Source organism: Rousettus aegyptiacus, unplaced genomic scaffold (assembly GCF_014176215.1).
Source record: "Rousettus aegyptiacus isolate mRouAeg1 unplaced genomic scaffold, mRouAeg1.p scaffold_m13_p_1, whole genome shotgun sequence".
Lineage (NCBI taxonomy): Eukaryota > Metazoa > Chordata > Mammalia > Chiroptera > Pteropodidae > Rousettus > Rousettus aegyptiacus.
In genome coordinates, this window is record NW_023416284.1 from 70,024,602 (window position 1) to 70,096,690 (window position 72,089).

At 36.9% G+C, this 72,089-nt stretch overlaps 2 protein-coding genes and 1 long non-coding RNA gene across 7 annotated transcripts; 2 read left to right on the forward strand and 1 right to left on the reverse strand.

Moving 5' to 3' along the window:
* The first annotated feature begins 18,350 nt into the window (after window positions 1-18,350).
* LOC118613683 lies at window positions 18,351-55,421 on the forward strand. Of its 5 annotated transcripts, none has more exons than XM_036236787.1 (5): window positions 18,351-18,512; window positions 21,030-21,085; window positions 24,990-25,895; window positions 36,226-36,274; window positions 43,663-47,634. In XM_036236787.1, the coding sequence occupies exons 3-5, from the start codon at window positions 25,471-25,473 to the stop codon at window positions 43,849-43,851; spliced, it is 663 nt and encodes a 220-aa protein (XP_036092680.1). In that variant the 5' UTR covers window positions 18,351-18,512; window positions 21,030-21,085; window positions 24,990-25,470; the 3' UTR covers window positions 43,852-47,634. The 5 variants fall into 5 exon arrangements, 4 of the variants coding, with proteins under 4 accessions (XP_036092680.1, XP_036092690.1, XP_036092685.1 ...); XM_036236797.1 differs by lacking the exon at window positions 43,663-47,634 and adding an exon at window positions 54,494-55,421 and having other exon boundaries at window positions 18,354-18,512; window positions 20,927-21,085; XM_036236792.1 differs by having other exon boundaries at window positions 18,354-18,512; window positions 20,927-21,085; window positions 43,230-47,634.
* On the reverse strand, window positions 23,528-26,937 carry ID4 (inhibitor of DNA binding 4, HLH protein). Its single transcript, XM_016148765.2, has 3 exons — window positions 26,044-26,937; window positions 25,570-25,628; window positions 23,528-25,020 (listed from the first exon to the last, which is right to left on the reverse strand). The coding sequence occupies exons 1-2, from the start codon at window positions 26,482-26,484 to the stop codon at window positions 25,584-25,586; spliced, it is 486 nt and encodes a 161-aa protein (XP_016004251.1). The 5' UTR covers window positions 26,485-26,937; the 3' UTR covers window positions 23,528-25,020; window positions 25,570-25,583.
* A 243-nt stretch (window positions 55,422-55,664) lies between the features above and the next one.
* Window positions 55,665-56,909, forward strand: LOC118613686. Its single transcript, XR_004955697.1, has 2 exons — window positions 55,665-56,047; window positions 56,583-56,909. It is a non-coding gene; the product is annotated as an uncharacterized LOC118613686 (long non-coding RNA).
* The last annotated feature ends 15,180 nt before the right edge of the window (window positions 56,910-72,089 follow it).

The following is a 72,089-nucleotide window of genomic DNA, read 5'->3' on the forward strand; positions in this document are numbered from 1 at the left end:
GATCCACACGTATAAATGTTTAGTTCAAGACCCTTAAGACTCCACCTTATTCACAGCACATCCCAGAGCATGCGGCGATAGCTGGCTGTTTTGAATAAATACATAGATTTTAAATAAGGTTTTCAAAAACACCCTCCGGCTTGTGAATTCTGAGCCAAAATAAGGTATTGATACAAGTGTTGGAAACATTTACTAACACCTGCAGTCAGTCTCCTCTGGTCATGTGTCTCTCAGCAAGTAAGGAAAAAAAATGCAAATACAAGAGAGTCATCAAAAGAAAATTGGATTGGCAATGCAAAAATAAAAAAAAAATTGCTTTTGGCTGGTATAATAATAATACAATGTTTAATATATATTAGAATTGGTAAAAAAAATTTGGTATTCATTAGAAAATTACTAATAACCAAGAGTTCTTTGGGTTTCCTTGTGGATATAATTAATACACTCTATGCAAAATCCACCTGAATTTAGCATTTATTAAAACCCACTTAATATAGAATGTCATATTTTAGGTCAGATCTTCATCTCATTGTCATTTCAATGGGAAGCACTGTGTTGGTGCTTTGAAAATCGGAAAAGATGGCTTTCCTGAAGTAGAAGTTTTAAAATCAATATTGTCAGTATTAAAAAAAAGAAGAAGAAGCTAATATATCAAATGTCTGACTCTTCTTCTCTCATTTATTCAAACCAAAGATTTTGCTCCACATGAAGCGCAGAGGTAATGATTGTGCATCTGTTGCTGTAATACAGTGAACTGGGAAGAACTAACTACATGCAATTCAATAAAGTATATTTAGCATATTTTCATTGCACCAAATATCAGCTGATCCACCTCTTATTAGTATAAATGGCATAGATTAGTGTCAGGCATTTTCAACAGTGAAGAAATTACAGGAGTCTGCAAGGCTCATTAGGCTCTGGCTGCATGTTAACGAGGGGCCAGGCCTTATTAATAAGGAAGAAAAGATAAAACTAAGCTTTGAGGGAAAAAAAGGAACAAAATTCTCCAGTATTTAAAAGTGAGAAGACTGCTGGGTGATTCTTCTTTCTGATTTCCTAGTTTCCCAGAAATTTGTGAAGATGTCTACTTTTTTTTTCTTGAAACATGTAAAAAATTATTGTTTCAAATGATGTCAAATAGTATAGAAACCATATTATTTTAAATGGGTGCCAGTGATATGATTGTCAACTTCTGCTTTTGAATAGCTGTTCTGTAGTTAAGTTCATGTTTTATATTTATAGCAGGTCCTTGAATAACATCATTTCGTTCAAATCATTTTCTTATAATGTTGATAAGAAAAGAACAATTGATTCTGGGTGGGGGCTACAGTCTATGTGTTTTTTACATTCTCCCATGTCTATGTGAGTTTTCTCTAGGGACTTTGGTTTTCTAGCCACATCCCAAAGATGTGCATGAAAGGTGAATGGCATTTTCTTCATTGCTTCAATCTGAGTGAGGGTGGGTTTGGGTGTGATATGCCTTGTGATGGAAGGCTGGCCTGTCCAGGGTGGGTCCTGCCTCGTACCCTGAGCTGCCAGGAAAGGCTCCAGTCCCCGCATCCCAGAACTGGAATAAGCCGGGTAGAAAATACTCACCTTACTTGTTTCTATTAATTTTTCTTCAATGTATGTTCGGCTCATGTTTATTTTCATGTTTAATATTAGAAGTATTTGGGTTTTTATTTTGAAGTTCAGTACCATTTTTGTGACCAGAAATACATAGAAACTTAACTGTTGTTTCTGTCAATTAGCCTAAGGTAAAGTTGCTTTCCTTTTATTTCGGTTCCCTTAAAATTAGTTTCCAAGAACCAATCAATGATGTTAAGTGAGGACTTACTGAACATCTTCTCTTTCTTTCACCAAAATCAGTTAATGAAGGTGGGAAATAACCTGCCTTAGCCTATAGATATAAAGGGATCTCTGTCACTTTCCAACTTTCTCACCTCACTGTGTTCGAAAATCTAAGTGGCAATATTCAAAAAGCAATCCTTCCTTAGTAACGAAGGTAAAGGAGAAGTTTTCTAAAGTGTCACATTCAAATGAGGCTAATGAGGGCTTTCTCTGTTAACCCGAAGGTCAGTGTGATGAACTCTGCTTGGAGAAAAACAACTCCATGATTAGCATTTTGCTTAAATTTTGAGAAATTAATTAATAAAGAGTGATACCGGAGTATAGGAAAAATAAGAGGTACACACAGAAGAGTATGAATAAGAGCCTTGGCTAAAAGCTGTGCTGATTTGGAACTGTGTTAAAAGAAAAAGAACTGAAAGGAAAACCCTTAGTACATGCCATGAGAGAGATACTTTTGAAAAAGGGAGAAAGAAAAAAAATAAGGTATTTGTCATGGAGTCTTTATATATATACAAATCTATAAACACACACATGTATGCACATATATATTTTATTTTATTCATTTTTATTTTAAAACTTTTTAAAAGAAAAACCAAAATAAATGTAAATAATAGATTTTTAATGCAAAATTAAACTCATTCTTTAAGCTACATTATTCTAAAAAGATAAGTTTTACATTAAAGGAAAGATCACTATGCTAAAGTCATAGTCTATTGTTGAATAGTCAGCAGGAATTAAGAGTTTCAGATGTTTTGAAGCGTCCTCCATTATGTTTGTAATATTGTCCCAAAAGCTTAAAAATCACATTTCTTTTCTACCTATTCCCCTCCACTCTGATTCACCTCTTGATTTCTCCAACAGTGTTCAAAATCAAAGTGAAACAACTATGATTTTGAAAATTTGTTTTGAACCAACATTATCACAAGCATCCTTACAGTTCTAAAACACTACCCATTTTGGTAGATGACAACTGCAAGGTAAGATGGACAGTCCTCGGCACTAGGACCATTTTATGATTGCAATGTGTCTGCATCGTGTATGCCAACACAGAAATGCTTGTATTCTGGAGTGTAGAGCAATGGGTATTTTGTTCCCTCTGAATTTCACTGTCTCCAATTGTTCAAATGATTGAGATAGTGGTAATTGTCATCTTGGTCTGCATTAATTTTTTTTTTAAAGCTCCTTTTCTTTTCTCTGCTTTCCTGAGCCTATTTTTACAGACCAATAATCAGTTATAAATTACTGCAGGTATGCATTAATATATTTAGAACTATTTCCCTTCAATAAAATGTTGTATATATACAAAATTATGCCCTCGCTTATTTGAATATATGCATATGTAAACACTGTGATTTTTAGGCACTGCATAACGCACTTTGCAAGATAGAAAATCAAATTTCTGGGAGGGCAACATTTTTTTTTAATAAGAATTACATAACTGTGTCCATTATTACCATATCAGTTTCAGCAAGGCAACTTCTGTGAGATAATGCCACAAAAGTTTCTCACAGTGTAAATGTGAAGGGAGCAATTGTTTCTCTTTTATTTTTAATCTTTAATATGAAGACATAGAAATATTTTCTGACTATCACCTTTCAAAGTAGGCTTTACCAATAGAATTGGTACCCAGCTCTTAGAAATTTGGAAGAGCTAAAACCACCAAAATCCCCACCATGAAAGATTGTGTGTATTACTTGATTTTCCAAAGTGACAAGACGTACATGAAAAAATATTTCTCTTATTGTTACATTTCAGGCACGTTTACTGTTAGCTGCTTGGCTTCATTATGTATCATAGTCTGAATCTACAAATCAAGTATAATTAGACTTAGCGAACTGATTGGATTTCTAATTAAGCTACATTGGAAACAATGCACAATCAGTAAATACTCTGACTAGGTACATTTTAAAGAGCAACTCTTGGGCTTTTTGCTGATGACTAGACACCAGTGTCATTAAATTTGTTGGTGGCAAGCAAATTTTAAAGCTAAAATAGAGGCAATTAGTAAAGATCTTGAAATATTTAATCACGTTTGTCCAATTAGTGTGCAATTAGGCGGTGGTGTGGCGTGGGACAGGCATTCTGCTTCAGTGCTTGGTGCAGAAGGATCCCTTTGAAATTTTGCTGTTTAGTTTATTGATATATAAAAAGGAAGTTATGGTTGTAATTTCCAATTTAAAAAAAATACTGTGCAGATGGTCTGACTATATATTTAACAATGTTAAACAAATCCAAACAAGGGAAGCATGTTACCTGAAATTACACAGCTGTGATCTGTGAATAAGCTCTGGATCATGGAAGATTACAGCTGTGCTTATCTCTATCACTGAAACCGCCAGGCATTTCATACTGGAGAAATTGGGAACCTGATAAGCTTGCCCAACAGGTCTTAGAATGATTGGCGGCTCCTTACCTGACCAAATGTGCCCTTCCTGGTAGTTAGCTCAGCTTCTCTGTATTCCAGTGTTTAAATTTTATGCAGAGGGACAGATGGGAAGAAATCCTGCAAGAAGTTGATTTGGGAAGTATCGATAAGCTGAACAGTAACATATATTACCTGGTGCTCTCATTTTAAACAGACTGCTTCTGTCTGCTTAGCTATATCCTTGGGATGCAATGTCAGTGGGCGATTTGGCACCCCCAGTACAGAAGGAAGGAAGAATTCCTCTTATTTTAAACATTTACTTTACCACAGACTAGAGTGCCACTGTCTTTAGTTTTGGTGGAAAGCAAAGAGTATTTTCTTGAGATTCTTTGGATAACTTTTGGAAAGGCAATACAATTTCCATTTTAACAGGAGGGGGTGCAGGGTACTGCAGGGCCCTGTGTATCCCAAGCAGCAGTCAGACCCAGGGCTGAATGAGCTCAGAGACACCTGTGAAGGGTCATTTGATGGAGTCATTGGATAATGCAATGAGGTGATAGGAGAAAATTGAGGAACATAAACAGCAGGAGGGGATAGGTGGGGATGCAGAGAGGAGGGGCAGTGGGGGAGTGGGAAGAAGGGCTAAGAAGAACTTAATATATAGCTAGATATTCTGTGGAACTTGTTTGGGCTAAAGGAATGTCTCCCATTTTCTTCTGGGGTATTGACTTCATGCTCGGTCAGATTTAATAATCTAAATATCATTTGAACTAGGAAGTGAAAGATGTTCATAAATAAGTGAACTTGTTTTTCTAGATCCTGGTAACCTAATATGTTGAAATATGTTGAATCTCAGGAATCTAAGGAGAGATTTCCGGTTGTGGACCCAGTTCTCCTAGGTGCACCGACATTCTCCGTTACCAGATGTAAGTACATGCTGTTTAGGTAACCTGGAAACGAGTGAGAGGAAGATCCCCTGGGTATCTACAGATGTAAAGGGAAGAGTTCAAAAGAAAAGTGAAATGAAAAATGTCCTTGAAAAAAAATGACAGGTGAATTTATGTGGAGGATGGGATTAGGATACACAGGACTATAAGACCTTGTAATAGGTTTACTGGGAATTTAGTTTAAAAAGCCTTTATCATATTTACTTACATATCTACCTCCTTTCCTTAATTCTGAAGGCATTTTTTCCTGCTTACCTTTCTGGAAGTGGGTTACAGTTATCATAAGTCAAAATTAGACATTTTGAAACCTTTGAGTATAATTAAATTCTATATCAAGATTTAATTAAGTTCTATATTTAGAGTTTGCATAAATTTGTAATTCTAAATATAATGAATTCTATATTTAAAAATTTAGAACATTAGTTAATAAGGTAGCCATGGATTACATTTCTACCCTTTTCTTGCCTGAGCAAGAATGGGATTCTAGACTGAAGATGTCTGCCACTGTGGATGGTGCAGTCAAGTCTTGAAGGATTATGTTTATGTTTCGGCCTGGACATTGTAATTTTAAGTGCTCCCCAGGTGATTCTAATATGTAGCCAAGATAATAGATGTCTGAAATTTCAGTGTTAGGCTATCCACTTCTCACCTAAGTTTGTGATTGAGACAAAAATACACGCTCTGCCATCTAAGCTGGTAAGGGAAGGGAGATCTGCTGATTTTTATAAGAATGTGGCAGAGTGGTACATGGATGGGTTAGACAAGTCAAATGATTTGGTGTTTGGTATAGGCCTTCTTTGTTTTGTGGTGTTTCCACAGTATTCCTCATGCTCTCCCCTCAGGAGCTCTGTGTCTCTCTCTGTGCTTTTTTCATGACCCATTGCCACAACCTGCTCTCAGAAAGCCTCCTAGATAGGACTGACCCAATTAAGCAAGTACAAATATAGGATGCCCAGTTAAATTTGAATTTCAGAGCAGCAGAGAATAAATTTGTCATATAATAAGTACATCACAAATATTACATGGGGTATGCTTACACTAAAATTTAGTTTTTTGTTTATCTGAAGTTCAAATTTAAATGGGTATTCTGTTTTCAATTTGGCAACTCTACTTCTGGAACACATTCACACTAAAGCATAAGTAATTGGGAAAAGAATCATCTTTCTCCAAAGGATGTGTATTATTGTCTCAAATACAAACCTAGGTGAGAAATGGATAGCCTAACATTGAAATTTCAGGCATCCATTATCTTGGCTGCATATTAGAATCACCTGGGGAGCTTTTAAAATTATAATGTCCAGGCCAAAACCCAAACTAATTAAACCAAAACCTTCCAGGGTGAAACCCAGGCATCAGTATTGTTTAAAGCTCCCTAGTGATTCCAAGTTGCAGCCAAGTTTATAAACCACTGAAGTAAGGAAGAGTTCTCAACCATGACTACATATTAGAACCACCTAGAGAATTAAAAAACATACTTGTGTCTGTATCCCCAACCCCAGAGGTTCGGACTTAATTGGTCTTCGTGGAGGTCTGGCATCTGTAATTTTTAAACTTCCAGGGGTAATAGAGAACTGCTGAATTAGAGGATATTGCGAAAGGATCTTTTAAGGAGCAATGGATCATCTCAGCACCCTATAGGTCACACTAGGGTCTCACAGAACCCCGTCGTCTCGGGTAGCTTTGTATGCCCACATACAAAGCTACCCGAGACGACTGGGTTCTGTGAGAAAAGATCCTATCTTTCTCCATGCAATCAAATTTATGTGCTAACCAGTGTAAACCAGGGTCTTATATTTCAGGAACACTTAAGATGGCCTGGACAGTTGACTAAGGGAAAGAAAAATATCAGATGTAATTGTGCAGTGTTGAATGCAATTTTTAAAAAAGAATAAAATAAAGTGTATCCTGCTGGGCCAGATGGGTAGATCAGGGAGTTGCCATGGAACAAATGATTATTAGGAGCTCTAGAAGACTGAAGGGAGAAAGAAGTTGAACATGAGAAAAATGATCAAAGGAAAAAACAAATTTCACAAAGAGTGATAGAAATGAAAATATTAAGAAGGATTCAATGAACCCGAATTAAGCTTGGCTTGGTAGAAGATATTTTTGAGTTGATTAATTGATTACCATAAACCAAAACAAACCCTAAGGATTTGATGTACGTGAATGACAGGCAGCAAGTAGGAGGGACTAGTAACTCTAAGCAAAGTTGGCTGGAATCGTCCTGACAAATGCTGTTGAGTAAACTGACTCTAGACGGTTGATAGACATCAGCTACATATCATTTGTGACCCAATGTGCCCTGACAGCAAAATGTATTTGTCTATTTGTCATAGTTTGTGCAGTTCAGAGAATGAGAATTCCTTCAGGGACAAGCCATGACAAGAGAGTAACTAAGCTAAAAACAGTGTTGGCCAAGGTCAGATGTTGGGGAGGACATAGAGCAGGCACCAAAACTCCTTAGGAAGAAGAGTATGAGCAGGTTGGGAGATGGACTGAGGTCAGGGACTGATTGAGAATGGGAGAAGCCAAACCCAATGTGTGTGCATATATGCATGTGTATGCATATTTGTGTGCGTGTGTCTGTGAATGTTGAGGATGATCCCAAGTGACGACCAGCAGGAGTTGAGTAGGCAAAACAGGAAAATCTTGGAAATATGCAGTAAAATTCCAGAGGAAGTTGCTGGACAGCTTTCTGCTGAATCAGAGCCTCCTTCTAAGTCCCTGTGCCCCACCCGAAGATCACGTCTCCTCTGCCAGATCCAGACTTGTATCAGAAGGTACATCAGTACTGTCTGCAGTGCCTGCTTTAGATGGAGTCTCTTGGAATGGAGACTGCCTTGCTCAGAGCCACTGCACAAGCAGCAGCCCCCAGCCCATGTTTGAACCATGTAATCCCACACTGCTTGTCTCACTGCTGACTGGGAGAGGAGTGGGTGTCCCACACAAGTGCAGAAAGCACTCCGGCTGGACAGTACCTACAACTCTGTTCAGAAAAAAATAAACTGAGCCAATCAGATTTTCTCTCTTGGAAATATGAACTAAGACATCATCATGATTATGTTTAAATGGTAAGAAGGGAGACTGCTTGGGGTTGTACTGGGGCAGCAGAGGCCATGGTGGATCATGGGGAATTGGAAACCGTGATGAAGCAAAGGCAGCCGATGACAGAAAGAGGAGACAATGCAGAGATATGCTGAGAAATGAGGAAACACAGAAAGAAAACCATAAGGCACCCATGAGAGGAAGAAGATTTAATCCCTGGAGCTGTGTTGATTTCTAAAGTGCTTTGCAATTTGTGGTCCAGTTTCAGTCTGTGAGTACATACCCTTGCAACAACACTCTGTCCCGTTTTTTTGTGTGTGTGTTCTGAATGGGTCTCTGTTGCCTTAACCACAAGCATCCAACTAAAACAGAAGTGCACAAACAGTTTGTGATTCCCTGTGGGAAGAGCTACTCATAAACAGGCACATGAGAAAAATCCTCCCTTCTTCTCAACACCTTTAGTGGGTCACCATAGTGACAGGTCTGGAATGCTATGGTGAGCTCAGAGCATCTTCTCTAGGTTGTTTGTTCTCTAGATCTTCAGAGCCCCCTCCCACCATCTTCCTGGCTTGTGAATGTTCTGCCAGCCCTCCAGGCTTCCAACTATAGGTTGTTATAATTTACAATCTCACGATAACATTTAAGTCATTGTTAATTTCAGCCGCAGTCTCAAGTAGAACACCTATCCAGATGGCCTTGGACAGTGACTCTCATAGCTTCAGAGAGTTTATGGGAAAAAAAGGAGTTCATGTCACCTTGGACTTACACTCTCCGTGCCTCACATTCCTTAGCTGTAAAATGGGGATTATAACCATAGCTATGAGAAACTAAAAAAATTAACATATACAAAGTGTTTAGCAGAGTCTTCAGGACCCTTAAACATGTAAGGGAGTGTGTTCCATGTCCTACTCCACTTTCAGGAACTTCCATTCTTTTCATAAATGCTCCCACCCTACCTGCTCCCTACCTTGGATGCCCATTAGAGGCGAAGGTGTTCCTTTATGGATGGCCTAATGCCTTTAACCTAACACCCTCATTATGCTGACCATGTCCTCCTTCCGTTGCTAAACTGGCCTTGTATTACTTCTTGTGTGAAACGACATTTGATTTTCTAATGAGAAGAGTCCATTTTCTCTTTGACTTCCTGAAAACAATATCCCACCTTTGTTAACCAACCTTTGGAATTCCAGTGAAAGAAAGTTCAAGCTACTCCTTTTGGGGCAAGTCTACCTTGATTTAAACATAGACCTTCCTGATTTAACCTAATGGGAAACTAGAAGGTATGGTCATTGTATGGACATCCAAGCTCAAAACGAAGCAATGGTGATTTGCTGAGCTACCAAAAAGAGCAAAAGCTAAACATAACAAAATGACTAATCATGATTAAATAACATCAATAAAATAATTATGACCACTTATTATGTACACCCACCAAAAGCAAAGCATTATGCTGATCATTTTATACAAATTATCTCCTTTCCTCCTTCAAAAGGTCTGTGAAGTAAAGGTTTTCAACTTTATTTTATCGATGAAAAAAATTAAGGTCTCAAGAAGTTAAATGACTTTTCCAAGCTAGCAAGTGACAAAGCCAAGATCAGAACCCAAGTCTGTCTGCCTATAGAGCCCAAGCTCTTGGCCTCCATACTGTATGGGACACAATAACTCAAGTGTTTACGACTTGGTTGTTGTGTAGAAGCCAGCTTTCACATATGCAGTCCCATTCTGGGGATCTTAGAAACCATAACAAATTGAAAAACAGGCTTTAAGAATAAACAGAAATATGTTGAGCCTATTTACACCTTTTTCAAGTTCTGTTTTTAAGAACAGCAACAAAAGGACTCACCTTTGTGGACAAACTAATTCTAAGCTAAAACATTATGTTTATATTTGGAAAATCCAAAAGGTTAAAAACAGAGATTTAAAAATAAAGCAGGTCATTGATCAGAAATATCCTTAGACACATTTCGCGTGAATTTTATTTGGATTGGAGACTTCTCTGTGAATTTCCAGAGGTCCCTTCAAGTAAATGATGGCACTCGGGAAGGTCATGAAAACAGGCAGGGAATTTTTGTCCCTCCTCTCTCCCCTTCACCACAGTTGGCACCCCTGCTTTTACACACTTTGCACACACTTTTTTGCACTGGAGGAGAAAGTGGTCACATCCAGCTTTAATAGTATTTGTGGAAGAGTATGTAGTTAAGAAGGAGAGGGAGAGAACTTTCTTTATAAAAGAATTGATGCTTGATGTAGCTCTGTGGTATTATCGCCATGCTTCCTTAGTAAGATTGTCCCAGGAGACTGAATCTGGTATCCATAAGGACTGCGGTTTTTGCTGGTCCAAAACTTTTTGGTGGGGAGATATTTATTTGTACATTCAACTCAATTTTTCCTACAGCCATGGCAATTGCCTGTCAATCTGCCCAGCTGGTGCAGGAATCGGCTGCTTTGATATGAAAGAAAAGAGAAGTTGGCTTTCTCCCTTCGCCTTCCCCTCCTAACCCTCCTCCTCCTGGTACCACTGCCCCCACCCGTCGTATTGTACAATACCATGTGGATTTGCTGAACAGGTCTGTAAAATTAATTATACTGTGAGTGCTTGGTAACCAATGAATTGTAAATTGTACATTATTAAAACAACATCAGAGCTCCAACTGATCTATTATTCTTTGGGGAATGAACAAAGATAAGAGCTTTATGTGCTTTAGAGGTCTTGCCACCATACAGGCATGGAGAGGAAATCTCAAGTAGTTTTTTTTTATTTGTTTGTTTTGTTTTTCTGCAAGTCGAATTAAATAAAAAGAGTATCCTCTTTTCCCTCTGGTATTAAATCATTATATGTGCCCTCACAGTTCTGTTCGTAGCATCTAACATGGTAGTGGGCACTCAAGAAATGTTATTCCTTGGCGATGGCGGTAATAGGTGTCCATATATGCTCATACACAAACTCAGTGTCATGTCAGCCTGATGTGAACAGGAGATAGATGATATGACATGGCATTGTAATAAAATAAATTGTGTTGATGTAGTGCTTGTCTGTAATAGCTCAGGAAGAATTCAGAGTAACAGTAGGAGACATAAAAAACATCAGCTGAATATGCACCAGGGGCCTTGTGGCTTCAGCTAGAAGGGAAACGTCTGGAAGAAACAGATTTTCTCATCTCTTTTCTTTCTAGACACAACAGAATCGCCCCTGGGAGTCACTTATGTACCTCTCTTTTTCCTGAACTATCAAGATGTCCCAGGATCTATCTACCTGCCCTGATGATTCCTTCCAGGCACATCACAGGGTTCTCCATGGAAACTTCCTTTTTCCGTAAGTGACCACGCCTGCAGTCCCTGGGAATAAAACTGCCAGGCAGCTGTGCAGCATCAACCTTACAAGCAGGCATTCTAGTTAAGAGAACTAAAACAGATACAAGGCAAATAACATGTTATTCCACTCCCCAAATAAATAAGCATTTCAGAAGAAAAATAGAATGCCTTAGAACTGGGGGGTACCTGAATGCTGTGTGGGACCAGCTATGTAATTCGAGGCACCGAATGCAAAAAGAAGACGCAGGCCCTTGTTCAAAACTTCTGAAGAATTTCGAGACAGCTATAGCAGAACATGAAAACCAGTGCGGGCTCTTCTAAGTAAGCTCAGGGCCCTGAACACCTCTGCAGGTTGCACACACAGGAAGTCGGCCTGGTGCAGAGGTGTACCTGCCTAATGGTTTGTGAGGATTTCTGTGTCTTCTGGTATTTTAATCTCTAGTGGCCTGATTGGACCATCAGTCAATTTCATTATTGCTTCTGCCCAGAGGAAGACAGTGCCATCCAATTCTTTTTCCCACTAGGAGCTACAGTGGAATCACTCCTCCTATCTCTATGGTCAGAAAACTGCCATTCTCAATATGAGACTGCTATAGCAAAGAGAGAGGCTGAGGGAAATTGATGCTTTATGGGCAAGTATGAAAAGGCTATGCATATGAGATCGCCATAGAACAGACAAAAATCAAGTTTCTGATAGAACTTATATTCTTAGGTATGGTCTCATGATTTTCCTGAGCACCACATTGTCACTGTCTTCCTATTCTCCAAAGAACTCCTATGATTTTGAGGGAAAGATGACAATAGTTTCTTTTATTTTTAATGAACATATTCTTACCTATTCCTCTGTGTATTAGTTTGGTACAAGGAAGCAGGAGAAATGACCAGGGGACATGTGGGTAGAGTGGCAAGATTGCTATCAGAGAGGAGATGGGGAAGGAACCATCATACAAGTGGTTCTGGAGGAATGATCACAGCAGAGAGTAGCAGGTGGAGGTAGGGAGGAAAACAAGAAGAAAGGGATGTGAGTGAGCTGTACCCAGCCCAGCAGGTCTAACTTCCTGCAAGGCCTTCTGATTCCTCTGTGACCCTGTCGTCTCTGTGAGGACCTCAACCTGGCTATTATCCTAGAAGGACAGATGTGTTCAGCTAGACAGGCATAGGGAAAGTATTCAGGCATATTTCTTCCTTTCGGTATCCTTATCACCAGAACTGTATGCCTGCATTTTAGGGGGACAAATAGATCGGCCCCTCTGGGGGCAGCGGTCTGGGTGGTAAATTTGTTTAAGATTAGAAAAGGGGAAAAAAAAAATGACATGTGTTATAATTCATTTCCTGCTTTGTTCTTGTAGAAAATGGGTTTTGCTTTCCGCATAGAGGAACATCAGAAGAGAAAGTAGAATGTAAAGGGGAAGATAAAATGCCTTATTTCTAGCAGAACTAGGCTGGCCCTTACTGGTCATTAGAAAGCTAAGCCAGAGGTTGAAACTGCCCCCAGACAGGAAGAAGAGGCTCCTTTAGGCAATCTGCCCTGTTTATGAGTGCAGTGTACCCTAAAATTCAAAAGAGGGCAGCAGATAACTGACACTGCCTGTAGGATCGGGAAAGCATGTAACCTGAGGAATGTCAGCAGGAAAATTTGCTGGTTTATCAAAACTCCCGTCATGCAAGGATTAGCCGTGCCAGAAATTTGTGTTTCTAGAACACTGTGTGTTTAATGTAAAAACAAATATTTGATTAATGGGATCTAATGAGCTTTGGTGATGCTGAGGGCAAGTGTAGGCCTATTGCCCACCGCAGCAGCCTCATGCCATCTTATTTAGTGATTAAAAAAATCCTGCAATGGCAATGTCGGCAAAGTCAGAGCCTGAATACAAGAGAAGCGATCACACAGCGTGATGTGGAGAGACTGTCTGTATGCTTCTGCTGTCTCATAAGTGCTTTTGTGGGTTCTCTAAAATGAGCTGTACTCTCCTCACATACCCGCAGAAGTGTGCATAGTCCCTTCCTACTTGGTAAATTCCACATGGTGTGAAACTCACGGGATGTGAGAGAAGGTGATTCTCTTTGTTTTCCAGCCCTTCTAGAAGAAAATCTGTTACAGGAAGGACAAGCCTCAGATCCCTGGAGCCTGGGATTTCAGGGAGGATAGGGGCAGGTGAGATGGTGAAGAGGAAAACATTGCTGAAGGGGAAGAGATCTGAAGCACTTGGGTTTAAGCCACAGTCCTAAACTCAATCCTGATGAGTTTTAAGGTATTAGGATTCCATCCCTAGAATGACCCAGTGGACCGCTATATGGTCTTACTTCCTAAAAAAAAAAAAAAAAAGTGGTTATCAGGTGTCGACCTCAAAGATAGCGTCACGGAGAAGTTCTGTGTCTCTTTTGGCAGGGAGGAATAGTAAACAAAAAGGAAATCTTATTTTTAAAATAAATCCTGAAATAATATTGCAAGGCTTATGAAATTTATGATAATCTTTTTTATTTGACTTGGTTTAAGTAATTATTTTCACTCTTGATTTTTTTCTTAAAAACATTTTAAAATCATTTCAGTCCATAAAGAAAACATAAGACTATATTAGAAATCTGGAAGCTTTTTGCCTCTTAAAAGTTGAACTCTCTCTCTCTCTTGTTTTTTTTTTTTTTTTTGAGCATGTTTTGATTTACAGAAAGAATTGAAAGAATTGAAGATGTTTTTTAACTCCATCAAGAAGTCAGACTATTTAAACTGAAAAGAGTTTCCGTTAAAGGTTGGAAAAATGCATGTTATCTTTTTTTTTTTTTTTTTGTAACCTAAAAATTAACAGCTGCTATACAGTCTAGATACATACCTGATGCTAGACAAAGAGCTTCTGAGAAACAGGCCATAAAATTTTGTACTGATTTAACATTAAACAATTACTACGGAGCTGAGGAAATCAGCCCCTTTATAGATGTTAGCAAACAGAGTATTCTCTTCATATGTATAATAATAAAAACCAGACTGGGCAAGAGCTAACAGGTCTACAGTGACTGTGTATTTCTTTGTATTTTCTAAAATATTGAGGCAGGGGATTATTTTTTACTGGTGTTTCATGTGTCATGAAATTAGAGTTGCAAATTGATAAACAAATTCATAAGATCTCTAATGCCCTGTAGGGTCATTAAGGACTGATGAGGCCTTGGTAGGTATCCTTGGAGCCTATGTGTACAATACTATAATCCAGGGTGATCAAGAGATCTTTCACCTCAAAATCACTCTAAACAAAAAGGAACATTTTTCTTTTCCAGAGCAGTCATCTCTAGAGTTCCAAAAAATAACTAGTTTAATCTCTGAGGAACATAGCCCTCTCAGGGATGACCCCCCCAGATTTTAAATTACAAATTACATATGTAAAAAAAAAAAAAAAAGGCTGCCTTTACAGAATTTTTAGGAGAGGAAAAAAGGAAAGTATGTATCGGAAAAACTAGGAACCTGAGATAGTATAACTATACCATACATTGCACTTAAGGAAGTGCCCTTGGCTGCAAGTTGGAAGACCTGAGTTTTGCTGGTACCTATTCCTACCTTAAGTTATCTTACAAAAGTCATATTTTTACATTTCAGAGCCTCAGTTTCCTTATAAGTACATGAAGGAATTTGATTCTCTTTCAAAATCTTATTTTAGGATTCACTGAAGTACTGCAGTTGACACAATGTGCTCCCAAACTTTGGTCTCTTTAACCTGCTAAATTGACCTTAGCTTTAATTTATGGCAGAGCGTGGCTACCAGGAATTATCAATACTTTCTAAATATGCACTATAAAAGGTATACTTTTCTAAGCCATGAAGAAATAGATAAACTTTATGCTATTTTCAACTTTAGTGTTTCTCTTAAATATACTTGGTATACTGTATACCACTACAGTGTTATTCTTTTGGTTTTCAAAATTGTTTCTCTACCACAGGAATATTACTCAGGTACCAGATTGTTTATCTCTTAATATGCAAGTATATTGTAGAGTTCTTCCCTCTGCCCCATTCTCAGCATCTGTCTCAGTCCTGTAGCACATAGCAATCTATTGGAAAATAGATCCAAAAGCAAATAAGCTTGCTGCCTGACCATGTTAATAGCAAAATCAACGGATATTAAGGCCACCATTTTAATTTCCTGTAAGCCATCGTCTGTTTTCTCCTGCCTTCTCACCACTGCAGTTCTTTCTTGATCCTCAGACTCTCATCTTTCCTTAAATCCTTTTTCTTCCATCAACATTTATGTTTGCTGTGTGCAGAGTACCTCTGGGTTATTCTATAGAGAAAGAAATGATACAGAAAATATTTTTGCACTTAGAAGGTTTAAAATCTCGGTCTCCCTGAAATGTTTGTACATTTTTGAAATCTTTGTCCTCCGTATTGAGGACCCAATCGCGAGCGCGCGCACACACACACTCTCTCTCTCTCTCTCTCTCTCTCTCTCTCTCTCTCTCTCTCTCTCTCTCTCTCTCACTCTCACACACACACACACACACACACACACACACACACACACACACTCTTTGCTTCTCTATTCTTCTTAACCCCATTTTCATACTGGAAGGAGACAAGCAGATTTTTAGGTCTTAGAAGATGAATAGGAGCAGGAATGATTAGTAGAAAGGAACTAAGATATACTGAATCATTTGTGTGCCTGTACTATGTAAGGGGCTTTGCACACATAATTCTCATAAAGATTCTTATTGATAAATGTTGTGATCTCATTATAAAAGAAAGTTTAAATAAGGAACAGAGGGGTTAAGTACCCTTCTTGAGACCACACAGTAAGTGGCAGAGCTCAGAATCTAATTCCATTGATTCACTGATGCTTCCTTTTATAAGGTTCTCACTCAATTTTGGAAGAATTGAAGCTGTTTTAAATGTATAAACATCCATATACAATTTTACCAAGAAGAATCTATTATATGAAATTAAGGTACAATTAATTGTACTATATCCCAATTTTACATGTCTGCAGTATTTTAACATTTGATTGCCATAAATTAAGACAGTTCTAAGGCAAACACAACAGTTAGGGCAAGACCAAGTTAGACTGTTTTTCTACATTATGTTAACGGCAATCCCTTAGGATGATATAATATACTAGAGGAAATGAAATATTTTTCTTTAAAGTTGTTTATTAAGAAGAATCTCTGTACCATTAAAATAATGCTGCTCATTACTGCCTGCACAGACATATCTTCTCTAAACATTTTTGAGGTCATCACATAGATGTAATGAGATAATATTAGAGGCACTGTCATATAAGGGGATAGAAAATGACCTCTTTCTTTTATGTCTTTTCTTAGAAACTTTAAGATTTAATGGTATAGGTAAAGCAAAGTTTTGACTCATAGAAAGATTGGAATGAGAACCAAAGATATGGAAGACTCGGCATCTTGACCATACACTTGTCCCAGGGACCCCACTGCACAGCCTCACTTTTAAAGCAACTCCCTACTAATACCAACTTCCCTTCTCATAATAGGTATTATTGCCATGACTTTCTGTTGACATTATATTAACTTTTCCTCTTTACTTGACTCGAGATCCTAGAAAATTGGAAAGTGATATTAAAAAGGAGGAGAAATACACTCTGCATATCATAACAATAATAGCCTAAAACTACTTAACATTTTATGACTACAGCATTGTTTCTCAAAACAGGATTCCTGGGAGACTTGCCCCAGATTCACTAGGGAAAAGCTAAAATGCAGATTCCCGGTTCCTGTCCTATATCTGATGAATCAGAAGAATCTCAGTGGTGGGAGAGAAGTGTGGGTAGAACTCAGGAATCAAACATTTAGGAATCTATCTAGATGATTAAATTATCTAGATGATATAAATTATAACCATTGCCCTTTTAAAATATTTTTATGTATGTTACTTTTCTTGTATCTTTCAAGAACCTTTTGGGCTAGGTAATTATAATTATATGCCTATTTTACGGATGAGGCAATTGAAACTTGGAAAAGTTATTTTGGTGAGGGGACACAACTAATTAGTTGCAGAACTCTGAGTAGCACCCAAATCTTTTGGCTTGGCCTGACAGTCTGTGCCCTGTCCCCACATCGCTCTGCCTCCATTGACTGGAGGGTGGGTCTGCACACACGGTTGTGGATATAATTGTGGAGGATAACATAGAGTTGAAATTCTTTCATGCTTTTGATGTTGCATCTAAAAATTCATCACCAAACCCAAAGTCACACACATTTTCTCCTATATTTTCTTCTCAAAGGTTTATAGTTTTGCATTTTACATTTAGGTCTGTGATCCATTTTGAGTTAATCTTTGTGAAAGTGCATAAAGTTTGTGTCTAAGTTCTTTTTTATTTATTTACTTTTTTTCATCTGGACATTTAATTGTTCCTGCATCATTTGTTGCAGACTGTCCTTTCTACATGGAATTGCCTTTGCTTCTTTGTCAAGGAACCTTGAAATACCTGTTTCTTGTTATAAAAGTACTTCTGTTTTCTTTTTTTTTTTTTTTTAAGGCAGCCAGATCTGTCCTACATTTAATGATTATTTGCTTAGGATATCAACTCCACCTTCTTAAGAAAGAAAATGAGGCAATTTGTAGATTAGAATATGGACTGAGATAAACCACTTCATAGTAAATAGGAATAGAATCCACCCGAACTGAGTTTTGTGGCTCAGGATTAGAGATAGAGAAATCAGATTATAGATCTGACTTCACCACTTCACCGTTTGGACTCTGTTTCATTTACTAAAAAATGGGAAAAATTTTACAAGACATTTTCTGGTTATGAATCATATGATTCTACTTCCAGGATCCAAGATCGCAGTCAGGATAATGCTTATTTTTTCAGAACTGACTCATTAGGATTCACTGCATTTACTGTGGCTGATCTAGCTCCTGTCACTTCACCAATCCATGAGAAGAGAAGCCTAAGACCTATATGCGGAGACCCGATCATACAACCTTCCTGAGTGACCCTGCCTGCTGCTTCCACCCCAGGCCCATCACATCCTCTGGCACTGAGGTATCTTTGTTTATTTATTCCAACTTGGGTCAGGAATGTTTTTTTCTTTCTTCAGAACACAGGATTTGTTCTGCCTCTCTTCTCTCCTTCCAATTCTCTTTGCCCAAAGCTGACCACACTCCCTCATTCTCAAGAACACACAGTTTATCTATTTTCCATGTTTAAGGCAGCCAAGGGCTTTTAAAGATAATGACGATCTCTCAACTGCAATTCTGAGTTGCAAAGAATTTGCTAGATTTGCTGGCACAGGGAGTTACAGGAATGTTCTTCTGGTACTCTGGAGGGTCAGGAATCTGCAGGAAACACAGACATGTGAAAATAATTATACTATAGCATGGGTGGTGGTGGCTATTTTGGGGGTGAGAAAGAGAGAGAGGCATCATACAAATTTTGCAAAAAAGGTGACTATTGGGTCTTGAAGGATGGTGAGGAGTTCAACAACAGTTTAGACTGGCAGTGGGGGCCATAGGATCCAGGGAGTGGTAACACCATGTGCAGAGAAAAGGAAGCATGAAAGAGAATACCCTTTGGATGTGGATAGGTCAGCCCTTACCCACAGATGGGCAAGTTGACTTAGTGGTTTCCCTGCACTGTGTTCCATGTTCCACGGGTATCCTTCCTGAGCCTGCTCTCGTCTTAACTCTCAGGGAATCCATCATGCTGTCAAGACTAGAGAGATAAGCACAGTTTGTTATCCAGCACATGCAGGCCAAGATTTAGGTACAGCCGAAGCATAGAATGTGTAGTTGAAGGCAGCCAGAAGCAGAGGAGAGAAAGGATTGATGGAAATGACAGTTGAAGGATCCTTACATCCTGGTCATCTGGGCAGGAAGAAGACCTCACTTAGCCCTGGGTTCTTTTTGGTTCTTATGGCACAGCTCTAAGGAGTAAGTCAAATGCCAGGTGTGACTGTGGGGATCTAAAGGCAGAACGTGGATTGCTATGTTCATGCAGCAATGGCAGTGACTCCTGGGAACCAAATCAGCTAGCACATTGATTTTCGACTTCCTAGCCTACAGAACTGTGAAAAATAAATATTTGTCATTTAAGGCATCTAGTCTATGGTACTTTGTTATAGCAGCCCAAACTGACAAAGACAATAAGGAATCCAGAAAGAGTGGCAGATTTGCAGGAGGCCATGAAATCCTATTTTAAATCTACTGTGCCTCAGAAAAAGAGAGGACCATAGGGAAGTTAGACATATTGTTTTGAAGCTCGATTATGATTCAGTGTTGATAAAGGGGCAAAGGATAGGTCAGCCCTTACCCACAGTAACTGAGAGCAGTGGGAAGACACTCTACTAAAAAGGACATTTTTAGTTCAGTTTAACAAATATTTTATCAGGCCCTGGTTAGGCACTCTAGGATGTGCAAAGAAGAATCATGAATAGCCTTCTACTTTAAAGAGACTAGTTTGTTTTAATTATGGCCATAGACTCAAGTTTGACATGTATGAAAAGTGTTTCTAAGACTTATTTGCTGAAGTAAGGTGTAAATTTTATGTCTACAAGTTATGTCTGTTTCCCTGGCTTTCTCTGAGGTTTGACATATAGGTATGCCTCCTTTTTCTTCTTTCTTTTTTTCTTCATATTACTTATGAGATTGAACCAAATTCTAGGATCTGACAAACATGATGACTGATTTGTTCTTTATTTTCTATCCTGCTTTATGCTTAAACATAACATGGTTGACTTATAGTAGCCCCCAAAAATGGAGGGTGCATCTTTACAGAAATCTCCAATCTTTGAATTTAAAGTGGAGAGAGAATGGAGGAAGGTTAATACAGTTTTCTTATTTTTTTAAAGTGAAACTTCTTTTTGAAAGGTATTTTCCCATATGTCAGTTAACTATTTTTAGATAAATACACACACACACACACACACACACACACACACACACACACACACACAGCTACAGTCTCTCAGTTAACTACTAAAGCTTATGAAGGGTGTAGTAAATATTTTTTAAATTCTTAAAAGATTTAAGAAAATATTTAAAACGTTTAAGTAAATATTAATGACACATTCTAAAATATATAAATTTGAGTGAAGAACCATAGGCTGTAATACTCTCTTTTGGAAATTATACTTTAGAATAAAAGACAAAATTTTTAAATTTGAATTTAATATGCACACTAAAAGAGCTGAAATGCACTTTATATCATGAAGATTGAGAAACAGTAATTTAAATAAAATAATTATCTAATCAAGAATTTGCATATTTTGCCAATATTTAATGTAATCTCTTAGAATAGTCTTTTCTAAAGTATGAGACTTTGTATTTCAAAAAATTTCAGTGATTTACATAGGCACTTTATCTTGGGTTTCTTTATTGAAACATTTTAAGTTTAATTCCTCTTTAGTCATATTTTAGCTAGTGGAGTACAGGTAACACATTTTGTTCTTCTTTTCCCAGAAACTGATGTGTTTACTCTTTTATGAACTCAGAGGGACTTTTCAAATTAACTTCAATTTTTACGGCCCTCTTTTCATATCCCATGTGTGAATTTACTGTGGAGACTTATGAATGATGGAACTAACTGCAGCAGCCTTCCCACTGAATTGCTTTGCTTGGGTGAGTATAGAAAACCTTTGGCAATGTGGTTCAGACCTGAGTTTTAGCACTTAGGGGAAACTTTTTAGAACAAGCCAGGGTATGAATCAAAATGAAGGAGACACTTGAACACAAAACGTACTTTTAAAAGTTCATTGAAAATTTGAAATCATTTTCAATGAAGTATGTATAACTGCAGCTCATCTCTCTGGAACAATTTAGTTCCCTTTTTGTAAGAGTTCTCTTCTTTAAAGTATTGATTTTATCAATGCTCAAGGTAAAACACTAAGTAAAATTATAATCCTAAAACCTTTGGGGCAATGGTTCTAATTAACATAATGAATATTTTAGCAAAATGTCAGAGGTTGTAAATGAAAGAAATCATCTGGGTCTGAATACCTACTGAGGGCAGCCCCAGTAAGATTAATTCTGAAGAAGGTAAATTAATTTCCTGGACTTGCGATGCAGCAGAAGTAAGGTTTTTCTTCCTTATAAGACTGGAGGTTTTGGTGTTTGGCCCTGTTGAGATCCAAGGGCTATCTGGGCTGATTAACATATATCCTTTTAAATTGTATACAGCTAAAAAGGTAGAACTAGTGTTATTTGGCTATATACTACTGTGAAATAATTTCTGTCTGCATGAGTGTGTGCGTGTGTCTGAATGTTGTGGGTTTGGGAGTCTAGTCTCCCTGGACGTTGTCCTGCTGCCTTCTTTAGTATTATTACTTCTTATCCTAGCAGACACCAAATAGTAGACAAGCTTTTCCTAGCATTCCAACTAGATTTTCTTTCTGTTCATATCACCATTTTTTAGCCACATTTTTCATCACATGGTAAGAAACGGTGTAAATAATTGAGGTGATCCATCAAGAGCCCCATTCTTGATAATGAAAAATTGCATAACTCAGTAGAAGTCAATTAAAAACCACCAACTTCAGAACCCTTTGCTCAGGGAAGATTTATTATTATAGAAGGCATTTAATACAATATATTTTGGGTGTTAAAAAATTTTAGAGTTCTAAAAATTCAGTCTTAAGCTTGATAATAACCTTAAGTAATATTTCCACAATATCAAAGTATATCAGTTCTCTGAAACAAAAAGGGTTTTGTGTTTTTTTTCTTCCTTTAACATGAGATGTCTGAGATGTTCAAGACTTTAAAACCACATTTGAAACTACATCCCACTGTGGGATACTAGCTTTTTCTCTTTGAAGGTTTTAAATGATTCTTACTCTTTGGTTGTGCCTATACAATGAAAAGTAGACAAATTAAATGAGAGAAGTCTGGATATTTCTCTCTATTCAACCAAATATCTGAATAATTAGAACTTGCTAAAGACTCAAAATGTTTTTATCTGGTTGCTTGGTTAGGAAACCGTTGATGTTTTAATAGAATGCAGTAACTTATACAACCGCATGTGATTTTTAAAAAATAAACAATGAATTTGTTTCTTTGGAGATCTCCAATGCTGCAGAAGAGCCAAAGGAGAAAATGCCAACTCTTTAAAATGTAATATCTATAACACTTTTTCCCCCTTCTAGTGGTTTTTCATGCCCCAAATATAAAATTAACTAAAGAGCAACATCTACCTTCAAAAACCAAAAATATTTGTCCATTTATTTTGAGGTCTGTTATCTTCCCAGCGTAAGTTTAAACTGAGCCTAAAGGCTTAGGTAGGCTCAGCAGTCAGGCTGATAGATGCCTAACTCCAACCAACAGTATACATGTGACTTGCTTCCTACTGAAATTAAACTGCCATATAAAAAGGAGGAATTGTCCCTTTTTGAATCACAAAGAACGCAATCGTTAGAATTCTTCAGATTTGAAATTCCAGCAGTGTTCTTGTGTTTTCAAACTCTCGATGTGTGACAAGAATGAGTAACATAAAAAATAAAAATAAACCTCATTTAAACAAGCAGACTTTTGACTTTATAAGGCTCAACATCAAATACATCAAATTCTAAAAATATCTAAGACCAGTGAAATATCAAAGCTGAGGGGATAAAATGCTGGGGATAGGACAGATTTTTAAAACATTTTATTTGAACCCAGTAGCATTAATTTTGTTCATTTCTGTTGTGACATTACCACTTCGACTGACTGCTAGGGACCTTGGTATTTCATATTCATATACACATTTGACTTTGACCTCATAAAAAGTCCCTTGGGTCTATAATACTTTTATTCTTGTATAATCTAAAACAAATCCTTTCCTTTTAAAAAATCAAACAGACCACGTTATACACACAGTTGACTATTTACAAAGCACCCAATTAAATCCTACTTAATTCTCTCTCACTCTAAAAATTCCATCTAACTGGCGTGTGAAGTACTGATCACATTAAATTCATAATGTTCACAAGCCCTGATAGTACTATTTAACCTAGAAAATATTACCTTCTTTAGAGAGAAGAGAAAGTCTTAAAACATAAGTATAAGGTTTGGAAGAAATGAGGCCAGAAATCACAGTACAAGACAGATAAATCTACTTTAATATTCACATGTAAAAGTTACACATCACAAGAAGTTAGACAGTAGTTTACCGGTAACTAACATAGCTATAGTGAAAATCATTTTTATAAAAAAATAATCTAGATGCGGTCATCAGAATTTTTGGTCTACTTAAGTTAATGTTTGAAGATCGACTTTTATCCCTGCTTGAAGGATTTGCCATTATGCCTTTTCATTTTTTTTTTTTTCTCTCACTGTTGCCTATTAATATTCTTTGGAGGAAGGAAAGCAGAAAGTATTCATTTCCAGGAGATTGTCCTTTGGTAGCAAGCAGAGAACATTTTTCATTTCTATGATTTAAATAATCTGTACAAACATGAAACTTTAGTGACATTAAGGTTTAGTGTAAAATGAAGGATGAGCATTTTTTCACTTTGATGAGACAGATTTCTTAAACTCCTTAAAGATCTAAGCATTTCCCCATCTTATATTCAAAATCATTCAGAATCCATTTTGACCTCAATTTAAAAACAAACAACACTTACTCTTTATATATTACACTATCAAACCCTGTACTTAAAACCTGATAAAGTATATTTCCAAGTGTATGCTTCAAATACAAAGATTTCAATCCAAGTTAAAGAAAAGACATTTGAATGGACTCAAGACAAGTTTATTTTGTGATTAAACATTTCATGCAGTCATGCAGGACCACTAGCTATAACTGTTACTTCCGATTCTACACGATACTGCGGAAAATGAAAACAAATTTAAAGCTAGGCCAAACAGAAAAGACATTCAAGATATCAAGAGCTCTGCAATTGAGCCAAAAAATAATTTTCCAAAAGAAATATTCCCATAGATTAAAAAAACACACACATAATATTTACAAAAAAATATTTAATTAAAAATATCTTATAATTACAGTAGTCTATTAAAGCATATACTTTCTCACACTTATAGAACATCTCTATATATACATGGTATGAAATGTCACTCAGTTATCTATACAATATGTAACATTCTTGCAGAGAAAAAGTTCCCTGCCCCGTTGTAATCATCTATTTTAAACAATAGATGTAAAAAAAAAAAATATCTACAATGCTCTGGTATATTAGTAAAGCTTCAACACAAAAATTGAGCTCCTTGGTCACAAGTAGGCTTCTAAAGTCGGATTTATTCTTGACCTTCTATTTATCAGTCCTGTTACACTTAAGCTTAAAAGTTAAACTGCACCTCCAAAAACACAAAAATGTACAATTCACAGCGGTTATAAATCAAGACACAAAAGAGAATACGGATGTAGAATGTTTATGAACGTGCAAAAAAAAGGGGGGGGATGAAAGTTTTTTCTTTCCTCTCCCTCTCTCTTGGAATGACGGATGAAAACGTTTCTAGGATTTGTTGATGTTTTCTCCTTTTCCTCCGGTGCCTTTTTTTTCTCTAACTTCTGCTCTTCCCCCTCCCTCTCTAGTCTCCTGGCTCGGGCTCAGGCGGCCGCACACCTGTGGAAGAGGAATGAATAGAGGGGGTGTGGGAACCTTGCCGCTGCAGACTAACTGGCGCCACCGACCAAACTCAAGACATGCTTGATCAACAACCCAAAACAAACCACCAGGTCAGACAACACCCGCAGCCCGCGGCCGGCCAAGGACCCAGCAGGCAGCTGCGGGCCCCCAGGAAGCCCAGGGAGGGGCCCCACTCCTGGGCCCTGCCCGCGTCCTCATTAGTGAGTGTCAGACTACGCGGGGAGACATCGGACCGTTTCCACGCCCTCAGCTAGAAGAAGGCAGTTAGAGCCCTCCGGTCACCGGGGGAGGCACAGGGATGGCGGGGACAGAGCTGATCTGTACCCATTTAGAGTGAAACCCCAGTTAACTAAAGCGAAGTACGAGTTCAAGTGCTAACTGGGTGAGAGGAGGGGTGTCCGGCTCCTTGGTAGTTTGCCCTCAGAAATGGTGGAGGCAAAGAATACTGCGGTGCCTGGCACCGGAAGCCCCGGAGGAACAGCGTCTCCGGTGATCGGCCGCTCCAGAAGGGAAAGGCGCGCTCACCTGGACAGCGCGGCTCAGCGGCACAGAATGCTGTCGCCTTGCTTGTTCACGGCGCCGGCCTGGAACAGCAAGGGAACACCAAGGGAAAGGTTAGCATACACAAACACCGCACTCGTAACAGTCCTGTATTCGTTATTCCAAACGCAGCTGAAGCGTGGATGCCCCCACTCCAGCCTGCAGCCCTGGGGACCCCTCCACTCCCGGGCACAGACTGGACTTGACAACCCAGGACGCGCCCAGCCCCAAGTGCCGCCCCGCGCTTTGACCCGAACCCGCGCTCATTGCGCGCAGCTTGACGCTGGCAGCTCCAGGAGCCGGGAGAAGAGGTGTGCGTGCGTGTCGGGGCGGGGTGCGGGGTGCTGTCATTCTCGATCACCCCGGTTTCGAGGAAGGGGAGCCCTCGCAGCCGGCCACCCCGCCACCGCCCTCCTGGATCCCCGCGGCGTCCGCCCCGGCTGGCACCGGGCCTCTCACCGGGTCCGTGTTGAGCGCTGTGAGCGGGGTCCGCGGCGGCGCGGCTGGACAGGTCCCGGCCGGGTGGTGTTGTGGCGCCGGCGGGGGCGGCTGCCTCAGCAGAGCCGGGTGCGTCTCCAGCGCCAGCTGCAGGTCCAGGATGTAGTCGATAACGTGCTGCAGGATCTCCACTTTGCTGACTTTCTTGTTGGGCGGGATGGTGGGCACCAGCCTTCGCAGGCGGCTGTAACAGTCGTTCATATCGCACTGCAGGCACAGCGCCGGCTCGTCGGCCGCCGCCTCGGCCGCCTTGCAGCGCGCGGCCGCCGCGGCCGCGGCTGCGGCCGCTGAACCGCCCAGGCTGTGGCCGTGTTCAGCCAGGCAGCGCAGCGCCAGCTCCCCGCCGCCGCAGCCCGACGGCGCCTTTCGGCCGGAGGGGCGCACCGGGCTCACCGCCTTCATCGCGCGCGCCCTGCGCCCTGCGCGAGCGGACCCGCTGGGGCGAGCGAGAGAGGCAGGCAAGCGCCCGGCCCCCGCCCGCGGCCGGTTCCGCTCCCCTTGCCTACAAGCCCGGCGCGCTAGGTCCGCGCTGCGGGCACCGCGAAGCTGCCGGCGATCCCGCGCCCAACAATTGACGGGAGGGTCGCTCCGGGTTTTGCTCAGTGGGATGGCTCTCTCTGCTCAGTGGGCGACGCTCGGCCGGGATCAAAAGGAAAAATAAAAAAAAAAAATCAAAAGCACCGGAAGGAAAGCAGCCCACCGGGTCCCTAGTCACTCCCTCCCGAGCTCCGACTACAGCCTGGCCGACGCCGCCGCCGCAGCCGCCGCCGCAGCCGCGCTCCCCCTTGCCGGAGGTTTCCCAGCTCCTAGAACTGACTCACAACCGCACCTCCTCCTTGCTCTCGCCCGCCTTGCCGCGCAGCTGTATTTATAGAGCCGCGCGCCCCGGGGGCGGGGCCAGCGAGCTGGCAGGGTCCCCGAGCCAGCCGAGCAGAGCCCGGCTGGGCGCGCGGGCGGGCGCGCGGAGGGAGGTGGCGAGGGCGGAGGCTCCGGGCGGTGCTGGGAGAGGAGGGGGAGTTCGGGGGGGGGGGGCGGGGGCGGGGAGCCGGGCAACCCGAGAGGAGGGGTGGGCGGGGGGTCGGGAGTGGCTAGCCAATCAGGGGGACGGTGCTCCTCGGGGAATGATGCTCGGGCCAATGGGAAGGGCCTTCCATTCCGTCAACGCCGTGGGTCGGGGCTCAGAGAAAAGAGAGCTGGGTGGGAGCCCGGCCAGGGCTGGTGTTTGCTCTAGGGAGGCGAAAGAGGGAGAAGTTCCTACGAAGAACTGCGGGAATGTGCGGCTGGAATTCATTCTTCCCCGGCTTAGGCTGCTGAGGGAATGGTGGGCCCTGCTCGAGGATCTCCTGCCACCCATAATAGCGTGGCGCCTAGGGACCCTCTGCCACCTATCACTCACTCCATCACTTGAGATTGTGGTGCCTTAAGAAGGACGCTGTTCAAGAAGGCACATTCCTTCTGTTCTGTATTTTACCTTCTCCCTTTCAGTATTCGCCTTTTCACAATTGTCAAAACCAGAACGATGGAATGAAATGTGTAGCCTTTCCGTTTTCTTTTATAAAAAGGTTAAAGCTTACCTAAAAAGGGAAAGAAAGCCAAACGCAGGGTTTTGGTGAAAAGACATATAAATAAAACAAAAACGTAGTAGGATTTTTCTTTTGCCCATGTAATGCAAAAGTGGGCTCAAGGAATGCATTGCCTTGAGCATTAAATTAGAGCGTGTAAATATTAAAAATGCATGGACACAGAGTATTTAAAATTCCACCATGACATATAATATTAATCTGTTTGATGTAAAATTCATACCTGTAACAATGTAGGCCATTAATGCATTGCCTCACGTATATCAGCACATCCCACTTTCAATAAGATTCTTAGAATATCTAGAATCTCCTCCTTTTGCAACAAAGCATTAAAATTCACACTTCTAGTCTCTGGAGTCCTGTTTGGGCCCCACCCTGCAGAAAAGTCTGCTAATTAAGGATGTTTCTATGTTAGATTTCTAATGGAAAAGCTGTCCTTCAAAGATTCAAAACAATATCGCACAGTGAACTTTGATAGGGCCTTGTGTGAATTCTTAAAAAACAAACAAACAAACAAACAAACAAACAAACAAAACTGAACCCTTCAGATGAGAAAGGAGTATAAAAACTCGCAGTCAGTGGGGACACGAATGCTGAGTATCTTCGCCCTGTAAACCTTCCCACCTTTAGAGAGGCTAAGAAATGATTTAAGTCAAGAATTTTCTTCATTCCTGTACATGGTGTAGATTGGCATCTGTATTTTTATAGATAACTGAAATAATAATACATAGACCTCCCCTCTTCCTGTCTACCCTCTGTAAGGAAATCCTCCCTTCCTTCCCAGAACTGAGATACCTGCAGCAGGCATGTGTTTCATTTAGCCATGTGGGTACTTTATGACTATTGCACTATTTCCCCAGAGCACATTCCTCTTTCCTGATGAAATGAGGAGTAACTATTTAATGCTGGTTTCATAGGTAGGTGCAGCCACCCTCCTCTCCCCTAATCCTTATGCATTACTGCCTCCAATAGTTGTTTGGAAACAAGTGACATTCTCTTTTACTTAATGTGCATACAAGATGGTCTACATACACATTTACCAAGAAAAGCAGAATTTAAGACCCAAAAGAAAGGCTTTGTTTTTCTAAATACAGGCATAGTTTTATATACTCTTAAATTAAATACACACAGAGAGAATATTGTCATTTTAGATAGAAAGTTGGTCGAGAGAACACTAGTGGGTATAAACTATTATCTTGGAACCAGTCATATCAGCACAAATGATGATAAGAAATGAATATGTTTACAGACATTTTGTTCCATTGATTTTTTTTTCTTTTCTAGAGTTTAAAAATTGCTCTAAAATTTAAAACCTAAGATTTTTTTTCTGTTTGGAAAAATTTAACGATGCTAATATGCCCAGGGCACACTCACATTTTAAAATTTTATGTATTTTAACTTGACTAAAATTAGAATTTCAGTTTTAAATAGGTGCCGCAAAAGGATAATGATATTCATCTTTGCTAAATCTCAGAGAGCCATGGCCTGGGTGTGTCAAGTGCCAAATGCCTAAGTTTCAGGTATTGTTGGAGTTGCTCTCTGTGATTGGCTCAAAATCAGAAAGGCTGAGTTACTGTCAGGGGTAAGTTCAAAGGAATGTACCCTGGCCACATGAACAAGAACACCCAATGTGATCCAAAATCCTGCCAGCGGAGCAGGCAGATGCAATTATTGAATTACTCTTTTTGAAGGTTGGAAAGCACAAAGATGTTAAAAATTAAAGTGCTACGTAAAACATTATACAGTAGAAATAAAAAATAAAGTCCTGTGCTTTTTGGTCCCTGAAACCAGAGAATACCAAGGGCTACGTAATATATACTTTTAATTCTTAGACACAATCACTTAATGTGACGTCAAAGCTGAAGTAACAAAAGACTCTCAGCGCTGACAGTTCAAAACAGAATTTACTCAGCAATTACCAGCTTTCGGAATAACACTATAAACTACATTATTTCTACCATGCAAAGAAGGAAATTTAGTTTCCCACGGCTCTTCCTTTTATATCAAATGCTTCACTTGCAATTGTAAAAATAAGCTGGGCTAGCCAAAAGCCCTTTGCCATGAAAGCGCTAGAGACTACCAGAATGTTCTTCAATGGGAAGCTGGGATGAAATATTCATAGAATTGCCAGGAAGCCCTGGTGACCAGAGTCATGTGTACGCCCCTCCTTGAGACAAAGAGGTCTGCAGCCCTTTCTTGGGATACATTGTGGATGCTAATCAGACCCTTGCTGAACTGCAACACCCAGGCTCTCAGAATTCACAATCGCCCTGTGTTTACATGACGCAAGGGTATCCAAGCATATTGTGCTATTCAGTCCAAATGCCTTTTTAGGACTTGATACTTCTTTCTCCTGGCTGGCAGTGGAACAGTGGGTGGGCTCAGACACACAGATAAACACTTGCGTTCCCATGCCTTGGTCCCTCTCTAGATGTTAGTGGTCACTGAAGGAGGCACATACATTCCTTCCAGACATAAGAAACCACTATGTACTCTGTAGCAGGACTGTCCTTTGCTCCAAAAGAGTAAATTGGGCAATGTGGCAATTCAAGCTCAAGGCTGCTTTATCTGGCACTAGGCGTTTCAAACTTACTTGTGCTACCCTTGGATTGCTGATACCAGTCCCGGAAGCACTGATAACCTCTTGGTTAGCCCGGTCTTTAAAAAGGCCTATAAGAAGGGGATGTTATACATTGAATCTAGTTGGGCAGATGTGGCCATCAAAAATGCTTACATCAGGGGTTTTAAAGGTAGTCTGTTGAAGGAAAAAATAGGTGATTTTAAAAAGCCCTCCTCAGACAGATTAAGGACAGAAAATGAAAAGAAAGATATGTCATTTGTTTCTAACTTAGGAAATGCAAAGAGCCGTAGCTCAAAAGTCAGACAGCCTGAGTTCTAATTTTGGCTCCTTGTTTTATATTATTAAATTGGATTTTTAAATTCCTGTGCCTTTAATATATGAAAGGAGGATAAAATTGTATTTACTTTATAAAGTGTTCTTATATGTATAAGAACTTGTATAAATTTCTTAGAACAGTGTCTGGGACATAATCGGTGAGCAAACAATGTTAAAATTTGTTATTTTTGGCAAATATTTACCAGTCTGTGGCTTGTCCTTTCATTCACTTAACAATCTTTTGAGAGCAGAATTTTAACATTTTGATTAAAAATTTATCGATTTGTTCTTTTATAGATCATGTTTTTGGTATTGTATCTATCTAAGAAATCTTTGCATAACCTAAAGTAACAAAGGTTTTTCTCCTATGTTTTAGTCTAAAAGTTTTGTAAGGTGGAGTGCAGGGTTGGTTTCATGGGCATACGCCTTATGCAGTCGCACAGGTCCTGTGCTTAGAAGGACCCAGGTTGGGTTTAATGCTCTGCTGTTACTGTCTTGAAATTCTCAATAATTTTTGAACAAAGGTGCTTGTATTTTCCTTTTGCACTGGGCCTACAACTTACGCAGTCAGTGCTGGTTCTATGTTTTTTGTTTTGGATTGCCTTTGCACCTCTGTTGAAAATTGTTTATGTTTCTGGCCTCTGAATTCTATTCTATTGGTCTGTTTGTCTGTTGTTATGTCATGACCATACTGTAGTGGTTACCATAGCTTTATAATAAATCTTGAAATCAGGTAGTGTTGACTGACTTCAGCTTTGTTCTTTTTTTTCAAAGTTGTTTTGGTAATTCTGGGTATGATGCATTTCATATTAGTAGGGTCAGTTTGTGAATTTCTTCAAAAAAGGAATTGTGGGGAAAAGGAGTCAAATATAGGGGTCAAAGTCTAGAGGGAGACTAGACTTTGGGTGGTGAGCACACAATGCAGTATATAGATGATGTCTTATAAAATTGTACACTTGAAACTTAAATAATGTTATTAACCAGTGTCACCCCGATAAATTTAATTTTTAAAAAAATTTTATATACCCAGTGTATATGAAGAACTCTAAAACTCAATAATAAGAAAACAAACAACCCAATTAAACAAGGAACAAAAGACTTGACCAGACACTCCATTAAATAAACAAGATATACAAATGACAAATGAGCACATGAAAAGATGCTCAACATCAGTAGTCATTCGGGACATGCTTCAAAACTACAGTGAGATATTGCTACATACTCTCCAGAACTGCTAACATTAAAAATACTGACCATACTAAACACTGGTGAGGAAGCAGAACAACCAGAACTCTCTACACTATTGGTGAGAATGTAAATAGAAGAAAACCACTTTGGAAAACAATTTGGCAGTTTTGTAAAAAGTTAAACATACACATACCATATAAACCATTCCTTCTCCTGCTAGGTGTCTATTCAGGAGAAATAAAATCATATATCCAAGGGCCACAAGGAGACATGAGGAAATGCAGGGGCACGAGAATGATGAATGTTTGTTATCTTGATTGCAGTAATGGTTTCACGAACATATAATATGTCAACACTTACCAAGTTGTGCAATATATATATATTATATATGCTATATGTGGCTTATTATATGTTAATTATATCTCTATAAGACTTTTAAAAAGTATTAATTTTTGAAATTAACATTTGGATCTCAGAAGAGTTCGTTCCTTGAATCCACTAGTCTGTCCTTTAACTTCCATAAGTAGGTATTTTACAGCCTTGCTCTTTTTAAAACTCCATGTAATATTGCGCTCAGTCAAGTATCAAAACATTAAGTGAGGGCTGGTGAGATATTCTCAAAACAAGCACGAGACATCTACTGAATTAATATTTTCAGCTGTCGTGGTTATCATTAACATATTCAATCACTTGCTGGAAATGGACTATGCTAAAAACCACATCCACTCCTCCCTGTTTTGTATTGCTCTGACATGGACTTGAGGCTCCCAGGAAGACCTAACCTGATTGTTTGAAATAGTTTTTTCTTTGAGCAAAAACTAAAGGCTTTTTCTGGTCTCTCATCTCTGTGCCTCATCCTATAGTAGCCTCTGCAGCCTCAATTACCTCAAGTTAGCAGCTGCCTTGCGGCAAACACACACTGGGTGGAGAAGATAAGAAGTCTCATCGTTCTGCATTCTGGACAGCCTACCAGTTTTTCCTCTTCACCCTTTCCTTCTCAAGAACTTAATCGACCAGGTTTGAATGCCTTCTACTGTCACTTCCAGAGCAGGGAGCAAAAATTTTCAATGGATACCATATTTTCGCTTCTAAAATCCTATCGGTCAATCTTTGTAGACTTGGATTCTCAATCTGGCAAGAGAAAGGATTCACAGGAATGGGGTAAAAGCCCCAGAAAAAAGGAGTAAACAATAGGAGACAGTACATTTGTGTATAATGGATCCTCAGTGTCCACAGATGTCTATGCCTTTATTTAAAAAGGTTTGCAATAGGCAAAGTGGTTATTAAAGTGTCAGAGAAACCAAGTCCTTGCTTTAAGTCATCATTATCCTTTAGTAGAGAAATCCAAAGCAAGAATCAATATTCATTTATTTATTATTTAAAAATTAATCTCAGTAGATATTGACATATATCTGCTGCATTCTTTCTTTGCTAGATTTACATTGATGAAGGGGTTTTAGTTATATTTCCCTTTCTTTTAAAGCGAATACAAAATAATCCCCAAATATAGAAAAATTAAAATTAAATATATTTTAACTACTTAGAGGAAAGACACTTAAATAGTAAATCGTTTCTCATCTTGGAACTGAATGCTTTATGAATCCATCACAGTAAATCTGCCTTTGCTAAGAGAAAAAAACTCCCATTCTTTTGATATCTAGGTCATGGTTCCAAAGAACAGATAAAATGTTCAAGAAACAGTTGCATTTTTTTTCCTCTGAAGAGTAATTTTCAAGACATTTTCATAGATTTCACACAATTGTCATTTGTTATTGGAGGCTTGTGATGTCGACAAACTGTGTACCTACAGTAGAAATGACTGTGGAAAGTAGACACACAACATGAAAACTCACTTGAATGTGAAAAAATGAAAGTAGTGGATTTTTCTATTAGGAAAACATGTACAACAAAATACTTTAAAAATTAAAAAATGCAGAATTAAAGGAAAAAGGGCTATTAACTTTGAACTTTATCAATGTTAGTAATTGTATATGAAAATAGTCCAGTTTAAATAGAAACATCCTTTGAAGAGAGATTACAGGTAGAACTATTTTTCCTTGAATAGAATTAAGTGACATTTATAATCTTTAAAGACTACAAGACTTAATGAAATATTTTATTCTTAAGTATTTTATTCTTAAAATATAACTGACAGAATACTTTAAAAATTTGATAAAGCATTTAGATAATACTTGGTCCAATGGAACCATATTTGCCATTTTTAAAGCATCTCGTTTATTAGGTAACATTAATATATGATTCCCTTCATTTGTGTTATGTTCTAAAAATGAGTAAAACACATATTATCAGGAAAAATAAGACCATAACGTGACAACACTGAAAAACAAATGCCTCATACGTTGTCACTGAGGCTTCTGGGAGTAAGATGGGCATTATATCAAAGTAACTTGTTGAAAAAGCTTTAACATTGTTCATCAACCCATTGTTCTGTCCTTATCGGAAAGCTACAACCTGTAAGACAGAAAATGATTTTGCCCTTCAGCAGATTATTAAGTGGGCAATGTCTGGCCCCTTCCAACATCATCTGTCAACAATCTTCCCAGAACTGCCAACTCTAATCTCTGGTGAACATGGTTGGAAGAATGGCGATTCCTTCTTTTCATTCAACTTCTATCTAGGAAAAGTGTTCTCATATACCAATGAGATAAATAAATCAAACCTCTATATTAGGAATAATATCAAACCTAACACTTCATCCCCACTTTTAAGGCTCTCCGTAAACTGATTCTTCTCCAAAACTACTACAATTAAATACAAGTCAATTCAAGTCAAACCTATACAAACATGGATTGCACATCTATTACATGACAAGACTGGGTTCCAGAAAAATAAGTCCCTGTCCTTCACGGAACTTGCTGCTTAGAAAATGGTTTAAATAAGTCAAAAAGTAATAGATGCAATATAATGTGTTCTGTGTAACAGTACAAGCATGCATGAGGCATGGTAGGGACAAAACCAAAGCTTGAGTCAAAGGAAATTTCAAAAAGGAAGTTATTTGAACTAGGTTTGAAGATGACTTCATCAGTGGAAGAAAGCATTCCAGGTAGTGGGAATAGTATGTGCAGAAGGCTGGAGGGATGAAACTGCAGGGAGGGTCTCCCTCGTTCTCTCTGCTTCACTTCAGACACTCAAATTTCATTTCCTTACATTCAGCTGGTACTTTTCTTCCTTGTCTCATAATAGTCTAAATCATGTTTCACTCTCCTTCCAATTCACAGGCACCAACTCTTTCAAAAAACATTGCGAACTTAGTGCAACATGGCTTCCTCATATAGAAATCTATCATTAATTCTCTGACTATAATTATTTAAAAATAATATTATTGATTTTCTACTTTATAATAAAAGTGTATATAAATTACAAAAAATTTCATACAGAAAAACATAAAGAAAAGTAACGGTCTTGTACATACACTTGGAAATAACCACTGTTAACATTTTGTTGTGCATATTTCCCCATGCATATAGATATTATTTCTTGAACAGAGATTTTAATGTGTAATTTGTACTTCTTCGAAATCTAATTTTTCATTTCATAAGTCATAGACATATTTCTATATCTATTGTCATTTGTCTATCATAATTTTTATGGTTACATAGTGTTCCATTATTTAGATGTGTTATAACCCATTTAACTCTTTACTATAAATATGTTTATTGTTTCCAATTTTTAAATATGTATTATCATTACATCTGATGCACTTATTTCACCTCAATGTTACATGGCAGTTTGTATTCTTTGACATGCTACTGTGCAATTCTTTTCCAGGTCAGGATTATGTGTTTTAGATTTTCAACTAAGTCAAAAGCATCTTAGAGGCAAAGCCAGTGCTTTTTTATCTTTTGTCACTTTCTATCGGTTAGAGAATTATTCATATAGTAAGTGCTCAAAGGCTACTCAGGTGGGTTGGCACAACCTGTTAGGAAGATATGCTAATGAAGAGCTGTTCAGAGGTGACCTGCTGATTTTGCACATATTCAGTGAGTGGCTGGCCTGTTGAAATGGGAAGAGTAAGTGAGCAGAGGTAGTGAGTATCCACCGGGTCAGCTGACATCCCAGATAAGTTTTAGTTTGCTTAGCAAAAAAGGTTTAGGAAACTTGCTAGAACTTTACATTATAAATTTGCTGGAAATTTCTTAAGTGAGGGAAGTGGTGGAAAGGAGAGGTCATGGAGTAAAAGGTAGAGCAAGTGGTCTGCATGAGCAAGAACAGGAACTGTTATGCGCACAATGAGTTCGATCATGTCTGTGCTTCTGCTCCTGTTGATTCTCTATTCAGGGTTCTAGACTGAACTTCTCATTTTTTTCCTTCAATTCTTTATTATCTTGTTCTATCATCTCCTACTAACAGAATTTAAATGCAGTTACAAATAAATTTGACAATGAAGTTTATGTTCTCTCTACATACCAACTATCATTATATTCACCCACATTGACCCAAACCTTTTTGTTCTCCTAGGTCAAACCAGTTTTCTTTGGAAGTTTGTAGTGACCACCAACGGCAAAAGGTAAACAACCTGTCCTATTGGTAAAAATGTAAATGAGGAAAAAGTAAATAGAAAAGACAAATTTTTAAAAACTTTTTAAAGTTTAATTTATTGGATTGACATTGGTTAATAACATTATGTAAGTTTCAAGTATACAATCCTATAATACATCATCTGTATATTCCACTGTGTGCTCACACCTAAAATCTAGTCTCCTTCCTCTTTACTCTCTTCATCTCCCCACCACTCATCTTCCTCTCTGGTAACCACCATGCTGTTATCTATGTCTATGACTTTTTGTTGTTGTTGTTGTTGCTTTCTGTTTTATATCCCACATATGAGTAAAGTCATATGGTTCTTGTCCTTAGAAAAGTCAATTTTTATCAAATTTATTTGGAGATTCAGGTGCTCATTTATTTTATTGAACAACCAAACGCAGAACTATGTAACTTAAGTAAGCACAAAGAAGGGTCCAATTCAACACTATTCATTTAGAAATGATTGTTATAATAAAGTCACCAATACAACTTATTCATTTTGGCAAAATTTGTCTTGGAGTAGAAATGTCCTTAAAATAAAAATGATTCTTCATTTTGTCAATTGGAATATGATTAATGTTTTAATTTATTATTGATGAGACAGCATTCAGAAATCTATTATTTAATTTCTGAAAGGGCAAGAAATAGTAATGGCATAGCACTTTTTCTACATTCTGCCATAGTATGTTTCGTGAGCCATCAGATTCTCAAGGCATCTTTACATCTGTGCTGCTGAACTAAAAAAGAGTAATTATTATTTTATTAAAATGGTGGTTCTAAGATCTTTACCACAAGTGTTATAAGGCACCTTCTTCCTTCTGACTTGAGCAATTTAATTAAAAAAATATATATATTTCCTATTTTTTGAGACTTAGAATTTTCAAAAAATGAGTAGTAGCCACAGTTCTACCTCTGCTGTTCTCGTCAATTTTCAGACAATTCCAGAATTCAGGGGTAAGTAAACAGGGGGAGAAAGATTGTTTTTCAGTAGTCTATCAAGTTGCTAGTGGTATGGTACATGGCAGAGAAGGGAAATTGGCTGAAGGTCTTCCTGTTCTCATTACCTTGTTGTGAATAAAAATCACAGTTGAGGTATGGTTTCTCTTAGCTATTTAATTTTTATAATTCTACCAGTGATTGTAATACATGCTGAATAAAGTCCATTTTACAGCTGACAGAAAATTTTCAGTTAGTGATTTGGAAGTATATGGACATTAAATATCTCTAAACAAACTTTTCAGAGATAACAGAGAAGAAAATATGAGGATGGGGGTAGGAATCCGGGTCCAGCATTTAGGAATGTAAGTACAAAGAGGCAAAAAAATAGTAGAAATGGAAGTTTAAACCAATGAGTTACTTTAACAACAATCTAGTCATGATAACACTAGAACATGATATATTTACTAGATAAACAAAATTTTCCCCGTGTTTGCATTGTTTACATATTTAAAGCAGAATATAATGATCTGAGTAGGAAGCTGAACTGGAAATTATCTAGGTCCCTTCCTCATGTAAATTTCTATGAGTCCATAGCATTCTTATATCACTATTCCCTCTTAATTTGCAATCTCCAATTACCTTTGCAATTATAGTTTTAGTAAAATGATTCACTGATCTTCACTTCTAAATGCCTAATATCACTTTAGTACAAGCAGCAAAAAAGTTAACAAGCACCTTAGTGATGAAATTATTTGGCTTATGTTAATAATACTGATATTTCATCTAGCAAAAGATTTAGCAGTTATTTTAAAGCACTCATTTGCTTTGGTGTGCCTTGTATATTACATCGAGCACAAGAATCTCATCTGCAACTTAGAAGATGTTTATATTCATGTAGTGGCTGTGTTTCTGAAATACAAAGTATGGCTCTATATTATCAATTCTAATTTCCATAAGTCATCTAAGAAAACCAGTCTCATTATGCTATGGTTTTATTGCACAGATGAATTCTGGTTATCTTCCACATTTTTATGGACTTTTTTTCCCCCTAGGAAGTAGTGTATATATAGTTCTAAAAAGAATTTGCAACAACTCACCTCATAAATAATAGTGCATTGTTAAAGTCAATCTTCTAATTAAAGCAAGGAATTAAAGAGCCAGTTTCTTTATAACTATATTACTTGGGGTTCACAACTTAGGGAAGTGCATGCATTCACTTGTTCATTTCTTCGAATACTTAAGATACTTAAGCCCTGAAGTGGCTTGAATCCATCATGTTATCACTCATCATTATCTACCAATTTATATTAGGTCCTTCTAATTCCTCTGGATATTTAAACCTTTATAATAATGTATATATATTTTATTCTGATCAACAGGTTCTAGAGAACTATACTCTGCAAATATGGATGACTTTAAAGATGTAGTCAGATAAATCTACCTTTCGCCATCTAAAAAAACACTACTAGAAGTGATGGTATTGATGAATGGTAAGGATTCGAAATAGACTAACATTGTTTCCCAAATGCTGGTGTGTGAAACAATCTTCTGTGTATTTGCTTAAAATACAGATATCTGGAAACCACCCCTAGTCATTGGGTGATTAGAATGCAGTGATTCGAGGGCCACATTTTGAAACATATTGGTCTAATGAATAGTAAGTATAATAATAAATTTAAAAAGCAAACACTGTAACATTAGGCTCAATTTCCTTAAGCCTATAGGTAAAGGTAGATAATTCGAGATGAAATATTTTGAAAGTTATCTGTAGAGAAATTTGGGGAGTTGACCCACTATGAATGAGAATGAGTTGGGGAGGGAACAAAGTGAAGATAGATGTTGATGATGATGATATGACAGCGTATAGTAGCTGCCATTTTTGAACTGTGACCGTGTACCTGGCACTATGAAATGGCTTCACATTAAAAATATCATTTAATTTTCACAATCTTGAGAAGTATGAAAATAAAAAGACTGAGTGAAATTAGCAGTTGTAATCAACAGAGTAAATGTAGATGAAGAATGTTAAAAGAGCAAAAGTGGTCAACTAGAGACAAAGAGATTAATAATATATATCAAATCTATGCCTCGAAATATATGTATATACTCACTTTCAAAAGTCTAATCACTAATCACTTAAATACTAGTATACATGTACATGCTATATTTTCAAACTTAGAATCAAGCCAGGGAGGATTGGAGGAGAACTGACAAAAAATAAGTACTGAAAAACCAAGACGAACAGGGTAAACTGGTTCTCTAAATATGAACTCTTTGGAATGAAAGGAGGAGTAGAATTCATCCAGCAGAGTTTCACTTTGGAAGAGAACTCTCAGTACGGAGTAACTACTGTGGCAGCTTTGGCATTACCATTTATCATAGCCAGCAAAGAGGAGGGTGGAGCCCATTTTCTGACAATGAAAACTCTTCACAGAGTTTGGTGAAAAAATGAGCTCACTCCCTAAAAGATCTCAAAATTCAACAGAGTTATAAGCATGAAAAACATATGAACTCTAGTACTCGATTTTAAAATTGAAGTTACATAAAACATATCATTTTATGAAGATGAATTATATAGCTTCTGTAATTAATAAGCTGTCCAAAGATAAAATCAAAAGGTACAAACTTTCAGTTACAAGCAAGATGAATGAATTCTAGAAATCTGCAGATGGAGTACAACATAAAGCTTCTAGTTAATAGTATTGTATTGACTACTTAAAGATTTGCTAAGAGAGTAGATATCATGTTAAGTATTTCTATCACACATGATGATGATGATGATAAATAATTTAAAAAGGTTTGGAAGAAACTTTTGGTGGTAATGAATATAGCGTAGATTGTAGTGATAGTTTCATGGATGTACACTTATCACCAAACTCATCAAGTTGGATTTATTAAGTATTTACATGAAAAAAATCAGCTAATATGGAGGAAAATGTAAGCTATGATCCGCAAGATATTCCAAAAAACTCTTCGATTCCCAGCTCTAGAGAAGTGATAAAACCTGCAATCTACTCTAGCCTCAGCTGTACCACTGACCGAGTGAGTCTAGTGTAATCTTTTCCTTTTCAGCTTCCCCATCTGTCAATGCACTGAGAAGCTAGAACTGATTGATCTATGAGGTTCTGCTCAACTCCAATATCCCATGCTTCTAATTAATTAAGTTGTTCATTTGGGGTCTTGTTTTTAAAAAGAATTAGGTTGCATGCCATCATGATTTACCTTCCCCAAGAATAATAACAATGCCCTCAAGCTAGTTTTAAAGCAATGGCCAATAGGATATTGCGAGCTGTAGTGGAGGAATCTCTGACTGCTATGTTGACATCATTCTATGGAACATAAGAACAGAAGTAGGCAGGAGGCTACTTAAAAAAACAAAAACAAAAACAAAAACAAACAAACAAACAAAAACAAGTTTTAACCAGGCAGATTTCAGCAGAGGTGATGAGAAGTAATTACATATATTTTAAATCTGTGCCCTGTAGGATTTGCCTATGAAATGAATGTGGGTTGTTAGGGGGAAGAGTAAAAAAATTCTGTACTTTTTGGTCTTAACACCTAGAAGGACAGAGTTGACATTTATTGATGGAGAATCTTGTGTGAGGAACAGGGTTGGGGGAAGAACAGTTTAGTTCTTCTCATATTAAATTGAGATGCCTACTAAGCATTCAAACTGCGATGTTGAACAGGCAATTAGATACCTAAATCTAGAGTTTAGGGGAAATGTTTGTACTGGAGATACAAATTTGGGAGTGATTATCTCCACATTAATGGTTTGTAAAACCATAAGACTGGATAATGACTTCTAGGGAGAATGTAGCTAGAGAAAGGGGTCCAAGTGTCAAGTTCTGTATCACTTTAATGTTCAAAGGTTAGAAAGATGAAGAAGAAGCAACCAACAGTGTGAGAAGTGACGAGTGAAAAAGGGAAGTCAGGGGAAGAAATCATTTTATAAAGCAAGAAGTCCCTTAGTCAAGCCAAATGCTCTTAGTATGGTGCAAGCTGGAAGAAGCCTCACGTGCAAGGAAAAAAACCATTAGAAATGGGAGCCACCTTATCTACTTCTTCTTCCACTTTATCCTTTGTCTCTGGGACAGAAAGGATTGGAAAGAAGGAAGACTCTTTAATTTGATGTATTCAGATATAGAGAAACATATCAACTTGGGTAAAATGTGCGTGTGTGTGTGTGTGTGTAATCACCTGCTTCTAAATTCAGTCTACTAAGGCACCATGTAGTAATTTCTTCCGAGAAGAAATTTTGTTTTTCTGTGTTTTCAGTGACCTGATAGAGTTGATGCAGTTATTTAAAGAGCCTACTTTTCAACTGGAAGAATGCATTGTAGAAAGATTTTTTTCAAAAATCCCTAAGTGAAAAAACCTTCTCTCTTTTTCTTACTCATCGTTTGAATATATTCCTGTATATCCTTGTAAATAAGATACATGAAATGAATGAATGAGCTCTAATAGAGTATCTATTGATTAAGGGACATATTTTAGGCTCAGTTTTGCACAGAGCTTTGTGGCATGCCCATAGTTGTCTGAGCACTCTCGTGAGCCAGCATACTTTGACGCTTATATCTGTCATTTAGAATACCTCTTATCTGCAACCTTCCTTTCAGTTTGGACTATTCCAGATGAGGTGTTGCCAGGTAATCTGTGAGGTGATCTGTACTTTCGTACTTCCTCAGCTGTGGCAGGAAACGGCTCTGATAGATACCCAGAAATTCTGGTTATGAGTCTGGTCTTATTTGTCTGGTTGCTTTGTAGGAGTCAAGCAAAATTTTTCCTACTTAGGTCATTCTCACTGTTCCCTCCTCTATTTGATCCTCTTTGCCTGTGGATTTCAGAATCACAATTATAAACATGAGATTTTCTTATATTCTCAGAATGTTCTTTTTGGTTGCTTTGAAGAGGCCCGTTAACTGGCCTGTGGTCTTGTAGAAGAGTGAATCACTTAATAATTTTATTATTAAAGTTAGATGCTCTCTACAGTATAAGTTACACAGCTACTTTTCCTAATTATGTGATATTTCAAGTCAGTGGATGTTTAAGAATTTTGGTTCTCAGTTATGCAGATTGTACCTGAATAGGTGCAGACCATAGGAGTAGCCCAGAAAAACATTCCTCCTGATATGTTAAGCTGTGTCATTTTTACTGACATTACCTAAAAACATCTGTTATCGTAACATGATTTAACATTTCATTCCGATTCCAGTCACCTTAAATGTCACATAATGACAGTAGGTTGAGTGTTTCCTTTTCCCCTTACTTATCACATTAAGTATTAATTCGTAACAAAAAACATATTGTTTTTGTCTTTACTTCCTAAATTTTCCACAAGAAACATAAATTACTGGTACAAAAAATAAAAAGAAAAAGAAACACAAAAGAATTTCTATAGCAAATGTCTTTATTTTATTTTATTTTATTTTTGCTATTCTTTGTTTAATGTTATTATTAAAGGAGTATGGATTGTTTCTCAGTGACTTTTCTAGCTTATTGAGGGACCTTGGGGAATATCAGTTCTGGGTGAAGATAATATGCATAAAAACCAAGATTCATGTGAATTTTCCCTATACTACCAACACAAATATAAAATTCAGTTAGTCTCAAAGACAAAGTGCAGCACAGAGGATGTTTATAAAGGAAGGCATCAATACTCTGCATTTTGGGGGTGCCTAAGACATAACCAAGTTGTAGTATTACATCATGGGTCCATCTTTGAGTGAATCTGATTTCTATGTAAGTGATATATATGCTTTTTTTAAAAAAAAAATTAACTTTTTAGTTGGAATGATTATATGTCTACAGAGAAGCTGCCGAGATAGAACAGAGTTCCTATGTACTCTTTACTCAGTCTCTCCAGATGTTAACATCTTACTTAACTGTGGTACATTTGTGATGATTTGAAATTTAACCTTATTTTATTACTATTAATAAACTACAGACTTCATTTGGATTTCACCAGTTTTCCCACTAACGTTCTTTTTCTTTTCTAGGATCCAATCCAGAATGCAAAAATGCATCTAGAACTCCAACTTTTGAGAAAAATTAGGACCAAACTTAGAGCTATAAAGACCTCAGACCTAATAGATAGTGATTGAGATTCGGAATCTGGAAGAGTAAATAGAAAGGGCACAGACTTCCAAGAAGTAGCCATAATTATGTTTTACTTCAAGCCATGACTGAAGTATTTCTAATGCTACTCCCAGGTCACGTGCTATTTTCTTTTATTATCAGAATTTAAAAAGGGTTCTTTTAAGTCAAAATATTGAAAACCTCTTAACTACTATATTCTCCTGAACCTAAATGAAGGATAGTATCTCAGAGGATTAGCAGTATTGCCTAAATGAAAATGTTTATATAATATTCCCCGATGTAGTCATTTTATACATAAGTAGTACCTTATGTATTTCTTTTTTTTTTTTCCAGTTTATCCCTTATCCCTTGACCTGTCACTACAGTAAGCATCACACTGTTTCTTCAACTCATTCATTTACCCCGACAAGTACTGAGAATCATTTTATGCTGAGTGCTAGGCTGAGCTATATAGAGCCAACAGTCTTTTGGATGAACCTAGATAGGATAACCTGGCATTACTGTATAGTGGATAGGTGCTAATGGAGGTATTACTAGAATGTTGTGGAAAGAAGCATAGAAGACATGCACGAAGCAGAGAAAACTCCTGTAAAAGATATGGATGCATGAGATATCATGTTCTTTTGAATTTTCATGCCCTGCCTGGGAGACATGATAGAAACTGGATGTATGGGTGGGGGCTCAGAATGACATAAAGACCTTAGATGCCAGCTGAGCCATCTGAATTAATCATGAAGAGGATGGCACACCAATTTTGCTTTGGAAAGATTGGTGTAGAGAATAGATTGCTGGAGGAAAGATTTCTGAGGCAGAAAAACCAGAGGAAGAATCTGAGATAACACAGTTTACGTAAGAAACTACAAAGACTTCCTTCCTGTTCTTTACTTCACTGACACCTAAGTAATCCTTTCAAGAGCAGGCTGAAATGATGTTTCCTCTGAAAAGCCTTTCTTTTCTAGTCCCCAGACATACCTAGTCACCCACTACCAGAACTCTTTGTTCATAATTCAATTCTAATATTTATCATGGAGTGTTGTAAGGATTGTTTTCGTGTCTGTCTCCCTACCATACTGAGGTTCCCTAGGTCAAGGCCCATGTCTTATTTATCTTGGAATAGTCAGCATTTAAGACAGTGCCTGGCACAGGGTGTCTGCTCAAATATTTGATGAGTACGAAACAGAATGAATATTTGCCAATCATGAATAGAATGCAGAAGAAAATTGACTTTTCTCCCCAAAATGAACATTCACTGGTACTCAAATTCATTTTTTGCAAAATTCCATGCACAACCATTTAATTAGTTCAATTGAGGAAACAAGGAAATGAGACTCAATTAAAGAAGAAATTGTAAGTCTTTAAGCAATTGATATAAATTAGAATTGCTTGCTTGTTCCTGATTAGATAATCAAAATTTGTGAGTTAACAAGTAAAAAAGAATTTATGGATGCAAACTTGTTGCAGAATACATTATAAAAATGATGTGTGATTTACCTCAACTATATTATATGGACAGCAATTTCTTTAGTTATGAGGATTATCAATCTGAGTAAGCAAAATCTCTGTTGCTGCTGGGTGCTAACTAATTTTTCAGGGGAAAAACTCAATTTAGCCTATTTGGATATTTGTTGCCTAATTCATAAATAGTCACTTGAATCAAGGGTCACAAGAGCAAATGTCTATGGGGGCCAATCAATTAGCAGAAGTGAACAAAGGCACCTGGTATAATAAACTAGGATGTTCAAAAGACTAGAGAACTACGATTGTGTCTGACCCATCTCAGAGTGACAGCCCTTACTCCGATTCAACAGATTGCTGACATGCAGGAACTTGGAATCAGTTTGCTGTAATTTTTCATTTTTAATGAGCAGCCAAATATCTCAATTTTTTAAATGAAAACTGTATTTTTATACGGATAATAAATTTAGAAATGATCGATACTGTATGAGTGAATCCTCTTCCAGCAATGGCAGCCCAGGTTGTTTTGGACCAACTCTCCCACTGAATGCAACTAGAGAAGCTGGACTAAATATTAAAAAAATAAAAATAAAAAAGTGAAATTATGCAGAGCCAGCAAGGCCTTGAAGAACTGTGAAGTCAAGATCTGGGAGAATATGAATGTCTACAGAAGTGAACCTGGTATTTGGGTCTACTTTCTTTCTAAAAGTGATTGTCGATTCTTGAAGCTGTGGCTGAGAAGATGAAAACTGAGAGAGCTCTGGATAGACTCCTGGAGGTGGGGTACTAAAAATTGCAGGTCAGTGTTCACCAAGGAGTAGGGATTTGGTAAATACTTGAGACGGTTAGTTTGGACCCAGGATGGCTATACCCAGGAATAACAGTGAATTAGAAATAGGTCAATTCTCACAGGAACTGAAACCCAACTTGAGATGATCTCTATTTGCTCATTAGAATAAGATATTTAGGGGTTAGTAGTGCCTCTAACCTAGCTTTTTGACAAAACCTACCTACATTCACTCTGGAGGTATATAGATAGCATGGTACAGAGTCTCTTGATAATTTTTCGTATATATGTCTGGTGATTAGTGATAACCAGGCAAACAAGGAGACCGAATGTGACTAAAATTTAAAAGAAAAACAGACAAGAGAAAGAGAGCCACAGGTGATCCAGATAATGGAGTTGCAGATACAGACTTTAAAACGACTACCACTTATATTTAAAAAAATGTCAAAAGGCAAGATGGAAAATGACTTCAGAGAACTAGAAACAGTAATCATGAACCAAAAGAAATTTACAGAATTAAAACACTATCTGGGCCCTAAAAAAAATTCACAAATCAGATTTTGAGCACTGCTCTAAACATTCTGAGTGCAGATGTAACATAATGGCATGAGAGTAATAAATTGAAGGCTGGCCTGGTTTATAGTATAGCATAAAGCATTTGGTGAAAGTAATTAACTTTGTCTTTATGATCCACAAAGGATAGCAAAGACTATAGATATCAAAAAAAGTTGAGAGAACGGATGAGGTCCAGTTTGTTTCAACAATGACTTAGACCTTCAATAGCTCTTACAAATATGAATTAAGCTATAAAAATCTCCAAAATAAGACCTGAAAAGCTTTTACAGGGAAATGCTGAGTGTTAATAATAGTAGGTTCCATAGTCTGTGGAATCAAATAGTTCTAGGTTCGATACCTGAGTTTGCTTCAACTGCGTGGGTGACATTGGACCAGTTACTAAACTCTCTGAATGTCACAGTCCTCAGTTCTAAAATATGGATGATAATTGATTTGTTGAAATTGTTTAGAAAATTAGAAAATGCTGTATAAAACTTCCAAGCACAATGAACCCCATAGAGTAGGTGTAATAGTTCATTCGCACAGTCATTGGCACAGAGACGGTCTCTACCTAGTGTTCTTTCTTCTCTACCCCACCTTTCCAAACCTGTTGCCCCATGCATTTCTTCATTCTCTTTTTCATTCCTCTTATTTTATTTTGCAGAAAAAAAGGTCTATTTCATGTAATTAATTACCATCATCTGGAGTTAATATATTTTAATATATTATCTGGCATATAATGAAATCTGTATCTGAAAATGAGTGTATTTTAAACATCATTGATTTAAATTTATTCTGAAAGTACAAAAAAAATGACCTTTTTACTTTCTAAAAATATGTCCAGAATAAAATAGTATGAGCTAGCTATTCAAACTGAAAATCTGTTAGGATTTTTTTACTTTTTTTGCCAAGGAGAGAGGGTTGCAGCTCTAATGTTTATGTGGTTGTTAGCCTCCCTTGTGATAAGCAAGACAGCTTAGCAGAGGCCCTAGTCATCAGCAAGACCCCCCATTGCTTCAGTCAACGCACAGAATGATGGCAGGGAAAAAGCTTTGGCATTCATTATCTAAAACCTTTATTTTGTGGTCATCTTTCCTGCCTTCCACACCTTCCTTTAAGTGTAAATTTCTATTATACCTTACCATATTGAAAGACAGAAATCATGAGTTATTCAAGATTAAAAAATACAATGTCTTTATTTCAAATTATTTTGAAATACCTCTCATGGATGAAATGCTATTATCACTTGCCAAGAGACTTTCACTATAACTAAAAAATATATTAGAGAACAATTTTTATATAAAAACCACATTATATGAGCACTTTTTATTTTCAGTCTATGTACTTTAAATATTACTGCTTAGGAGAATTTTAATGTTTGCTTCCTTTCATATGAAAAATAAATTGAACTTTTATTCTTTACTTAAAACTTTTTAGACATTTTTTACCTGATTTCTCTTTTATGTATTTCGTGCCTCAATTTTAACATCTCATTTTTAGAAAGATGATTTTCCTCCAGGTTAACATCAGAAAAATGGCAATATTCTTAAAGAATGGAATTTATGTCATTTTCTGCTCTAAGATAATAGTTTTTTTTTACAACACGCTTTCTAAATGTCAAGGTAAACTCTGTTGACCTGGATAATCAAACAAAATTTTTTGTTAACTCAAGCAAACAAACTATATACATATACTATACACACACACACATAGACACAGAAGCAAAACATTCTTTTACTGCCTCTTGGTAGTTCCTCATTGGAAAGAAATTTTAATTCCCTAAGTATGCATCTGACTACTTATTAACACCAGGCACTGGAGAGATCAGTCAGTGTGATTGGTCCCTGCGCTGAAGGTGCTCATGGGTACTGGTGCCGTGGGCATCTCCAGTGTCCTGAGTGTTTTGGAAGAGACTTTCTCGCAGGTTAGTTTGTTTGTCTTTTTCTCTTCTCCTTCTCCTCCTTCTTCTTTTTAATAAACTTTAGTTTTTAGAACACTTTTAAATTTACAGAGTCATTGGAAAGAGTACAGAGAGATTTCATATATCTAGCTTCCCCTATTATTAACAGTTTACCTGGTCTGGTATATATAATTATAATTAATGAATCAATCCTGATACGTTGTTATAAACTAAAGTCTACACTTTATTCGAATTTCTTTAGTTTTCATCAAATGTCCTTTTTCTGGTCTAGGATACCACTTAGGATGCCACATTAATTGCCAGGCCTCCTTAAGATTCCTTTTGATGTGACAGTTTCTCTGACTCACCTTGATTTTAATGATATTTGATGGTTTTGAGGAGTAGTTTGTTTTTGCTTTTAAAAAAAGACAGAAAGACTCGATCATAGGCTGAGAATCACAACTCCTGATTTTTTGAGGCAGGATTCCTATTCAACCAGATAGTCCTGGGGTGAAGGCTGGGCAGTTTCTTCAGTACAACTCCTGAGCTCTTCAGCAATGTCCCTCATAGGACTTTTCTCTAAGCCCACTCATGGGGCACGTTCAGGCAGCAGCTGCATTTCAGATCACTTTCCTGACTCTAGGCAGTGATGTTTGGCCTCTCCAACCTTTTCTGGTCTACCTCAGTCTCTCCAGATTCCAAATATTTCTTTATGCTTGAAGTTCTAATCACTTTTTTAGAGAACTTGGTCTTCAAAAACCACAACTTCCTGGTCTCTACTTCCTGAAGTGAAGGGGAGTTTGTATTCCATCATTCTTCTAGAACTCCCAACAATTTCTAATGCAGTAGCAAAAACCAAACAAACAATCAAAAAACACAAAACAGTTGAGTTCACGCATCAAAATAGATTGAATGTTTGTATTCTGCTAGACATAATCACAATAGCAGAATTAGCATTGTTAATAGAGGTGTGTACAGAATGCTGGAGGAGCATAGAGGAGGGAGAGACTAAATCTATCGCTTAGGAAAAGGAAGAGGAGCAAGAAAGGGATCGGCAGAGACTAGAAGGTTTCTCATAGGTAATATCTGAACTGTGTCTCCAGTGAAGTGTGGTGGGCAGTGCAAGGACCTCAGATAAAAGTACTATCCTGAGTGAAGATATGGGGGCATAAAATATCAAAATGTTTAAGTAACTGCAAGTAATTCTGAACTGGTGCAGTGTAGAGGGAATAAGAGGGAGTGATAAGAGATGAGATTGAAAAAGTAAGCAGAAATCAATCAGATTTGAAAATACGTTTTATATCACTCTCAAGTCTAAGAATGCTGTTGAATGCTGTGAGGTTAGGTCACCTTGCTGGCAGAACAGTGAGGTTTAAGATCTAGACCAGAAAATGTTAGGATAGGTCAGGAGTTAGTGCACTCCGGGAAGGGATCTATCATCCCAAATGGGACCATTTGGTAAAATGGTAAAGGAGCACATTTAAAACTTGACTTTAAATGTTCTTAGCTTGCTGAGCCTGTGGGCTGACTAGGAATTGGTGATGTAAGATTTAAGGCTAGGTTATATGAGACCTTAAAATGTTGGCTGCCTGGATTGAGATGCTCTTTGGTCAAAGAGAAGTCCAGGAGGCTATTTGCCCTCTAGTGGCAACCACAAAGCATTTTCTACTTTGCTAGAAATAGGACTAAACTATACAGTACAGAACAGCTTAACTCAGGAAGTTAGCACTCATTGTACTTCATGGAGCTATTTGACCTTAGACTTGAACATCTAGCTTAATACACAAGCCTAATATGAATTAGCTGAAACAAACAAAAAAAGACAATGTTTAATATTAAAAATCTATCATACATAACACTACTATTATCATTCTCATTGAAATTACAACTTTTCAATATTATGCTTTTCAATAGTATTACTGTATCATAAATTATATCTTTCAGATTAAGTGTAGTGATTTAATTATTTTCCATGTACAATATAGGGGAATATTTGCAGGTAGAGAGATAGTGTCCTGGCATATCCAAGAATCTTTTTAGGCCCGCTGATCTGTTCATTTAGATTTTACACTTAACCATTTAGAGAATTTTGGCTACCAAATTTAGCATTACAGAGTTTCCAGCTCATTTCTTTCTTTTTCTTTTTTCTCATATAAACGATTTATATCCTATTAAGGAATCTTTGGTATTAGTTTTTAATCTTTAAAATGTTCATTCTTTTGAGAAATAGTATTTTCTACTGCCTTTGCTAAAGGCATTTTGCAGAAACATCTCATTATTTATTTATAAGAGTAAGTCTACAGAATAAGGTAACATTGCCACTGGCCTACTATTGCCTCTACACACACACAAATGCATTCATAATTGATGGAATGGTCTTTGGTAGTGTTGCAGCTACAACAAACTTAACGTCAAATCTCTGGGAGCACAAATGATATCATTATATTTGTTAAGAAATGAATAAGGGGCATATGTTTAAAATTATCTGAAAGACCTGTATATAGATTGGGTAGGAGAAAGAGAATTAGGTGTGAGGAAGAGGAGAGAAATCAGACTGAGGGATTCTAGTCTAGAAGAACATTTGAACCATGCCTTGCTAAAAAAGTGATTTTTGTTTTTTTTCCCGAGTTGTCTTTCTTGTTAGGGCAGATTAATAATTGACCACTATGTTAGCCTCCCCTCACCCCTCCACCGCCCCAGGCATTTAGGCCCTCAAAGAAACTGAAAATCTTTGAGAAACAATAGGATTAGATTGCCTTAGAAAATTCTGATCAGATGAACATCAAACAGGCAGGTGAGATTTTTCTTGAAATGCTTTTTAAGTTTCCTTCTCTTGGGAGTGAAATTATTTCATTAGAGAGTTCTGTCCATCCAATGATGACTAATGATGAAGATGTAGAGCTATTGACATAGAAAGATATGCACCCCATGTGGCTAAAGCGGGGCAGAAGGCAGATTACAAAATATATGCATAGTAAAATGCCATTTTTGTAAAAAAAAAAAAAAAGACTATATATTTAGACTATAGAAAACCATGTGGATTTGCTCTAAATGTTAATAGAAATTGTCTTGGGTTGGTAGGATTGTGGATAATCTCAGCCTTTCTCCTCATTTTTCAGTGATCTGTATTTTAAAAAAATGTTTTAAAAGAAATGTTTTCTTAAAACAGAAAAGACAGTTACATTGTAGGTAGATGACCATTTGTAAATACTAATATTTATGTATGTATATGTGATTGATTTGGGTTTTAAAACTTATTTAAAATCCTATGGAACCAGAACAAAATTAAGATAAATGTTAATCTGATTTTAGAGTGGCATAATTTTTTTTGACGTGTTAAAGCAAATAAACAAAAACCGTAAAATATCGATTTATCACATTTAAGGTTTCAATAGGTTTTTAAGTGGAAATATTGTTTAAATAGTAATTAAAGACATATACCAAGCTCAGATAAAATATTTACAATATACAGAACCAATTAAAAATGCTTAGCACAGTACCTGGAACAAGGTAAGTGTTTAATAAGTGTAAGCCAATATTATCGTTATTTATATTTATAAATATAATCCAGTTTTTGCAAATCTGTAAGAAAAATAAAAATTCTTCAAAATTGGAGACAAAATGAACAAGTTTCTGATCACGAAATAGCTAATAAACATTTGGAATCAGGTTCAAGCTATCCAATAAGTTATAGAAATGCATGTTAAAATTACATACATATAATTTATAAATATATATATATCACTTTTACCTATCAAATGAACAACAATTTGTAATAAAGATAGTTCCCAGTACTGGCAAGTTTTCAGAGAAATAGATACTTATATACTATGCAAGTGAGAAAATGAACTAGTACAAACTTTCTAGATAGTCTTTTGTCAGTAAATATCAAAACCTTAAAAATATTTATACCTTTCAACTCGGCAATCCCATGCCTAGGAATTTATCTTAAAGGAACAGTCAAGAATATTAACATATACTCTTTAAAGACTCAGTAAATTCACTTGTAGGAATTTATCCTACAAATAAACTCTCACATGTATAAAATGACACAGATACAGGGTTATTTTTGCAGCTTTGTAATAAGAAATTGGAAGCAACCTAGGTCACCATCAAAAGGGTATTTTGAGGAATAACAAAGTGGAAAAGAATGTGGCTACATAGAAAAAATATCAAAATTTAATATTTTAAATTAAAAAATAAACAGAATAGTATAAAATGTATTTGCTTGTATATTCATAAAAATACTCTGAAAGAGTACCCTAGAAATTAATAATAATGACTTCTGTAGGGTATGATTGGGAAATTAGGCAGATGTAAAAAAAGACTAAGAGGAAGAATATTCTCTTTTGGTTTTCGAACACACAAATGCATTAATATTTTTTAACTAAGTGCATGAATTGAGTTTTTAAAAATACAGAATGCAGCTGCAAGATAATGTGGAAAAGCCAAATACCTTTTAAATGTCTATACTGAATGAATACCATACCTGAAATTAACTGTACTTATTTTTCCTCTTTGAGGACAGAAAAAAAAAAAATGCTTTTCTTCTCTTGGCATCCTTATACCCAAAAAAGTCCATGATATAATAGGTACTCAATTAATTTTAGAGATATGATAAATCAATGAAGGTTTAATATTTTAGTTAGTCACCAAGGAAAAAGCCACAGGACTTCTCACTTTCAGGATTTTCTTTTCAGCAAAAACTAAAATTATTTTTGAGAGAACACTGAAAATGAAAGTTCCAAGGGTCCAAGTAGCAATTTTAAGAATTTACCTCTTCCATCAGTTCTAATCCTAAAGAGGTTGTTCATATAGATTATTAAAGATAAGATAAAATCAAGTGAAATAACTGCAAGGCAACACACTGCCACACTATGATACCATATAGGTTCATAAACCAGGTTTATCACTTCCATTCAATAATGTGCCAAATCACTTTTCCTTTTCTTGCCAATGAGAGATATCAGGATATGTTCACAACTCAGCCATGACAGTTAATGAGGGATAGAAGACAATGAGCTTAGAATATGTGCTATAAACCATCAAAATCCACCACAAAACACACCAAGTATTAAAAATGATCTAGTGCTAGTGTAATAGTTAACCCTAGGGGAAATGTTCTGGGGCAGAAATGAAGTCTATAAAATGAGCTGGTGACGATATATTAGATTAGTGATTCTCAACACCAGCTGCACATTATAATCACTTGGGGAGCTTTTAAAAACACTGATACCAGGGCTGCACACTCAAAGAATCTGATTAAATTCGTATGGGGTGGAGCCCAGGCATTTCTATTTTTTAAAAAGCTCCTGAGGTGATGCTGATGTGGAGTTAGGGTTGAAAAACATTCCATTGGTATATAAGAAGGATGGAGGGAATTATTTTACAGGAAAAGATGACTTAATCAGCTGGTTCCAGCCATTATAATTTATGCAAAACCAAAAATTTTTAGATTAAACTGTTCCCTTTATTTCCTAATCTCCCTAGCCCAGACCTTATCCAAAACTCCATGCTTGGACTATTAAATTATTTCTTGTAGGTCTGTCATTTACACTTTCAGTTTTGCTTCATATTTCCACCTTGTGCAACAATAGCAAATGGTTTCCTTATATCAACAACTCTGCCATCTACAGAATGTATGCAATCTGAATTTCCCAACATGGCTTCCACATTGAGCTCTGTCATCACCTAATGAAATCATTTTGCTGTTCGGTTTCCTCATCTACATCAAATTAGTTGGGACTGATAATTTTTAATGTTCTTTTTGGCTCTAAAATTGTCATTTCTCCGATTTATTGCCATACTACCCACCCCACCAGTAAAAATCCAATCTTATACAAAATCCCCTCTGCTGCCCTACTTATTTCTTGCTCTTTTTTTCCCCCAGCGTTGTCATTTATGCTGTTCCCTCCCCTAAAAGTGTTTTTATTTCCCGCAGCCTAGCACATCCTCAGTTACCTGGCTCAAGCTCACCTCCACCAGAGGCTTTCAGGAAATGACATCACTTTACATCCATCCTATTCTTACTTTAAGACTTCCTTGGTAGTTTGTACTACAGACCCTCTCCTCAAAGTCCGGTCCATGGGCCAACATGACTTGTATGTTTTTTATACACACATAATTCCAGCCCTCACCCAAGTCTGCATTTCAACCAGATGAACATCAAACTTTGAGAGGCTCTGGCCTATAACAGTTTACTAGCATCTTTTTTTGTTTGTTTGTTTTTTAGTTTATTTCTTACTTGTATATCTTTAAAGGTTTTTCAGGACAGGGATCCTATCTTCTAACTTAAAAAAATTTTTTTAACAAATTTCTAGGACTTATTATCCAGATAGCAGGTACGATGAACTGTTCGTTGAATAAACGGACAATCATTGTGTTTATCGAATACAATTACAGACATAATAAACTCAAAATTTAGTTTTAAAGTTTAGTAATACAATGATGCGCTTATAAATCTTTAGGGGTCGCAAGAGAACATCTCACCAGGTCTCCTTTCACAAATGAAGAAAAGAGAGGCCCCGAGAGGGAAATGACGGCAGCAGGGAGGGCAGATTTAACATCTTCTATAATCTTCAGGCCACACTCTCCAGTTTTCCAGTTTCAGTAACAACACATCACCAATCTTGAACACCAGCCAAAACCAAGTAAGCACCAAAAATAGATGTTTAGAGATACAAGGGTATTCATTTTACTCAAGCCTTTACTCAAAGACTATTTGCTCTTGCATTGAAGATTATCCATCATATTTTAGAGTCCTTATCATGTGTCTGAGAGAGAGCTAAGTGCTGGGGAGACCGAAATGACCATGACCTAGTGCCTAGCCTTCTGGAGGTCACAATCTAAAGGTCAGCAAGACAGGACAGAGAAAAGAACAGAACATAGAAGCACTGAAAAATTGGAATTCTTTGGATTCGTTTACCTTCTAGACCCTTAGTAGCACTATATAGTACAGCACAGTGGAATAATGGAATCAAGTGCCTGCGTTATGAGTTTGCTATCTCTCTTCCGTATACAATTTTTTACTACTTCTAAACCTCTCCGATTTTTTTTTTTTTTTTTTTTTTTTGTCATACCGGCACAATGCAAAGCACACAGTATACCAGCACATTGAATTAATCCAGTACTCTCAAAGTCCACCTTATCTACAAGGACAAGTTTTGTTTTCCCTTTTTTTAATGATTATGTGACACAGTCGCAAGAAGTGGAAAGCAAGTTCTCTCTAACTGAACCAGGCCCAGCACCCAGGCCTCCCTGAGGAGCGCACGCCCGTGGGGTGGCTGGCAGAGAGCAAGGACCACGATGCGGAGCCGCAGCCCCGGCACGAGGAGCGGTGAAGCCCAACTTGGCTCAGCCTGGAACGCGCCGGCAGCCCAGGGAGGGGCGGGGCGGAGGCGTCCCCCGCCCGCCAGCCCGCCGGGCCTCTCGGCTCTCGGCTCGAGGCGCATTCCACCGCCCTCCTCCCGCGCGCCGCTCTCCCTCCCCCGACAGCTGATTCATTGGCTCGGCCGCCCAGACTGCCTGGCGCCGGCTGCGTGACGTCACCCATTCACCGAGCCCGCCTCCCCCCTCCGCTGGCGCCAGCCGGGCGGTCGTCCTGACAACGCAGACGCCAGCGCGCACAATGACTTCCAGCTGGAGCAGCTCAGCCTGCCCTCGCGCTCGCTTGCTTGCACTGGGCTTAAGAGCGCGGGAGCGGGTTTCTTTTTTTCTTTCTTCCTCTCTCTCTTTCTCTCTTTTTTTCAAGCTCCTGCGGGTTCCCCCTGCCGGGAAGTTCTCTCTCTCTCTAGTTTCTAGGGCTCTGGTCCCAGTCTCTTCTGAAGCGTGCTTGCAGGCGCCCTTCCTCGGTCGCGGGCTCTCGGGCTCTCTGTTTTGCTGGGCAACATCCCACGCTGGGCTCCGCAGGCTTGCTGGCGGTTGGGTTCAGCCCTTGCAGCGCTAACACCTGCAGAGTCGAGGCTCCTGCCAAACGGCGTAAAGCAAAGGAGGAAAAACACACTGCCATAACAGCAAAAATGGTAAACCTCAGCTGTCTTAGAGAAGAATGTCTAAGTAGGTGTTGATTACCTCCCACAATCACAAAACAACTTTAAAAGAATTTGCACCATCCCATGTTAAAACGAGGTGGTTCTTTGCTTTTAAATCGGACATCACGACAGTTAGGAACTTGAAGTTAGGAACTTAACGCTTCCAAATGGATAAAATTTTCCGGAACAAAACAAATCTGGGAAATTGCAGTGTAGTAAATTAGAATGGAGAATACGAGCATCACATTGGGAAGGGAGATGAAAGGAGACAGGGAAGGGAGAGTGGAGGAGGCGTAAGGGGGGACGGCAAGAGAAGAGATGGTAGAAATTAAAGGTTTTTTTCGGAGTAAGGCAAATAATTCAGCTCTCAACCCATTTCCACCCTCACCCCACCCCTACCTAAAAATCTTTAAACCCTGAAGGTGGGGTGGAAGGGAAGAAGACATAGCTATTAACTAGAGTTGGGTGGGAGGTAATTCCTTATATTTAATCTCACATTCTTGCCAAATCTCTTGCTTCACAACAGCTGCATTTTTGGAAGTAAGTTCACTACTGAGAACTAAGCGAAATCCTCCCATGGATAGCATAAATCTGCATTGTTGAAGCTGCTCATCTGCAGGATCAATGGGCCCAGATGATTCACACTCCTTTTCCAGCTCTTGCAAAAATACCTCCAATAAAAACTGGCACTTTGGCCATTTTCTACTTCCTGTTAGTCCAGATTTCAGCATATCCTTCTTTGCTTTGTTTCTTATTGTTTATACACTTGGTCCTGTCCTAAAACAGATTTAAAGACCTTTGAAGGCAGAGAAGGACTCTTTCCTAAACTTTGAATCTCTTGGCACAGCTTGAATAGATGTACAAGTATTTTTTGATGATGATGCTAAGGAATGATTAACAACCACACAAGGCATTTAGTTGGCCGAGTCATCATTTATTGGCTCAAAATAATCCTTGGATTCTATGTTTTCCACACACTTGGAACAGTTCAATATGAAGAGACTACTAGGTAGTAGTTGATGATCATTAATAAAAATAACTAATGTATTAGAATTCATGGTTGAGATAGGACTATTTACTCTCCACATGTTTTCCAGGATTATTGCTAGTAGTTAGTAGTCAGTAGTTTGCTAAAGAAAAAGAAATTTTTTTAACCTTTGAACTCATTTTGTTATAAAAAATAAGGACTTAGTGAAACATTAATTTTCTAAAATTGCTACATATTTAAATGTGATTGTAATTGCTCCTTAGCATTAAAAAATTATAACATAGATACCAAATGCTTTAGAATCCAAAGAACAGTCTATCAGTGTTGGCATTTTTGTATAAAATGGTCTATAATGTAATGGATGACTAATTATCCCATCCACATTTGTTTGGATTTGCTTACATGCCAGATTTCAAATTTGGGGGGCGGGGGAAACCCTCGAGTGACCGAAATAGATTTGAATATTTAGTTTTCCTCTTCCGCTATACCTTCCAGTACACTTACAGGTGTTCCACCCACCTGTAGTTTCAGTAATAGCACTAACTGCCACTGGTTTGGAGTGCTAGCCACAATTTAGAATTACCCAGTGAACTTTTAAAAAATGCAGTTGGCTAGTTTCATTCTCTAGAGATTTTTATTTACTTGGTTTGGGGTGTGGCCAGAGAATCTATTTTTTTAAAAAACTTTTTACTTTGAATTATAGATTCACAGGAAATTGCTAAGATGGTAGAGAAGTTCCATATATCCTTCACTTTGTTTCTGCTATTAGTTACATTTTATATAACCGTAGTATAATAAAATCAGGAAATTGACATTGGTATAATGTGTTCCTATAATTCTGTCATCTTGTCAACCGTAAATTTCTTGTAACTACTACCACAATCAAGGCACGAAACTGTTTCAAAACCACAAAGATCTTCCTCATGTAATTTCCTTATAGTCATCACCGCCCTCCCCCCACCGCCCCAATTCACACACCATTCCTAACCCATGGCAGCCACAAATGTATTCTCGATCTCTATTATTTTGTCATTTTGAGAATGTTATATAAGTTAATTCTTACAAGCTTGTGACCTTCTGAGACTGGCTTTTTTTACTCAGCATAATGTCCTTGAAATCCATACAAGTTGTTGCACATATCAAGTTTATTCCTTTTTGTTACTGAGATCTATTCAATTGTATGGATGTACCACCATTTAATTATCCACCTATTACAGGGCATTGGGAACTATTACAGGTAATTCATCCCAGTCTTTTTATCTTTTTAACAGAATATTTTGGAAAGCGAAGTTTTTAATTTTGATGAAGTCCAATTTTTAAATTTTTTCTTTTGTGAATCATGCTTTTTGTGTCATGTCTAAGAATGTTCCATGAAGCCCTAGGTCCCTGAAGATTTTCTCCTATGTTTTCCTCTGAAAGTTTTGTAGTTTTACATTTAAGACTATGATCTATTTTAGAACTACCTTATGGCCCATCAATTGCACTTCTGAGTATTTATTCAAAGAAAAATCTACAGGCTAATATTTTGTTAAGGATTGTTGCAAATATTCACAAGAGATATTAGACTGAAGTTTTCTTTTTTGTGTGTTTTTTTGTACTATATTTGTCTGGTTTTGATATCAGGATAATAATGGCTTGCTGAATTGATTAGAAAGTGTCCCTGCCTCTTGTGCTTTTGGGAAGAGAACATGTAGTATTGGTGTTAATTCTTCTTTAAATGTTTGGTAGAATTTTACAGTGAAACCATCTGAACTTGGAGATATTTTTTTCTGGCACTTTAAAATTAAACATTTAATTTCCTTAATAGTTATAGTGCTATTCAAATGATTTATTTCATATCGTGTGAATTGGGATAGTTTGTGCTTTTTGAGGAATTGGTTCATTTTCTCTAAGTTTTCAAATTTATGTGTTTATTATACTTTTATTAATCTTTTGAAGTCTACAGGATCTATAGTAATATCAGATATTAGAATTTCATTTCCCAATATTTTTAATTTGTCTTCTCTCTTTTTTTTTTTTTTTGTCAGTCTTGCTAGAGATTGGTCAATTTAATTGAATTTTTTTTAAAGAACCATCTTTTCGATTTACACATCTTTATTTTTCTGTTTTCAATTTCATTGATTTCTACTTTTATCTTTCTTATCTTCTTCCTTTGCTTCCTTTATGGTTATTTTGCTCTTCCTTTTTAAGGTTTTTGAAATAAAATCTTAGATCTTCGTTTGACATTTTCATGCTTTCTAATATAAGCTTTTAGTTAGTACTATAAATTTTTCTTTCAGCACTGATTTTGCTACAACCTCTAAATTTCGATATATTATATTTTCATTTTCATTCAGTTCAATGTATTTTTAAATTTTCTTTGAGACTTCCTCTTTGACTCATGGCTTATTTAGAAGTGTGTTTTGTTTCCGAGTGTTCATTTTCCTGTTATCTTTCTGCCATTGATTTCTAATTTGATATTCACTGTGATCAGAAAATGTACTCCATAAGGTTTAATTCTTTAAAATTCTTTGAGGTTTATTTTATGGTCCAGAACATGATCTATCCTGGAGTATGTTCAGTGGTTGCTTGAAAAGAATGCTGCTCTTGTTGGGTGGAGTGTTCCATAAGTGTCAATTAGCTTTTGGTTGGTGATGGTGCTATTGACTTATTTTACATCTTTGTTAATTTTCTGTCTAGTCGTTCAGTGAGTATTAAATTCCACACTATCATTGTGGACTTGTCTATTTCTCCTTTTAGTTGTAACAGTTTTTGCTTTACACACTTTACAGCTCTGTTGTTTGGTGCATATTCATTTAAAATTGCTATGTTTTCTTGGTAAATTTATACTTTTATTATTATCTAATGTCCCTCTCTTGTCCCTAGTCATTTTCTTTTTGGCTTTGATGTGTAGTTTTTCTAATGTTAATGTAGCTATTTCTACTCCCTTTTGATTAGTTCTTGCATGGTATATCTTTTCCATCTTTTTACTTTTCGCCTATCTGTATTAGTATATTTGAAGTGAGCTTCCTGTAGACAATGTATAATTAGGTCATCTTTTTTATTTCTTATTTATTTTGCTCATCTTGTTTTATTAATTGTTATATTTAGACCATTGAAATTAAATGTAATTATTTATATGTTATAGCTTAAGCCTGCCATTTTATTTTTATTTTGTTTGTTCTCTTTATTTATTTCTGTTTTCTTCTTCTTTCTTTCCTATAGGCTACTTGGACATTTTTAAAATTCCATTTTGATTTATCTATAGTGTTTTTGAGTGCATCTTTTTGTATAGCATTTTTAGTGGTTGCTCTAATTACTTCATTATATATAAATAAGTTATCGCAGTCTCCTGCTATTAACAGTTTACCAGTTCAAGTGAAGTTTTGAAATTATTTCTCCTTTTGTATCCCTTTACTTTCCTACACTTAAAATATTATTTCTTAAGTATTTTCTGTACATACTTTTAGAACCTCATCGGTTAATGTTATAAATTTTGCTCCAATAGTCAAACATTACTTAGGAGCTTTAAGAGGACAAATCTATTGCACTCATCCATATTTTTATTATTTTTGTTGCTCTTCCTTTCTGATCTTCCAAGATTTCTTCTTTTATCATTTCCTCTCTGAGAACTTTTTAGCCTTTCTTTTAGGTAGGTTTGCTGATGATAAATTATCTTAGTTTTCCTTCATCTGAGAATTCCTTGATTTCCCCTTCATTCCTGAAGTGTATTTTTGCTGGATATAGAATTCTGGGTTGACAGTTTTTTCTTTCGTGTCTTGAAAAATGTTGTGCCACTTTCTTATGGCCTCTATAGTTTTTGATAAAAAATCTTCTGTCATTCTAGTTGTTTTTCCTTCTGTAAAGAAGATGTTGCTTCTTTCTTGCCACTTAAAAGATTTCTTTTTTTCTTTAGATTTCAGAAGTTTGACTATCTGGACAATCCCCTATTTATGACAGTTCGACTTAATGATTTTTTTTTTCAACTTTATGGTAGTGTCAAAGTGATACACATTTATTAGAAACTGTACTTTAAACTTTGAATTTCGATCTTTTCCTAGGCTAACAATATGCGATACAATACTCTCTCATGATGCTGGGCAGTAGCAGCAAATTACAGCTTGCAGTCAGCCATGTAATCATGAGGGTAAACAACTGATACTCTCCAGTGTACTGTGTGGCCAGAGTTTTTTGGATATTGTGTTTTCATATCACATCATGTCTACAAAATACCCACCTGTGTGTCCTGCTTCTGGTGAGAAGAGGAAGGCAAATTCTCTTGAGATAAAATTGAAGATAATTGCACAACTCAAGGCTAATGCGTGTTCTGTATATGTTTAGAGTAGGCTAGGCTAAGCTATGACATCTGGTAGGTTAGATGTATTACATGCATTTTTGACTTATGATATTTTCAACTTACAATCCATTTATTGAGACATAACTACATTGTAAGTCAAGAAGCATCTGAAATGTGCCTTAGTGTGGATTTTTTTGTTTGTTTTATCCTACTTATTTTTCACTTAGCTTTTTGAATCTGTTGGTTGATGCCTTTGATAAATTTGAGAATTTTTCAGCCATTATTTTAAAAATAATTTTCAACCCAGCCCTATTTCTCTTTTCTATCCTGGTCTACAAGAATATTAGATGTTTGTCATCTTACTGGTCCCTGAGGCTTGGCTCAGTTTTTAAAAATCTATTTCTCTCTATCTTCTAGATTGAGTAATTTCTATTATTATCTTTAAGTTTATTGATTCTTTTTTTCCTCATTCATTCTGCTATTGAAGTCATCCATTTAGTTTTTTATTTAGGATACAGTATTTTTTCAGCTCTATAATTTCCTTTCGGTTCTTTTTTATATCTTTGGGTTTTTTTTTTTTTTTTTTTTGCTGAGATTTTTCTATTTCTTAAATTTGTTTCAAGTATAATTTCTCATTGAAACATTTTTGTGATGACTGCTTTAAAATCTATGACAGGTAATTTTAACAGCTTTATCATCTTGGTGTTGGTGTCTATTCATCATTTTTTTTTATTCAAGTGCAGGTTTTTCCGATTCTTGTTATGAAGAGTGATTTATAGTTGAAACTTGGACATTTTGAGAATTATGTTGAGGTTCTGGATCTTACTTAGATCCTCTGTTATCAGGCATCCCTGACACATGACAGGGAAGTAGGGATGGGGGAGAGGGAAGAAGATGCTGCCTTATTGCTGCCTGGTAAGGGTAGAAATCCATGCCTCTGTTGACACATTGTGGGAAAGCTTTCCTTAAAACTGCTGGGAATGGAGTGGGAGTACTAGTTCCCCACTAGATCTATGCTGAGGTCATTCTTGCTGAAAGGAACATGAGGGAGGGCTTCATTACTGCATGGCCTCTACTGACATTTTGGAGTTGGGAAAGCCTTATTACTGCTGGGTTGTAGTGAAGGTTCTAACTCTCCACTAAGCCTCCTCTGACACCACTCTAGTGGGGAAGGAAGGCATACTATTACTTCTGAGAGGAGTGGAAGTCCAGGCTCCTCACATGGTCTCTATCGATACCATTGTGAGGGGCTCCTTATTGGCTTGTGGGGATGAAAGTCCTACCTCTGACACCATTCAGGTAGATGGGTGTTGGAGCACATGCAAAGATGGAAGTCTAGGCTCCTACACATATTTTGCTGGTAGTGGTGGAGGTGGAGCCACATTTTTCTCTGTGCTGTTTGGCTGGGGTAAAGCTATTACTGTCTAAGCATTTTCTGCCTGGTAAGGCTGCCTCTTTGCTTGTCTTTTGTCTAGAGAGAGCAGGCTTTTGTTGAGGCTTTTTTTTTTTTTTTTTTGGTCTGTGTTCGCTGGCATTTCTGAATTGCTGGTTTCCCAGCACCTCATCTGGGATATTTGAGGCCAAAAGAAAACCAGAGTTTTCCATTGTTTTCAGGGAGAGGAACAGAAAAAAGTACTTCTAGTCCATCCTTCTAGAATTAGAAGACCCGATGTTTTCTGAAAACACCATAAATGATTTTTAAAAAGTACAGACAGAGTTGAGAACCACTGAGCTATGCCTGTTTAAAATTGCAATTATGAAAGGGTCTCAGTTTCTATTTCTGTCAGGTTTGCAACTATTATTTCAATAATTTTATCATAAGTGGATTTCTCTTGCCCAACAGTGAAAATACTTTGAAATGGGGAACAACACCTTATTCTTTGGAAGGCAGCTGAGCCTGGTGACATTCATAAGGCTTTTGGAAGTGGAATATTTGTATTATAATTCAGATCTTGGAAGAGGTTCTTAGGTTTTTGAAGGTTAATGTGAACAAATTCATGGTGTTTTCAAGAGTCAATATGCTATATATAAAAGATACACCACAGCGCAAGCTAACACACAATACATATTTAACTGATAGTTCTTTCTTCCCATGGTCATGCTCAATATCACACTTATATAGTGTCTATGGAAGCTAAATACTTGGGCTGAGTGTTTGAATGAAAGAGCTTACTCTGTAAGCCTCTTAAACTTAGGGTCAGTAATAGGCAGAAAAAAATGGCTCTAGAAAAAATACAGTTATAAAAATAGAAATGTGGATTTTTTTTTATTGATCTAAGGCATAAGGTATGGTAGAGTAGTGATGTAAGCCAATAAGAATATTGGCTCAAGCTACTCAAGCTAGAAACTCAAGCTAGAAACTCTGGCATCATCTTTTAATCTTTTCTATTACACGTTCAAGTAACAACTAACTCCTTTCGAATTTTCCATCAGGAATCCCTGAAATGTTATGCTGAGCACTAAGGGAAGCAATATTGGAAGAATGCCAAAATGAATCAAAGAGAAGATGAATATCCTCCCCAGTTTTAAAACTAAATCCCTTAGGACTATCTTTATATCTTGTGGGGAACCTGATGGAATTCTGCTAATATCATCTTTAGTATCTAGACCAGTCATTGTCAGTATTTGAATTTTCAGTTTTATATTCTTTTCAGAATTTCATATCCTCTTCTACAATCTCTATTCTTCTTACTTTGTTTTGTTTCTTCCTTTTAACTTTATGGTAATTGCTGCTATAAGTTGAGTTCTTCTTTCTCTCTTGTCACACTGCATTAGTATGGATTAGGTTAGGAAATCTAAGAAGTAAAATCTTAGTTGTTTATAGAAACAAAGGTTTATTTCTTGCTTCTGATACATGCCCATCATGGGTTGGCTAAAAACACTGCCCATGTCTTCTTCTTTTGGGTTTGAGTAAGGCTGATGGAACCTCTACCATCTGGAGAAGTTGTCTGTTGCTGTGATACAAGGAAGGCAAGAAGCAAGGTATATCCTACATTGTCTCTGAAAGTAGGCCTGGCAGTGATATACATCAATCAACTCATCTTCCAGTGATCAAAGCTTGTCACATTACCATGCCCAACTTCAAGTAGGTCAGAAAGTGTTGTTCTACCCTATGCAATAAAGGTGGAAAATTGAATAGCTGGTGAATATCTCTAATGACTACTAGACTCATCCATGGCTCTTCTGCTGGGAATCCTCCATCTCTCCCTCCCTCCTTCCTTTCTTCCTCCCTCCCTCCCTCCCTCCCTCCCTCCCTTCCTTCCTTCCTTCCTTCCTTCCTTCCTTCCTTCCTTCCTTCTTTCCTTCTTTCCTTCCTTCTTTCCATCCTTTCTTCCTTTGATCTTTTATAAATGACTGGAAAAACACTCTCGGGAATGCAATATAAATGAGAAACTAAGTACAGAGTAGTTACAAGTATTGAAAAAAAAAAAAAAACTAGATTTGCCAATATATTGCATTGTAACTGCATACATATCTAGTGGTTTAAAGTTAGTCTGACAGCAGTGATCCAGAGTAGAATAGACAATAGAATCAGGGACCTAAAAAGACAGCAGGCAAGTTAGAATTTCAGTAAATACCCAAAGCGCATCTCTTAGCATTTATCCCTTAGCTCTAGGGCTCTGATTCAGTTGCATGAATCACCATGGCAATTGATAAATGTAAAAATTTAATATATATTTTTCCTTGTAGTATTTTAAAATTTTGATTTTGAAAAATTCTTTTTCCTCTTTTTTTCTGGTCTTATTCTCTCTGTCTCCTTTTCTCTCTGTTTTTCTATTAAATCTAGGCAACAAGAAGGCATTCTTCTTTTTCTGTAACTTAAAAGCTTTCTAGTAGGTCTAGTTTGTTTGGAAAAAAATCTTAATATTGACTCCAGACAAAGCAGAAATCCATGGTCCATCTATTTTATAGGCATTTATGTAAAATAAAATTCCTTTCTTGTTTCCTTATTAGTATTTTACATTTACTTCCTAGGACTATAGAAGTGAGATAGAGTGTATCATAGCAGATGGCCAGTATTACACTGTAACGAGGAAGACCTATCTGTTAGTTATGAACTGAAGCTACCATTCTCATAATACACCACTAAGAGTAAAGCAGAATAATAGAAAGGAAATGTAATCTATTGTCCATGTTAATAATACAGATGTGTATATGTAAATTTATATATAAATAAAATATACAATATATACAACTGTATACTAAATATAAATAAAATATATAAATAAAAAATAATATATATATATATGCATGTACACACATATATATTACTCATTTTGCCTGTGTTCTCATATCCACACACCTCCATGGCATGCTCTCATTCATTTGCTACCAGCAGTAGGTCACATTCACATTCCTTAGACTCAGTGGGAAATGCCTAACTCATTGGGCTTGGACTAAGTAGAAAGTTATCCTATAGCCATGTATTAAAAAAAAAGAAATAACCTTACGATCAGTTGAAACAAAGCCAATTATTACTTTTAAAAAGCTACCTGCTTTCAATTAAGCAGGAAATTATCTAAGAAGCCACTTAATTTGCTTTGGTCTGTAGACCCACAACTGCTTTATGCTGAGTGGAGCATGAAATTAAATATGTAACAACTATCCTAATGGTTATGTTTCAGAATGCCAGCATTTTAGAATCTTAGGTATTCTGAAGGGTAACGAATACAAAAACATACAAATCAAAGAATATTGCTGTATTGAGTTTGAGAAAAAGCATAAAATATTATTGATATCCTCTATGTTTTGTATATGTAGCTACATGTTATTTTGAAAAAAAAAACCTGTTTTAAAAAATATCTTCTAATAATTTATACATACAGGAAAGGTATCCATGCATGTATGGAGAAATCTCTCTGACTTACCATAAAATGCCACTTTCCCCTCTGGATATTCTTACACTATTTTCTTGGGTTCAATTGTAAAGTAGATTATGTAAGAATCTATCAAAGGAGAAGGTCATAATGAATTTTTACCATTTGTTGAAGAAATGCTAATACTAATTCTTTTTCGAGGTATTTGTCCTTTTAAGAGCCAAGAATACATACTCTTTGCAATGGAGAAACTATTTATGTAGACATATAAGGGCACTAGTTTATGAAGGAAATTTTAGAAGCATTACTAAAATGACACTTCAATCAGTACTTAACAATGTTGTAAATGCTAGATGGTTCTCAGAGCCTCTTATTTATTTAAACATTTTTTTACAACTTGACACTATTTTTATACTAGATAAATCTTTTCAAACACTAATCATATTATGAGTAAACATTTAAAAAATCTTTGTATAAATGCAGATAAAAGCAACTTTGTTCTTTTGTAGTTTGTATTCCAAACCAATTCTTCTTTCTTTCTTCTTCCTTTCCTCCCTTCCTCCCTTCTTCCCTTCCTCCTTCTCCCTTCCTCCTTTCTCTCTCTCTCTCTCTCTCTCTCTCTCTCTCTCTCTCTCTCTCTCTCAGCTAGGTTAAATATACTAGTTTTACCAGAAAATATGACAAATAGAAAAATTTGACTGGGTATCTTACTCCCCATGTGTGAAGCAGGGCAACTTTGAGCTGAGATAGCTTACAATGTTCCAAAGTTACTCTGATAGTCATTGATTTTACGCTAAAGATGCTTAATATTCTAGTTTATAACAATGAATCTATCAATACTTGGTCATATTGTTTAAAATACTTCCAGTTTTATAAAATTGTTATCTACAAAAATTGTCTGAGAAGCTATAAAAAAGACATCGTGACAATTTATGGGGCTTTGGTTATTTTTCTAACACAAAAAGTTCCCCTCTTTCTGCATTTGTTCTTGATCAGAGAAAGAACGGAGACCTTAACCACACGGAATCCTTGTATCAGAATCCGTGCGATCTGGAGAGAGCTGCTTAACCTCTGAGTCAGATTCCTGTAACTGTATCATTGTTTATTTATATACAGTGGGAGTAATGATTACTGACTATCAGAATAGCGAGGGTTTCTTGGGATAAGACAAACATCCCTTTGAGTGGCTGACACATAGTAGGGCCCCATTATTATGATTTTAAGTCGCTTCAATGAATTGGTGGATCACTTCAGCTTCTTTTTCTAGTTTCTGTCTGGCTATGGCTGGTCTTGTGGCAAGCACTTCATGTCTGTTATTTTATTTAATTTTCCAACAGCTTGATGAGATAGGTCTTATTTTCCCATTTTCCAGCTGAGAAAATCAGAACACAGAGACTGATGGTAGCTTACTCAGCCTTTCAGGAAGAAAGAAATAAGTAAGGGTGGCATTTCGAGTTCAAGAGGCCTTTTTGCATGAAGCTTAGCCAAAAGTTTTCCTTATCAATAGGACCTATGTGCATTACTATCAGCCTGCAAAACATTTATCCACTTTAACTGTGTGTCTTTTGGCATGAAACGTTAGTGACCAAGTGAAGGATAAAAATAGTTCTAACACTAGTCTCCGGGGCTTGAAGTAGACAGACTTTAGAACATGGAATTCATTCCCAGAATAAACGAATCTTTGCTATGATAAAAGATATTATAGAATAATATAGAATAGAATATATCCAAAAAATTGCATTTATTAAACAAGCACTAAAATACATATTTAAAGATAAAAATAAGTGCCTTTCTTTATCTGGGGGTATGATTTATTTATACACAAGGGGGTTTAATTTTCCAATTAATGAGCAGGGCTTTATGCACATAATGTCTATTAGTGTTAATGAATAATGTGTGTGTGGTGTAATAGATTGCTGTGATAAACACATGGTGCTCCCTGCCATGAAGCAGATGTGTATATTATAATTTGTATGTGTAATATCACACCTATGAAATCAAGAAAATGAATTAATTACATTCACAAACATTTGATAGAGCAGTAATATCAAGAGTTAACCAATTCTTTAAGAAACACTTAGGAGATAGTGTTTTACTAGGAAATAATTGGGCAATATTTAAAACAACTCAACTTGGTGGAAAAGATATTTAATTGGAAGAAATGAATCTGAGAACAGAACCTAAAAACAATTAGAACACTGAAATTCACAAGTCAAAATTGGTCAGACTTAGATCTGAACAGAGATGTCATTTGATCTTAGGGATGTGGGACTAGCCTTCTGATTCATATATTCACACCTGAGAGCCTGGTATGGCCCCAGGAAATATAGTTCTTTATTTCTTTTCATTGGAAGTTGCATGAAAAATAGAATTAAAAAAATGAAAATAAATTTGGTTTCAGGGAGCAGTAATTAACTCTCAGCTGGCAAAATGTACCAGGATTTCAAAATGAATTACCCAAATATTCATCTACGTGCATGCCTTCTGACTAAGAGCTGCAGGAATCAAAGCTTTTACTCTCCAGTCATTCCCAGTTCTCTGTGGCTGCCATGCAAAGAGTAAAGAACAGCACCAGCAAGCTATATTCTTGTGGGATTTGTGTATAAATTTTCTTCTTCCCTTTACTTCATATTGAGGTCTTCCTCTCCCTCGCTCCCTCTCTCTCTCTCTCCTTCAACTTAGCAGATACGTAGGGTGATCGATCGGCAGCGAAGGTTATTGGTGTATACTATATACATTTTTTTTTATATGTATGCCTGTATATAAGAGCAAACTTAACTTGAAAATATGAAAAAGAGAAAACACAACTACTTAAACTCTGCATTTCTGGGAGACAATTCCAATTCCAATGCCAGTTTCTTAATTTGATTTGAATATACTCCTTGCCAGTATTTAAATACTGACCTTCCCTACTTAGCAAAGTCTAAGCACACAGTGAATGAGCTAACGTTCATGAAATGGACTTCTCTTGCAAAGTCACGAAAACAGAACATTATTGTATAAAAAAACGAGAATGATCTCTAAGAAACTTTTCTTATCTAACATTCTATGGTTACAAAAAACACAGATTTAGCTACATTGTGCTCTATTATGACTCAGTTTTGCTTATTTGTAAAATGGGCACAGGAACATCTGTCTCTGCAATTAACAGGAGGAACGTTGTATAAGATGAATGAAATATTGTAATGTTTAAAAGACAATAGTATATTTTAACAAAGACATGCAGTACGAAATCTCACCAATCAACACCGCTAGAATAAATGATTGTACAAACCATAAAAAGACTATCTCATTCAAAAGACCCTATGAGTAAATTGAGTAAATGTTGGCCTGGAGCACTCGGCTAGTTCTTTAATCATAGTGGTTATGAGAGGCCTAGCCTAGTTTGTGCCCAATAAGTATATCTTGAATTAAATGAAATGAATGACTGTTTCAATTTTTACTTTAGCATTAAATAATTAAAGACCGTGGAAAAGGAATGGCAAATATAGAGCATGCATATACCCATTGTCTATCCTCCCTTACTAATTGATTATTCTGTCTCAGTGAGATTGAAGGTAACCTCAGAATCTTTCCCAATTTAAGACCCAAAATATTCCTGGAGTTGCATTTTTAAAAGAGTGCTTTTGTCATTCTTAAATATTTAGAGATATTAATAATCAAATGGGTGGAGTTAATGATGGGCGTGACACTTATCTGGGGACTATAAACTTTGGATTATCATGAGTATTTATGTTTAAACATACCAGAATATGGAAGAGTCTAAAAATAAAAGTCTTCCCCCAAAAGATGTCACTTTTGTTCCAGAACGCTACAATGTGTAATCTAGCTTGTGAGAAGACAAGAAAGTAGATTCACCAGAAGAGGATTAAACATAGAAATTGTCTATAATTTACATAGTAGTATCATTGGTATTGCTGCTGCTCTCATAGATAGGAAGGGAGGGAATGAGGAAGGAAGGAAAATAAATATCTTCTTACTTCGTCAGGCCATACATACGAAAGTTCAAAGCTGGGCTGGGCTTGAAATGAAGATTTCTGATTTCAAGTTATTTCGTCAATTTTGCTTATTTATTCGCCAAAATTTTGCAAAAGTGGCATTAGATATGCAAAGATGGATAACAATGTGGTCCCTGTCTTCAAGGCAGACTTTAAGTCTAGTGAGGAAAGTGGAAGGTATCTATCAAATGTAATGACCCTAGACTATAATACCTCTCTCTCTTACACACTAGCGCACTACAGTTTCATGTTCAAATACATATTTAATTTAGAAAATAAAGTCCATTGATATTCAATTATTAAAAAAATTATACCAATATCTTGCTTTATGGAAATGTGTATACATTATGTATAAGAAATTTTAAAAATAGAATGTGTGCCTAAAATTACACTGAGCATTATCGGTCATCCATTTAATCATAAATGTTTCAATGCTATCATGACTACTTAAAAAAGAAAAGCACCTGAGGTTTTATGCTTGTTTTTAAACCACGGTTTTATGCACTCTTTTGACATGTAATTACTCATCACTTGGTATGGCCACAACACTGGTAGACTCTTTGATGAATATATTTAGTTTAGTAGCAGAAAAAAACCTGTGTCCTAGTAACATAACTATAGGGAAGAAAGTAAGATATACCACAAGGGAGTTACAAATTGCTATAGATTAAAAGTTCATTTTCCTCTGAAATTCATATGTTGAATATCCAGTGCTCAAAGTAATGATATAAGGATGTTAAACCTTTTGGAAGGTGATTAGGTCATAAAGGTGGGGCCTTCATGATTGAGATTAGTGCCCTTGTAAGAGAGGCCCCAGAGGGTTCTCTTGCCCCTTCCATCATATGAGAACACAATGAGAAATCAGTAGCCTGAAACCCAGAAGGAGACCTTCATTGAAACCTGACCATGTTGACACCCTGTACTTGGACTTGTAGCTTCCAAAACTGTAAGAAATGAATTTATGTTATTTATTAGCCACCCAGTCTGTGATATTTGACAGACTAACACAAACAAATACTACTAATATTCCAGGTAGAAGAGGTTACTTTTTGCCTTGTGCAACTAGGGTATGGATTAGAGACAGTTCATACAAAAAAGTATAGTATACAGCTTAAAACTATCTATCTATCTGTCTATCTATCTATCTATCTATCTATCTATCTATCTATCTATCATCTATCATCTACCTACACACATTGATATTATTTTTTATAGAAGTATAGTATGCATACAAAAAAGTATAGTGTACAGCTTAAAATTTTCACAAAACATGCACACCTGTAACCAGCATTCGGATCAAGAACTAGATGATTATCAGTTCTTAGTTTTAGTTTTAAATTTAGGTTTATGATACGCTCTGTAAGTTTTTTTTTTTTTAATAAGGTTGAGGTAGGAGTCAAGGATTTTTTTCCCATATGTTCTTTAATAATTTTAGTACCATTTATTGAAAAAAACTTTTCCTTTCCAATTGAAAGAAATGTGGAATATTTGCCAAAATCAATTGACTACATACATGTGGGTCCATTTCTATATATTATTCTTTTTTTAAAAATAAATTTATTTATTTAAATTAATTTCAAGTATACAGTACATTGGTTAGACATCTATGATGTTCATAAAATGATCTCCCCAGTTACTCCCTCCCTCCCCTGGCCCTCCACCTAACCATCATATTAATGCTAACTTCATTCCCTCTGCCATGCTCCCTGTGTCCAATTATCAACTATTAATTTGTACTTCTTTAGCCCTTCACCTCATTCTACCAGTCTCCCAACTTTCTTCCCCTCTGTCTGTCACTAAATTGTCCACTATATTTGTGAGTCTGTTTTTGATTAGTTTGTTCTTTTTGTTCCTTAGATATCACATATAAGTGAAATTGTATGGTATTTATCTTTCTCTGTCTGACTTATTTCACTCAGTGTAATAACCTACAGGTCCATCTATGTTGTTGCAA

What these genes read in the sequence shown, in the direction of transcription:
- LOC118613683 (XM_036236787.1), top strand. Translation starts at nt 25,471, where the DNA reads ATGGTGGAGGCAAAGAATACTGCGGTGCCTGGCACCGGAAGCCCCGGA. An exon ending in TCCAGGAGCCGGGAGAAGAG is followed by an intron (nt 25,896 to 36,225) that starts GTGTGCGTGCGT and finishes TTGTTCTCCTAG; the next exon opens with GTCAAACCAGTTTTCTTTGG. An exon ending in GTGACCACCAACGGCAAAAG is followed by an intron (nt 36,275 to 43,662) that starts GTAAACAACCTG and finishes TTTTTTTTCCAG; the next exon opens with TTTATCCCTTATCCCTTGAC.
- ID4 (XM_016148765.2), bottom strand. Translation starts at nt 26,484, where the DNA reads ATGAAGGCGGTGAGCCCGGTGCGCCCCTCCGGCCGAAAGGCGCCGTCG. An exon ending in CAGCGCTCAACACGGACCCG is followed by an intron (nt 25,629 to 26,043) that starts GTGAGAGGCCCG and finishes TTGCTGTTCCAG; the next exon opens with GCCGGCGCCGTGAACAAGCA.